We start from the raw sequence: 60,948 nt of genomic DNA, 5'->3' as shown, positions 1-60,948 counted from the left end.
ATATATATTAAAACAAGGGCTGGTAAGTGTTTTAGATTTACTGGTGCATAAAAGGAAGTTAAGGGGAGGTATACTGTAAGTACCAGGTAAATACACTTTAAAATGCAGAAGGCACACCATAAAATGCATGAAGATGCACTGTAAGGGTCAGTAAATACATGTTAAGATGCAAGTTGTAAAAAGTGTTACCAACATTCCTCTTTTTTTTTTGGGGCAGCTGCTGAACGATCCAGACCTGTGTTTTCAGGTGGAGGAGTCCTCATCAAGTGCAGATATGAGACACGATACACATCAAACAAAAAGTTTTTCTGTATGAGTTCAGGTTCAAACTGTGCTGACCAAATCAAGACAGGAGTTAAAAATGTGTGGGTGAATTCAGGAAGATTCTCAGTGTTTGATAACACCAGTGCTGCAGTTTTCTGGGTGAAGATGAGAGACCTCACTGTAGAAGATTCTGGAACATATCAGTGTGCACTGGATGTTACTCAGAGTCTGGACCGCTACACGCCTGTGGAACTGAATGTAGAGGAAGGTGAGTGTCTCAATTTCTGTGATCCAAAAATTATTATTCAACACTTGAATATTATTATTTTATGACCTCATAAACCCTGATGTTTATGAGGCTGAATAGTGTCAAATGTAATTGTTGTATTAATGTCTGCTTATCAGACAGACAGATCCAATGTTTGGAAAGAGCATCAGTGTGACTGGCCGTGCTGGAGGAAGTGTAAATATCAGCTGTAAATACCCACAATCCCTCAGGAGTTACCCCAAATTTCTCTGCAGAAGAATGGGCCATGGTGGCTGTGTTTATAAAACACCAGTTAAAGAAAGTGGAGAATGGATAAATCAGGGAAAATACTCACTGCATGATGACAGAGTAAAGAACACCCTCAGTGTGATCATCAGTGATGTGAGAGAGGAAGACTCTGGTGAATTCTGGTGTGGAGCTGAACTGGACTGGGAATCTGATGATGGATACAAGCTCTACATCACACACATCAGCCTCACAGTGACTGGTGAGTAGAGGACATTTTGAATTGACTTGTAAATGTTCAAACACTTTCTGTTGAGATTTTTGATGATGTAGAACCAATATATGTACAATAATATAAGCAAAGATATTTTCAATGAACAGCACAAACTGAGAGCTCTGGTTCTCTGTTACAGGTTAAATTGGGTGAGGCAAGGCAAGATTATTTATAGATCACTTAACACAGACAAGGGTAATTCAATCTGTGATCTGCAGACTGATTCACTTTCAAAAGAAAGTAAAAACAATTAAATTAAGAATAAGATCTAAAACTATAAAGAAGCATAGGAAATAAAAGAAAATATGTAAAAGGCATTAAACTTACATTTGGAAGTAAAAAAAAAACAATTAAAATAATTCAAACAATTGAAATGATACAATAAATGTAAAAAACAGTAAAATGCTGTTCTAGAATAAAAAAAAAAACGAGGAGTATTTTAAACTCAGGGCTATTCTAATGTTTTCAGTCTGCTTGGCTCACATCTCAGTAGCAGATCTTATAAATACACTGGTCCTACACCTTTAAGACATTTATAACCAGTAACAACACCTTAAAGTCTATTTTGTAACAGACTGGTATCCAGTGTAAGGATTTAAGAACAGGGGTGTCCCATCCAGTTAGTGACATGTTCAAGGCATTTACACAATGAGTCAACTGAACCAGTGTCATTTGGACAGCCAAATAAATCTGAGTATCATCTGCATAGCTGTGATTGGACAACCAATAGTCTTGTAGAATCTGGCCAAGAGGAAGCATGTATAGATTAAATAGAAGTGGACCAAGTATAGAACCCTGGGGGACACCACAGATCACTGACACACCCTCAGAACTATTATTTTCTATTTCTACAAAGTAGTTCCTGCCTTGCAGGTATGACCTGAACCAAGGCTGGGTTTACGTGAACTGACACGGGGAGAACACACAACACTTCTCATAGACAGTCACCTGGAGCGGGACTTGATCCCAAAACCTCCAGGTCCCTGGAGCTGTGTGACTGTGACACCACCTGCTGCACCACCGTGCCACCTGTAGCTGTGCAGTCTTTTATTATCCTTGACACAAACTCATTTGCCTGTGATGTGTAGTGAGGCCCACATATCGAACACACAGCAGTGATCTGACAAAGCCACATTCTTCACAGAGGCTGATGTGCTGAGACCCTTTGAGATAACTACATCCAGAGTGTGACCATGACTGTGTAAACCCCTGTAACATGCTGTAAAAGACCGAAAGAGTCCAATATAGCACATAGTTCTATGGTAAGACTGTCATTATACAGTGGGTACAGAAATATTCAAACCCTGTTAAATTTTTCACTCTTTGTTTCATTGCAGCTATTTGCTAAAATAAGAAATGTTCATTTTGTTCTCATTAATGTACACTCACCACCCCATCCTGACAGAAAAAAAGTGTAGAATTTTTTGCAAATTTATTAAAAAAGAAAAACTGAGATTTCACATGATCACAAGTATTCAGACCCTTTGCTCAGTATTGAGTAGAAGCACCATTTTGAGCTACTAAAGCCATGAGTCTTCTTGGGAATGATGCAACAAGTTTTTCACACCTGGATTTGGGGATCCTCTGCCATTCTTTCTTTCTTTCAGATCCTCTCCAGTTCTATCAGGTTGGAGGGTAAGCATTGGTGGACAGCCATTTTCAGGTCTCTCCAGAGATGCTCAATTGGGTTTAGGTCAGGGCTCTGGCTGAGCCAGTCAAGAATGGTCACAGAGTTGTTCCAAAGCCACTCCTTTGTTATTTTAGCTGTGTGCTTAGGGTCATTGTCTTGTTGGAAGGAGAAGCTTCGGCCCAGTCCGAGGATGTCTCTGTACTTGGCCGCATTCATCGTTCCTTCAAATGCTCTCCCTGCAGCTGAAAAACACCCCCATAGCATGTTTCACTGTTGGGATTGTATTGGGGCTGATGAGCAGTGTCTGGTTTTCTCCACACATACCGCTTAGAATTAACACCAAAAAGTTCAATCTTTGTCTCATCAGACCAGAGAATCTTATTTCTCATAGTCTGGGAGGCCGCCATGTGTTTTTTGGCAAACTTTATGTGGGCTTTCTTATGTCTTGCCACTCTGCCATAAAGCCTCGATTGGTGGAGGGCTGCAGTGACAGCTGACTTTGTGGAACTTTCTCCCATCTCCCTAGTGCTTCTCTGGAGCTCAGCCACAGTGATCTTTGAGTTCTTCTTTACCTCTCTCACCAAGACTCTTCTCCCATGAAGGGACCAGGTCTAGGAAGAGTTCTTGTTGCCCAAACTTCCTCCATTTAAGGTCAGTTGTATAGTTGTATACAGATATGTTGTATATAATAACTTTAATCAGGAGAAAGGCTTGTTCTGGTTTGTCTTAGTTTTCTCCTAGTGTGCTAGAAGAGTGGTTGATTCTGTTCTATAACTTAAGAAGTGAAAATTAAATATATCATACCATCATGTGCTGTTGTTGTTTTTGTAGCTTGGGAATCTGGACGACAAGGATCTCTCTCTATTTTCACGTTGTGGCCTGACCTACACCAGGTTATAAAAGTAAGTAGAACTAGGACAAACGACTTATCAGCAATCTAAATTCTCAGTGGAGATAAGGTCATTAAAAGGTATGTGTGAACAAAAGGAATGTACTTACCTGGAAATCTTTCTAGTGAGGGGTCCGGTGGGTCTGGGTGAGTTGGTGCCAGTGGGAAAGAATGGTAATCTTACACTGTTGGGAGGATCCACCAAAGAGGGATGGGGTGGGGATCTCTCACCTCCTGCAGGGCCACAAAAAGGAGAAATAATAATATTAATGAAAATATACTTATCCATAATGTGATTTGATTGTGTAAATAGCAACTCAACACCTTTCAGTAGAGTTAGTTTAAGAGCTGCACAATGAAAAGGGTCTGCAGTTTGCTGTGAAGACAGTGATGTGAATGGTGAGACAGGAGACAGTCTAATTGTGGACAGCTGTAGTATGGTAGCTCCGGTTTCCTCCCACAGTCCAAAAAAAAAAAAAAACACATTGGTAGGTGGATTGGCGACTCAAAAGTGTCCGTAGGTGTGAGTGAATGTGTGTGTCTGTCTGTGTTGCCCTGTGAAGGACTGGCGCCCCCTCCAGGGTGTATTCCAGCCTTGCGCCCAATGATTCCAGGTAGGGTCTGGACCCACTGTGACCCTGAACTGGATAAGAGGTTACAGATAATGAATGAATGAATGAATGTAGTATGGTATATTCAGAGTAGTTTTGACATTTCACCTCCATTCATCTGAGCTGGTCATAAGTGTGAGTTTATGCAGACATGCTAACTTTAACAGCATGATGGAGAGACAGATAAGAGATTAGTGTGAATAAGGAACACAAAAGAAATTGTGAATGGTTAGTAACCCTCATAGTCTGAGAAGTGACGTGAGCAGAAAGCAGAAGCGACAAAGTACAGAACAAGATCCACAGAGTTTCAGACACAGAGTCCAGCATGTGGCCACTCATACTCCTCCTGTACAGCTGCTTTCCAGGTGAGTTTAATACTGCTCACTTACCATCAATACACCAAATACTACAATTCATTTACCAACACCACCGACTACTACTGTTACTGCTTCTCATTTACAACTGTGACTTCTACAACAGTAGATTCAGTTTATTGTTCAGTAAACAATTTGTTTTCGGGGTTTATCATTTGTATGAAAGAATTCCCTTCATTAGTTTCAAGTGTATAACCTTAAACTAGTGCATTTGTCATTGCCCTGGTAACCACCATGTGACCAGTGTCAGGATGTAGTGTTGTACATGTGACAGATTTACATAATCTGATATAAATGATCAGTCCAGAGTAGATTTTAAAAGGGAGTATGTAGAATATTTACTTATTGTTAAAAGAGTGAACACATAAATTACATTGTGTACAAAATTCTAAACATTTTCTTCTAGCAGTAATTTCTGGCCTAAATCTCATTTCGCTAGTACAAACAACACCCACAACAGCTGAAAAGGGGAGGTGAACACTAAATACAACAACAAACATCTCAGAGCTTGTTTATTGTTGTACGTCCTGTTGTTATTAGTATTGTGTTTCCTTGTTATTCACATTATTTTGTTTGGTTTGTTCTAGTCTTGTATCTTGTTTATATTTCTGTTCATTAAAAATGCATCTCTGACTCTGTTCCACTTCCTTTGGCCACACAATTTAACACAAAGTAAAAAAAGAGATTATTATTTACAGTAATATTAATATTTCTCTGAACATGGCTGTGTGCACAGTGTAATACATATTCCCAGGGAGCTCCATGCTCCTTAATGTGTGTAAATCAGCCACTGTTCTCTTTGCAGTTGTGTGTGTGATGTTTGAGGGTCACGCTCTTCCCAGGTCCACATTGGTGCAGGTGGAGAGAAGGTTCCCACTCCTGGGGGATGCTCTCCCTTTCGTGGGTGCTGTTCTTTGCTCTGTATTTCACACACATGCCTGCTCTTTGTGTGACTGGTTTTCAAATGTGCCTTTATTAAAAGTATTGTAAAAGTATCCTGAATACATTACTCTTTATGCACTGTGATGCACTAATGCATTAATTAACACATTTTAAACAATATATTCATTGCCTTCAAAGTTCGGCAAATATCTTTGAATAATTTCTAGATATGGTTCAGGGATATGGTTTAATTAATATTAAAGGGGTGTGTATTTTACCCCTTGTTATTGGCTGATACTTGGGACTGTTAAAGTCATGTGGGGGGTAGCTGTGACTCAGGGCTTAGCTCTTCCTCTAGGAGCTGCTCAAGTTAAACCTCCACATGAAGATGAGCTTTGGGGGATTTGGATGTTTCACTGTGTGTTTGGCTCATGTTTATTGTTGTGGGTTGTGTTTTACAGCTGGAGTCAATGCTGTTAGAACTGTAATTTGACTCAGAGGACACTCAGTTCAGATTCACTGTCCCTATGAGTCTGGATGTGAATCCTACACCAAGTATCTCTACAGAGGGGAATGTTCTACTTTTCCTTTTAGTACTAAAGACATTCCTGTTGATTCTCGATCTATTAACTGTAGTTTATTTTCAATGTTGTGAAAATGATGATGAACACCATTGTTACACTGTAAATAAAAATGTTTATTACAATGAAAAACAGCATCTAAACAAGCACCAATGGACTGCTTGTTGAGAGGAATTCAGCCAATGTACCTCTGGCATTCAACTCCCATCCTCAGCTTTTATAAGTTATTTTGTGTCTATACAAGGTAAATGGTCTTGTGTACATTATCTCCTACTCTGGTACTGAGCTTCCTGTCCCCTTACGTTAAGGGAAAGGAGCTTACCATTTTCAAGCGGACATAACTCAGAACAGTAAAACACTGCCTAGTGCTGCACTTAATATCATTTGTGCATATAATACATTTCATTAACATTTTTTAAACATCATACAGTTCCCTGAAGAGAATGTGAAATTATGTTCATTTACAAAATCAAAAACAAAAAACAAGGGGTGCCCACACTTTACTGCCCTCATGACAACTGCCCTCTAAATCATAAAAAAAGTGAAATGTTATCTATCAACAGACCAAGATCAAGCTGCAGAAACAACAGCATCAAGCATAACTCCACAGACCAGCACAAGAACCAGCACCACAACCACTTCCAAGAAGACAGCACCAGGTACAGTACTCTGTTCTCACACTCCATTGTGATCTGTGTATTTGTACCTGTGTGTTTTCCAGAGCTAATTGAGGACAGATGCACTCATGTTGCTCAGTCACCACCAGGGGGAGCTGTCTATGAAAGTGTCCCATCCAGAGAGAAGCTCCAGTGCTTCTGCGTGTGATGTGTCTTCTGTTGTTTTCCCGGGTCCCTGCTCCATCTGGAGAGATAACACAGTGTGTTTAATGTGTAGGAGCTCCTCTGTTAGAGAAGAGTGAATGTTTGCTGCTTCATAATCTAGACACAGAGCACTTGGTGTTAATGTTTAATTGTCTCTGGTGTCTACTGTAAACTCTGATCTAAGATGGAGGCTCAGACCCAGATCTGTTGTATATAATAACTCTTATCAGGAGAAAGGCTTGTTCTGCTTTGTCTTAGTTTTCTCCTGGTGTGTCTGAAGAGGGGTTGATTCTGTTCTGTATCTTAAAAGCTGAAAATAAAATATATTATACCCTCAGATGTTGTGGTTGTCTTTGTAGTCTGGGAATCTGGACAGCATGGATCTCTCTGTACTTTCACATTGTAGTCCAACCATTATAAAAACCTGTGGAACTGGCCTAAGACAGAGTGACCTCTCACCAACCTAAATCCTCACTGGAGATAAGGTCATTAAAAGGTACACTATAGTGCTAAAATTATTCAGTCATCCTTTCAAAATCATTGAATTCAGGCTGTAGTGTAACCTATATATATTTTTATAATTTGTTTTATAGCCTTGACCTTATTCAAACTCCTCCAATCTCTGATATTTGACTTAATGATATTAATTAAAATTTATAATTGGCTTAGGCAATTAAAACATTAATAATTAGTTTGAGAATGAATAATAATCACGCTAAATGAGTACGTCAGGATTTTCAGGAAAATAATGAACAAATTGCAAACACTGTAATTTCAAATAATGAGAGTTTTATTAATAAAGAGAAGATATTTAATTAACATAGCGTAGCCTTATAATCTCACGGTATCACAGCAGGGACAACCGATTTTGACCTTAAGGCGGGCTAGGCGCTACTGTCTTGTGATTAAATTGTTACTAACTAAGGTTAATAAAGGGTCAATTATAAAGAAGGGTTTACTTTAGACATTAGCTCCTGAAAAAGGTTTGAGATACGCTAGCTTACTCGTTCGCCGTTTCACCGAGCCGTCGCGTCCTGCTGTTTAATCTCCGTGCTCTGGGGTTGTTCTCGTCGTTCCCACGTGGTGAGAGGCAGGCCCGCTTATGGAGGAGATCTCTTTCGGTTGAGTTGAAAACTTTCGGCTTCAAGCTGAGCTGCGTCGATCAAGATTTCCCCTCTTTGGAGTTTCGCAGTCGTGGCTGGTTTTCCACCGGAGCGGAGCGGCTTTCTCCGAGTATTAGCTCTTCTCGTTGTTCAGTTTTCCAGGAGTAATGTCTTCAGGAATCAGCTTATAACGTTAATATATCTGCTATCGACTAATCAAAAGGTTGATATCTTATTCTGGCCGCAAATAAGTTTCACCCGCTTTGATCACTCGTGAGATCACACTTCGATGGGTAATAAGACATAAACAAGATTAAAAGAAAAGAAGATATTCAAATTACTCGACGTATTAGTAAAACTTCATACTCTTAGCTAATTTCGAGACGTCTCTCGTAAGCTTTCAATGAAGTCTCTGAGGTTTTCCTTTGTTTCGTTGTCGGCGTGGAGACGAGAGCGTTTCTTTGTTGTTTCAAAGTTTCTCGGATCTCCTCGTTGTTGTTGTCGTCGGCGTCCTCTCATTTCCGCTTTCTTTCGTGGTTCGTTACTTCTGTCGAGCTCTCGGGACTGAATTCTCGTAACTCTGTTGAACTTCGAACTTCTCTTGAACTTCTTCTTCCTTGTCTGAATACTCTTCCTTGTCTGAATACTCTTCCTTGTCTGAATACTCTGTCTTCTGCGTTGCTGCTCTGTGTTTTCAAGGCTGGCGCGGTCACGCCCTAACGGGAGGCGTCCTCTTTCTGATTGGACACAAATTCAGTCTCACGTGACTCTCGCGAGGGGGAGAGAGTAGAAGGGGGTTTGAGTCATTGGTTCACAGAGAAAGAATATGAATTTTGCGTATCGAAATTCTTATACCTGTTATCAACATATAACAATGAGTACACTGGATTATTAATATCAAACATTTACATAAGGTTTCATTTTTAGGTCCCATTTATGACGATACGCTAGAAAGGAATATTAACCCGTTTTCTCTTATTCAGAGGTAGGATTTCTTTTCATGATAGAAACAATCCACAATATACAACATTTCATTAGGAGGTAGGCATTCATCTGAGGGTACAGAAAGTGACATTAATACATCTGTTTATACACAAATAATTCAGAGTTCGACTATTTTCCGCTATGGTTTCCGGCGACTCCGAGCGAGGCGTAGTTTCGCCAGTGTCCATTTGGGGTCGCTGTTGATCCATGTGTAGGTTGTCGCTTAGATGAGTCAATGGGGTTCAATTCGAGGTCACCCCCTCTGAACATCTGTTGATTCCCGTGGAAGATAACGAGACATTGAGGTGCCACTTTGTCCCAAGCGGGATTATAACCCTTCCTTTGTTTGAGGTCCCTGTCTCTTAAAAGCATTATAAAAATTGGTTATCTCGACAGTTCCTGTTAGTTAAAAGAGAGAAGTGGGGTGTTGGGGCCATGTGTTACTTTAAAGTGTTCTTTGATGTTTCAGCTTATGTGTGTGCGGGCTGTAGGGTCTTGCACCCTGTGGTTCGTGGAATGCTGACTTAGGGATCAGACGAAAGTCCTGGTCAGAGTGAGAAAGGTTTAATTCGAAGCCTTTCATTTCATTAATTTTTTTTGTTCGGTATTCATATTTGGCCCATACTCCACTACAAGGCGTTCCAATCACTTCCATAGCAACAGATGTATAAAACCAAGCAAGTACATACAGACTGCTTCTACAAACATTTGTGAAAGAATGATTCACTCTCAGTAGCTCAGTGGTATTATAAATTGGAAGCAATTGGGAATGACAGCAACTCAACCACAAAGTGGCAGGCCACTGTAAAAGACAGAGCAGCAGATGTTGAGGTGCATATTGCACAGACGTCTCTAACTTTCTGCAGAGTCAATGGCTACAGACCTCCAAACTTCATGTGGCCTTCAGATTAGCTCAAGAACACGGAGCAGAGTGACCCAACACCTTTCAGTAGAGTTAGTTTAAGAGCTGCACAAAGAGAATGGTCCACAGTCTGCAGTGAAGACAGTGATGTAGAATGAGACGGGTGTAGGGTAACGAAATGAATGTGCTTTAATTTCTAAAAATAAATTAGATTTTCTGGGTCTTTAATACTAGAATTTAGAGTGGTCACTTTCAGAGACATCTTCACTTCCCAGCCCAGGTTGGAATCTGAGATAGCACCCAGAGGGTAATAAAACCACTACAGGCCCTGTTTATGACCCTAGGTTTCTAAAAGAAAGGAATTTTTGGTGATGGCAGAGTCACTTCAAATTCAACTTTTCAAACCATGGAATTAAACTTTAATTCCCATTGGTTTAAAAAACCAAAAGACTGTAAAATTAATTCCAGTTGGACTATCACAAATGGAATTAAAATTATGCCTTTAAAATGACCTTTCGTATGAAGTATTATTGAGGAACTACCAAGGTCGTCATATACTTTGTGTGTTATTTGGTTAAAAATGATGTAAAACGTGGTTTTGTCTGAATGATATATTTTATATTGCATGAGCATGATGCAGACATGTTGGATACTCATTCAACAGAAAGAGATTACAGAAGTCTTTATCTTGTCAAATGTCATATGTGATGTCACTACTTCAGGGAGGCAAGAGATGCTCCAATCCTCAATCCCTGAGGACCAATCAGGCCTTCAAGGTGGGGCTCCTGAATCCTGGTTTAAAAACCATTGGAACTGAAAGTTTTCAGATGAATTGTTCTTCAGGTGGAGTTCAATTGAGTTTTCAGTCAGTTCAGATTGAAAAACAGAAGAGACAAACAGAACAGGGAAGCAAGAGAAAAGAAAATGGGAAATTAGGACAAGAGAAGTTTCCCTTGTGAAAATTGGACTACCATTTTGGAAGTTCTGCCCTGCAGATATGAAGTTATAGGGAAGAATCTACTTCATTTAAGTTTAGAGCCGTTGACTCAAGGCAATAGGAAATCGGCCAAAGTTTTATTTCATTTCAGTTAGCAAAATTAGAAAGCTATAGTTTAATCCAGCAAAGCTTGACGCAATGTCTGGGGCATGAAAGAGACCTCAGGCCTCTGATCCTCGCAGCAGTGGAACATAAGCTTCATGATTGTGATGAAGAAGGCCATATGGACCTTCAAAATGATCACCTTCTGAGGTAGCATCTCTGATCAAAGGCACAGGAGAGACATGCATGGATGTGGCTCTCGCAAGGAAGCAGACCCTGCGAAGGAGAATCCCCACATGCTCCCTCAGAATGCCACCAGCTTCGATGGAGTGGTGGCAGTGTCCAAGGCTGTGTCTCTGACCAAAAGCCCAATGAAAGAAGAGGTGCAATGCTACCAAGCCTGTGTCTGAGGCAAGCTCCAGAAAGCCTGGTGTCTTTGAAGTCTTCTGCTGGTATCATCTGGTATCGCCACTCAAGAGACATGTGAGGTCATTGGTTAAATTATTTCATAGCTCAGGAGATTGGTGCTGAATGCTATTCTGGGATAAACTATAGCCTTTTTTTAGAATTGAGGGTAATATTCATTGAGAAATTCTCCTCAAATATCAATCTCCCTCCTCCCACATGTAGCGCTGTTGTCTAATTTCATTATATGAATGTATAATCAATATTCCTTATTTGATATTACATTTAATACACTAGAAGTATGATAAAACAAGTTATTGGTTATTTGTTTGTGTGTGCACGTTTCCTGCATGAAATTACTCTCTGATCAGATTCAATTTCAGAGCCAAGAACTTTCAGCGGGTCAATGAGCAAAATAATTCATTAATAATAATTAATTCTAGCTAATTCTGCTATATTATGTGTAATGTCACTTAACATGATGGCCTACTTGTCCAAGCTGAAACTGGACAGGTAAAGACACTACATATTACTTAATGGCTCCCAACTGTGGAGCTTAACAAAATGAATTAAATAATTAATTATTAACTACATAATAATTAATCACCACTGACTCCGCTACACAGGAGACTGTCTCGCTGTGGACAGTTGCACTCTGGTACAGTCAGAGTAGTTCTGACATTTCACCTCCATTTGTCTGAGCTGCATGTATGTCTGGGTTTATTTAGACGTGCTAATGATGCTAACTTTAACAGCAGGGCAGAAAGATGGAGTGAGAGATAAGAGCAGGAGAGAAGTGTGAAGGAGAGAAGTTAGAGGAAATGCGAGTGGTTAGGCAGTGACAACAGCACAAATACAACAAAATACAGAACAATAAAGAGGACCCTCTCACACAGAGTATGTGGACGTTCATACTTCTCCTGTCTGGCTTGTCTCAAGGTAAATTTCCTACTGGATTTCATTTACCACTGCTTGTCATTTATTACCACAACTACTTCTGATTTACCACTACTACTAAAACCTGTTTACTACAACTGCTGCTGCTGCTAATACTGATTTACTACTAGTAGTACTAGTAGAAGTAGTACTCATTTACCACTACTACTGCTGCTTATTTATCACTACAGTGGACAGTAGTGCATCTATACAGACTGAAGTGTAGAAGCGCACTGGTGCACAGACAGTGAGCTGTAAATATGTGTGGTGTTCTCAGATGTTGTTAGTTTGTGTGTTCAGTAAACTATACGCTAGCATTGTTCAATCTTAATTTCAATATATAGCAACTTAATTTATTTCTAGTGATTTTTATTAAAATTAAAATTATTATCTTAATTTTTATTTCTTTGATTTATTTTAGTTAATCAAATCAAATGTATTTGTATAGCTTTTTTTTTGTCACAAAGCAGCTTCACATTCTAGTAAAGACAACGTTTTAACATTAAAAAAAAAAATATATATATATATATATATATATATATATATATATATATATATATATATATAAACCAGGTGAGCAAACCAGGGGTGAGAGTGGCAAGGAAAATCTCCTTCAGAGCTAAGGAAGAATCTGCCTACAAATTACTGACCAAAAGGACCCTACACCGTCACATAGGTCAGTAGTAGTAGTAGTGGAATAAATCAGAATAAAAAAATGAACTAATCAATGTTCAGCCCAGGGTACATTATTAAAGACAGTATTTAGTGTAGTTACATGATTTTAAATATCAGGAGATTACTTTCAGAAACTATGACTTTACCCTCAGAGGTACATACACTTTATTGCCAAAAGTATTCTCATGTTTGCATTCACACACATATGAACTTGAGTGACATCCCATTATTAATCAATAGGGTTTAATATGAGGGAGGGTGGCCCACCCTTTGCTGCTATAACAGCCTGAACTCTTCAGGGAAGGCTTTCCAGAAGGTTTAGGAGTGTGTTTATTCTTCCAGAAGCACATTTGTGAGGTCAGACACAGACATAGAATGAGGCCTGGCTCACAGTCTCTACACTAATGCATCCCAAAGGTGTTTAATCGGGTTGAGGTCAAGACCCTGTGCACGCTTGGTAGTTGATTAGCTATGGGGGAGTTTATGTAGCACTCAGTGATAGGCTCATGTTTATTGCTGTGTATCTGTATTTTTCTTTTACAGCTGGAGTCAATGCTGTTACAACTGTAACTGGACTCAGAGGACACTCAGTTCAGATTCACTGTCCCTATGACTCTGGATATGAATCCTACACAAAGTATCTCTGCAGAGGGGAATGTTCTACTTTACCCTGGAGTACTAAAGACATTCCTGTTGACTCTGGATCTGTTAAAGATCAGAGATTCTCTCTGAAAGACGACACAATGAACAGAGTCTTCATCATCACAATCACTGACCTGAGAACAGAGGATGCAGGAAAGTACTGGTGTGCACTAAAGAGAGCTAAAACTTTACTTGATATCTACACTGGGATTCAGTTACAGGTTGAAGAGTGTGAGAGGAGTGTGATTTACAATTTTTAAAAATACCAGCATATTTTGACCCCAATCCAATGATTTGTTTTGTTGATGTGGAATGTATTTCTTCAATAAACACAACCTTTGCACAAAAACATGCAGGAATTTGCCATATTTTAAAAGCCGTAGTCCCTGTTTACATATTTCAGAAGTGTGTGTAAAAGAGATCTTGACTGTGAGCATTAGCTTTATCACTGGGAGATAATGATGCTTCAGCATTAAGGGTTTAGGGGAGTCCTAGTTAAAGGTGTAGGCAGACAGTGAGTGTATTGATTTTGTGAATAGGACATGGATCAGTTGGAGGATGGTGTAGTGAGGTATGTTTAGCAGATCTAATAGATTAACTTGGATAAACAACAAAATATAAATTATCCAGCAGTGTTGTAAACCTCTGCTTCTGAATTCTTATAGTGCAGCAGTGAGGCAATGATTATTTAAAGCTAAAGGTGAATTTTTTATATATTGCTACTAGCTGTTCCCTGGCACAACCACTAGAAGGCAGTATTAGTTTAAGGATAGAGATACGCCACTGTCAGGAAGGCAGAGAAATTTTCACCTGGCAGAAATATGCTTAGTAAATAGATTAACTCCATCTACACTGTCCTTTATATTTTAGTTGCAAGACGCCATAACTTCCTTCTAAGAAAATACACATAAAACAAACAGTGAAATATTTATCTTCATCAACAGAGCAAGAACAAGCAACAGAAACATTGCCATCAAACACGACTCCACAGCGCACAACAACTACAACTTCCCGAGAATCTACTTCCAAAAAGACATCACCAGGTACAACTTTCTGTCCTCACAGTGTCTCCTGATTTGTTTGTTTGTTTTTGTTAATGTTTAGTGTGTGTGTTCTCACTCTGTATTTTGCAGAGCTACTGGAGGACAGATGCACTCATGTGGACTGGTCACCACCAGGCGGCGCTGCTTATGAAGCTGATCCATCCAGGGTGATTTTACAATGCTTCTGCGTCTGACGTCTTCTATTGTGTTCCCTGTTCCCTTGGGAGGGGGTGTTAATATACACAGTGTAGGATTTCTAGGATTAGCAAGGTTCAATAGGAACAGAGCTGACAGAGATTCCTATTGGACAGTTTATAATTGATCTACATTATTTTACTCCAACACATTTTTAATATAAAATTCAGAGGGTGATTCCTCACCATTTGCTGCTTTATGGTCTGTTTGAATGCTGGAAACAGCTCCGGTGCTGTGTGGACTTTTCCTGAATTTAGAAAATGGCAATAAAATAAAAACCAAAACACTTTACCAGTCAATTAGCAACATGTGGCATACATGCTAATGCATAGAACAGTGGGAGGCAAATTAACCAGTTGAGGACATTCACCATCAGCCAGTGGTAGTGCACAGAAGAGAAGTGGCTTGAAACAAACCTATCATAAAACAAAAGTACACATGACGCTAGTAAACTACTCTAAACCCTGGGCTAAGATGGAGGCTCAGACACAGATATGCTGTTTATAATAACTCTTATCAGAAGAAAGGTTTGCCTTAGTTATCTCCTGGTGAGGTTTAGTTGGGAAGGCAGGCCAGTGATTGTGCTCTGTACTTTTGTGTGTTAGTTTTCTAAAAATGTTATTTATTTTCCTGTTCTCTCTCTCTGTTCTATGTCGTCTGAATATTATCTCAGAATCTTAACATGACTTTATTTTTGTGGCAAAAATTATCAGGCGAATAAATCATTCTCTTTTACCCCACGGGTCCAGTAGTCTTTAGCATATCGCATACTAACAACAGGACCACTTATCTGGGTATTTTCCACTGATTGACCACTTTTGACACTCTAAGCAGTACACACACACACACACACACACACACACACATCTATCAGAGTTGTGGGGAGATTACATAGACTTCCATTCATCATGTGGAGACATACCATTAATGGTAATGACTTATATAATAGGGACCTATGGCGTCGCATCAATGTCAACATGTGGCTCTTTTGGCCTGAGGCCTAGTGTCAGAATTTTAAAAGTACAAAGTGACCCAAAAGTAAGGAACAAAAACGAAAGCAACCACCCTATTATATTGTGAAACACCCACCCACCCACTGTTATACTGGGAAACACCCCACAAAATAATAGTGATCGAGTTAGGCCATGGTTCCCCCTAAAATTGGATCACCATCTTTTATATGGGTGTTTCCATATGTTTAACCTAATACCAGGTCGTGCCGCCTTGAGCTGTAACAACTGCAGACAAATGCGAGTAATAACTTCTAATGAGTGTTTTTCATTGCTGTGGGGTGTATATTGCTGAAGACCTGCCACAGCATCTGAGTAGGATTCCACTTAGGGCTTTGACTCAGTCACTGTCCTCCTCCAAAAAGAGAAAATGCTGAAACTGACAAATAGGGAAACACTAGATTAACAAAACACAAGTGTAAGATCAAACTACAGTCAGTGCTGAGCTCTAGGAACAGAGCAGAGTGTCAGTGCAATTTGTGTAACTGCTGAAGTAAGAGAAGGGCCTTCATTTCTATTAGTCTAAGCTGTTCACATTTCTGAATTGGTGCAGGGTGATGACGCTGTCCATAATAGAGAGATGTGGAGAGATAACGAGAGAGATAAAGGTATTAAAGAGAGTAAACTGTGAGAGGAAACGCTAGTGGTTGGACCACTTAAGCAGTGATGACAGCAGAAACAAAAGCGACAAAAGACAGAAGAAACAGGTTTTGACAACATCCAAACACAACGTCCAGCATGTGGACACTCATTCTTCTCATGACCAGCTTATTTCCAGGTGAGTTTTACCACTTCTCATGTACATCTAAAGCTCATTTACTACTAGTACTAATAATATTACTGTTACTCATGGACCATTAGTATAAATGTTAATAAGTTCTAAGTGACTCTAGGCTTAGCTCTTCCTCTAGGAGCTGTTCCAGTTAAACCTCTACATGGAGGTGTTTGGCACATGTTTATTGCTGTGCATTGTTTTACTTTTACAGCTGGAGTCAATGCTGTTACAACTGTAACTGGACTCAGGGGACACTCAGTTCAAATTCAGTGCCACTATGAGTCTGGATATGAATCGTATATAAAGTATCTCTGCAGAGGGGAATGTTCTATATTTACTCTGAGTGCCGAAGACATAATTGTGAAGTCTGGAACTTCGAATAAAGATCAGAAATTCTCTCTAAAACATGACACAATGAACAGAGTCTTCAACATCACCATCACTGACCTGAGAACAGAAGATGCAGGAAAGTACTGGTGTGCGATAGAGAGGCTACTGCTTGATTTATACACTGAGATTCAGTTACAGGTTACAGAGGGTGAGTTTTGAAACTGATTTTATGTATTCAAGATAACCATCATGTTTATAAATGCATGATTTTTTAAATAATGTATTTGTTCAATATGTTAAAAAATGTGCACTGATATAAGCATAAAATAGCCATAATTTAAAGGTCATTCTAATTCCTGAATGTGAACTTACATTCATCAGAAAACATGGGGTGCCCTCCCTTTGGCACACAGCTGCACGCTATAAATGGTTAAATATGTCAAAAGTGTATGTAAATGTGAGTATTAGCTTTATCACTGGGAGTCTGATTTCTGGTGATGTCATGGCTATAACCAGGTATCCCCAAGGTCATGGCCTGTTCCTCCCACATCAGTCAGTGCAGTGCTAACTGTAACAGGCGCATGTTTGCTAACGTAATTGATCTGGGCACCTAGTGCTTTTCTCCAAAGTGTGTTCAGTCCCAATGATTTACATAATCAGAGGAAGCTTGTAACATTTTCCCTCCCAGTTATAGCACTGAGGGTTCAGGGGAGTCCTTAATAAACAGACAATAAGTGTACTGACTTTGTAAGTGGTCAGTGACATTAATATCAGAGCGAGTTTTCATTATATTTGTTGTATTGTTCAGATGATCCCAGTAAAATAATCATCTCCAAAATTTCCTCCATCAGTTCACACACAGAAGTGGATGAGTGCAGAGTTAGGAGTCTTACAGTCCTCCAATAATAGGCTTAAAAGAAATGTAAATGATGTAAATTCAATACAGTTTTTTTAATTCAGGGTTTCCTCATCATTCCCTAGCTTTCTGGTCTGTTTGACTGTTGAAAAAAGGATTAGTGTTTGTATACAGGTCTTGCTCAGTGAACTGTAGAAAAAAATAAAAATAAAAAAAATAAAAAGGATCTCATTCTGAGCACTATAACACTATTCCAACCAGTCAGCAAGTGGTGGTGTTCATGCTTTTTCATAAGATGGTGTAAGGGTCAAGGGTTTTCATAAAATGGTGGAATAGATCAAATTTAGGGACAAATGTTAATCTGGAAAAAGAAACTGAAAGTTCCAATCTTGAGAAATAAGGGTAGAATGATTTTTCTGTCAGTTTAAATAGAAATTTGATTCAGAATTACTTTAAATAGGTTTTTTTTTTCACTTTCATATTTTGATACATTTTTTTTGTTTGTTTCAAATCTTTTTTTTCAGTTACAGACCTTTTTTTACTTTCACTTTTAGTTACAGATTTTGGCCCTGATCTAACATGGGAGGGTCAATATTTGAGGGGGTATGGCATAATGACTGACAGCATAAAAAATAATGCAAAGGACCTTTCTCATTGTTGGCTGTGAGAAATATCACAGAGCTCATGCTATACACAATATTCAGTGAAAAACATTGACTTTAGTGGCAAAGTTCTCTATAGTGAGTTCTTTTAAACAACATTCGACACCAATCTCACTATAAGAGCGAGAAACTGCCAGATTGTGTAGTTCTCCAGTCACACTTTCCCCCCAGCCCTTTGCTGGCTATGGCATCCGCTCCATCAGGACAAGCTGCTGGCTCTATTGTGCAGATAAGAAATGTTAACTATGGTGAGATATTTTTTGTTCCCCCTTTAATGGTATTGCATCTTTCAACACTCAGTTTTAATGCTGGGAAAGGTGCATGTAAAACACTGTGTAAATGATCTTAATATAAAGGGGTATACACACAGCAACAGAACCAGTTTAAATTAAACCACCATTTATGGTAGAACAGGATATCAGACTAAGAAGCTGGAGAATAAGGGGCAATATTTTTAAGGTTCAGTACCTGCACACTGCAGATTGTCCTGATGGAGCAAATGCCATTGCCAGCAAAGTGCTGTGAAACTAAAGTGTGGCTTGAAAGATCTGAAAGTGGAAAAAGAAATGTGAATTTGAAAATAAGGTCTGTAACTATTATTTAAAAAAAATTTTTGAATCAAAATTCTATTTAAACAAAATAAAAATCTTTCTGTGCTTAATTTAATTGTGAATACAGGGTTGTACTTTTCAGAGTTTAATCTCAAGACGTGAACTGTCAGTTTCAGTTTTTCATTTCCAGATAAACAAACCTTTGTCCCTAAATTAGCTCCAAAGAAGGGGAGGACCAGGCCCCAGCTCTGTACCTCTCCCTATGTCCCAGCTTTGATGCTCCCTCTCTTTCTGTTGCTGCCTCAGCCACGGCCAAGAAATGGCATCTGGAGGCATTTGGAGAGACCTTATAAGTTTCAAAGGAATGAAAAGAGTTGATAATATTTTTCTACACTTGCTCCATAAGTGGGTAATATTGACTTATTTTTTGCTGTTTGAAATGCCATGTTTTCCTTGAGCTCATGCTGGGACCAAATATCTTTTCAACTGAATCTTTGTATATGAGCTACATTTTCATCATGGTAACCACCATGTGACTTTCTGTCCTTTACTCTAAAGGCCTAGGTTTGTTTACATTAGAAAAGTGGACCTTTCATCTGTGAATGTCTGAGCAGTTCTGATCAAATCTTATTATTTCTAATATGGGGATTTTACAACGTTATAATTTAATAAACCATGAAATATATCCTTCACTTCATAGTTTATATAATACTTGCCCAATATGCAATGTGTGGTAAACATAGCCTGGTGTCAGTTTCTATTTACAGCATCTACAAGTGTAGCATAATCTATAGTGATTAACAGTATTTAAATATAATTTTATTTAAATATTAACCCTCTATGGCATAGTGTTGCCGTCAGGCAACAAACTACATTTTTGGCCCTAAAATCTTCCCTTTAATTAAAAATAAATATTTAAATAATTCCAGTGTCACATGACATGTCAGTGACCAATAACATGGGGTGCTGAAGTGCTTATTGTCTGTTAGAGGGTGGAGCAACCCTTTCAGTAAGCAGTGCTGCATAGGCCACAGTGCTAGCAAAAGGTAAGAAAAAGCATTAGTTTTTCATGTTTTTAATAGACATATATTCACACAAAAAATATATGAAAATATAAATATAATATAATATATATATATATATATATAAAATAAGTACATGAATCTTTAATGAACTACATTTTATTGTTTAAATACATAATTTGTTAATATGTATATACTAAATCGTCATGTATTCATTTGTTGCCTCAAGGCAACATTGTGCAACTAGGCTACTTTTTATTTCCATATGGATGGATATGGGGTAGGGTGCAAAATAATGATCACATTGAATGCTTTTGCTGTCCAATCTACCTGTTCTTACAAAAAATGAGACACAAAGAAATTTTATGGCCAATAGAAACCCGATCAAGCAGTTAGCAGTGTAAAATGTGTAAAATGTTTTAACGTAAAATAAGATATATCCATGAGCTTTTTGGTGAGGTATTATGCTTTCAGTATGGGAATGAAATTATATAAATAACATTTGTATGAAATACACCTTGCGCCCAATGAATCCAGGTAGGCTCTGGACCCACCGTGACCCTGAACTGGATAAGCGCTTACAGAGAATGAAAGGTTGAATGAATAATCAACATTTTTTTTCAGCATTTTTCTGAAGACATGTTGCAAGTCATTGTAGAACAAATCTATATGCAATGCAATGCAATGTCAACAGGCCCCTAAATCTAACTGTCATAGAACTGGAGCAGTTTCTGTGTACTGTATATGTCATTATTTGGGTTGCCAGGCACACGCAAATGCCGGAATTGTGATGCACACCTGTGCTTCACAACCATCAAAAAGTGTGAAGTTCCACACAGAATATGAATTCACAATTAGCTAAAAAAGAAACATTTTATCAAAAAATATCCCACAAAAAACACACATTCCATCACACAAGCACACACCCACACACACAAAATACCTCCAGTATATATAGAGTTCCAGTGTTACAAAATTGATGCATAAGTCTTATTTTGTGGTGATTAATGAATCCTTGCTGAAGCTTGTTGTAATATAATATTCTCATGCATGTATCACACGTTTTTACATTGTTTCACATATTAAATGTATTATAGAAATCCTCTGTGTTTTAGTACAACTGTTCCTCAACTGGTGTTGTAGTTCAACAAAGTAACACTGGCTTGAGGTGTGGGGGGGAATCAAATTTTATGACTGATACATTATCAGGGACCCCCAATCTTCCAAAAAATAGTTATATTTTTTTCCTAAAAACATAAAAATTCATGCCATAGAGGGTTAATGTATTTTTTTATTATATGCAAAATATTATATTCCCATTTTTATTAAAAAAAAAATAATTAAAGTCTGGGTTGATGTTTGTATGGTGTCTGAGTTTCATATATTTTTTATTAATATTAAGGCGATCTTAGGATATTTTCTTATGCTGTAGATATTTCACAAACGTTTTTTACCTTATGCAATATATTTTACTTCCATTTTTGTAGTAAAACAAAAATTAAAATGTAATTTCCAACAAGAGCTTGTCCGATACAAACACCATGTTCGAGCATAAGGGTGTCCACAAGTACACCTGGCATCAGAATACCCTACGCCACATTTCGATGATCGACTTTATAGTCGGCCTGCGTTCATATGTTCTGGACACTCGGGTGAAGAGAGGTGCTGAGCTGTCAACTGATCACCACCTGGTAGTGAGTTCGATCAGATGGCGGGGGAGGATGCCGGACAGACCTGGCAGGCCTATATGTGTGCGGAGGGTTTGCTGGGAACATTTGGCAGAGGAAACTGTCAGAAAGATCTTCAACTCCCACATCCGGCAGAGCTTCAACTGCATCCCGGGGGAGGCTGGTGACATTGAGTCCGAGTGCGCCATGTTCCGGACCTCCATTGTTGAGGCGGCTGAACGGAGCTGTGGCTGCAAGGTTGTCGGTGCCTGTCGGGGTAGCAATCCCCACACTTGATGTTGAACACCCCGGATGAGGGAGGCTGTCAAGCTGAATAAAGAGTCCTATTGAGCCTGGTTGGCTCGGGGGACTCCGGAGGCAGCTGACGGCTACTGAAGAGCCAAGCAGCTTGCTGCTTCGGCTGTCACTAAGGCAAAAACTCGGGTTTGGGAGGAGTTTGGTGTTGACATGGAAAACGACTTTCGGTTGGCTCCGAGAAGTTTCTGGCAAACCATCAGGCGACTCAGGAAGGGAGTCAAGGAAGTTTTCCACCAACACTGTATATGGTGGGGATGGGGAATTGTTGACCTCGACTGGGGACATCATTAGGTGGTGGAAGAAATACTTAGAGGATCTTCTCAATCCCACCAGCACATCTTCTACAGAGGAAGTAGAGTTTGGGGACCCCGGGGAGGGCTCGTCTATCACTGGGGCTGAGGTGCCTGAAGTGGTAGGAAAACTCCTTGGTGGTAGGGCCCCGAGGGTGGAAGAACTTCGCCCCAGGTTCATCAAGGCTCTGGAGGTTGTGGGGCTGTCCTGGCTGACACGTCTTTGCAACATCGCGTGGACATCGAGGACAGTGCCTCTGGACTGGCAGAGTGGGGTGGTGGTTCCCCTTTTTAAGAAGGCGGATCGGAGGGTGTGTTCCAACTGTAGGGGGATCACACTCCTCAGCCTCCCCGGTAAGGTCTATGCGGGGGTACTGGAGAAAAGAGTCAGACTAATAGTTGAACCTCGGATCCAGGAGGAACAATGAGGATTCCACCCCGGTCGTGGAACACAGGACCAGCCCTCGCTAGGATCCTGGAGGGTGCGTGGGAGTTTGCTCAACCAGTCTACATGTGTTTTGTAGGTCTGGAGAAGGCATTCAACCGTGTCCCTTGGGATTATCTGTGGGGGGTGCTCTGGGAGTATGTGGTACGAGCCATCCAGTCCCTGTATAAACAGAGCAGGAGTCTGGTTCGTATGGCTGGCAGTAAGTATGGCTGGAAACCAGTCGGAGTTGGACTCCATCAGGGCTGCCCATTGTCACCGGTTCTGTTCATAATTTTTATGGACAGAATTTCTCGGCATAGCCAAGTGGCGGAAGGTGTCTGGTTTGGTGGTCTCAGGGTTCCATGTCTGCTTTTTGTGGATAATGTGGTCTTGTTGGCTTCATCAGGCCGGGACCTCCAGCTCTTGCTGGACCAGTTTGCAGCCGAGTATGATGCGGTAGGGATGAGGATCAGCACCTCCGAGTCCATGGTACTCAGTCGGAAAAGGGTGGAGTGCTCTCTCCAGGTTGGAAGTGGAAGATCCTGCCTCAAGTGGAGGAGTTTAAACACCTCGGGGTCTTGTTCATGAGTGAGGGAAAGATGGAGCAGGAGATTGACAGGCGGATCGGTGCAGCATCAGCAGTAATGCGGGCTCTGTACCGGTCCGTTGTGGTCAAGAGAGAGCTGAGCAGAAAAGCAAAGCCCTCAATTTACCATTCAATCTATGTCCCAACCCTCACCTATGGTCACGAGCTTTGGGTAATGACCGAAAGAATAAGATCACGGGTACAAGCGGCTGAAATTAGTTTTCTCCGCAGGGTGTCTGGACTCTCCCTTAGAGACAGGGTTAGAAGCTCGGACATCCGGGAGAGTGGAGCCGCTGCTCCGACTGCTTCCCCCACGACCTGGACCTGGATAAGCGGTGGATAATGGATGGATGGATAGATGGAGAAGCTAGTACAGTTAGCCTGGGTTTGGAAGCCCCTACATTGAGGTGAGGGTCATAATATATTGCTCACTGTGATTGGTTCTGTGGCAGACCTGACATCACTGAAGACAACTTTAGCCACACCCTAAAAATATAGAAAAATAACTTGGTCACTCTTGGAAATCTCACAGTAATTAATAATGATGTTAATAAAATAGCAAATCAGTTCTGATACTAACTCTGTTTTGATTACTTACTACTGCTGTATCTTTGGGGTTACTTTTACTCAGTACGATAACTTTCTGTCCAGAAAATGTAGAAGAGTCATGAAGGGCAAGGATTTTTCCAAGCCCCCTCCCCTGCCCACTCCCTCAGTCACTCACTGTCTTAAACCACCGCTCACACACTTCTGCACACTTCCTACATCGTCATACATACAAACTCAGCCTGAGGGTTCGCAGATTTGCAGCAGTATCTGCAGCTGTCCTAAGGTCTATATCATTGTTTTTTGGTATTTGCCTTCATCAATTTTATTTTCAACATGATTTATCCACAATTCACCAATTCAAATAAAATCACTGATCTTTCTGGATGTTCTGTCCTGTCTGCAGGAGAAGCATGAACATCACAGCAGTGACACTGACTCTTCTCACAGGTGAGTGCTATCTTTTGCTCTTCATTCTTTCCTTAAATTAGACAAGTGTGTTAGTACTCCCTCAGTCTGGTTTTATAACATTATTGTTTAGCGTTCTTGGAGAGGACTCTCCTCCAACTTTTACAGGGCAGTTTCTTCAGGCTTCCAAGTTGCTAACTGTATATTTGACCAGAAAAGTTATTTGCTAACAGATGTTGGTGCTAAACAATTGCACCATGTCATCCAATAAATCATGTATCATTTTATTATCTGATGACTTTCTCTCTCTTTTTCTCCCAGTCTTTCACTGTGTGGTGTCTGCAAGACTCAGAGTGAAAGCACCATTAGGAGGAAATGTGTCTGTCCACTGTCCATACAAGAGAGGAACTGAGACATACCCCAAATACTTCAGCAAAGGCAGCGAAAAGGTGCATATTTTGAGAGAGGGCAAGAACAGGGGGTGGTCTGCAGATGAAAAGTTCTCTCTTGAGGATGACAGAGAGAAGATGGAGTTCACTGTGACCATCAGGGATCTGAAAGTGGAAGACGCTGGACAATACTGGTGTGGAGTGGACACGTGGGGGTCAGATGTGCTCACTGAGGTCAACCTGGATTCATGTACTGTAATTATAGGTAGTACACATTGTACACATTCTGGGAGTTGTCTATTAGTCAAATATGCACTCATTACTCAGTGTCCAGTGCGCAGTGTGTGTTAATGTTTTTCTTTGAGTCAGACAAGGCAGCCTCACATTACTGTTTTATGGTTTCAGAGGGTGACATATTTCCTGTTCACGGTTCTTAAAGGGATATTCACTTTCTCCGTTCTCTGTTAAATCACTCATTCAGATCAGTCAGCGTATCTCGGAGCATGTCTGACTGTGGTTGTGCTGTTGTGTGGGATCATGGGTGCCATTTTTGTCATAATTAAGTGGAACAATATCAGGAAGAAAGTCACAAAAGAATCAGGTACTTACATTGTTTACATTTACCATCATGTTTAAATATGCATTATAATTATTTCATAACTCAAATCTGAAGTACAAATTTCCACAGATTCTTCACAACCTGGGATTAATCCTGAATTCTAAAGGGTGAGTGGACTTCTAAAAACAGAAGTGTAATATCCAATCAAATGTCTGTAATGGTTTGGTGCCTCAGATCTTAAATAAGGACAGGTCCTGAAACAATGTGTGCTTTTGTTCCCTCAGGACAGCTCCATCTATGAGACCAACCAAATCCCTACAGCCACCAACAACAGGTGAGATCTACACCCCACATATCATACTACAGCCCCCAGACAACCCACTCCCTCCATCCCAAGAGCCTCTAGCAAAAGTCAAGTCCCACACCATTCGAGTCTTGTGTACACTCTTCTCAGCCTACCCCAAAACCCTTGCGATCATGCAACACTTCTTCCTTCACCACAATCCACTTCCACCCACTATGCCACAGCCCACACTGCACAGAGTTCAAAGATGCTCACTCCTGTCATCTGTGGGAAGTCACATGACATCTTTGCCACCATCCAAAAGCACAGTGGCCCTGAGTAGGCAGCTAATGAACACTAGAGTGCTGCAGACTCACTAATACAGAGCTTAAATAACAAGAAGGTGGTGATGGATTAAGACTTTCTTACCAAGGTCTTCATCCTCCAGCCGTCCCTGCTGTTGACATAGAGAACAATGTTAGTGAACAGTACCAGAAATTAGTAGATTAGACTGTACCTAGACTCAAGATAATGTATAGTTATGTGGGTAGAAAGACGGCTGTTGTAGCTTGTATTTTGCCCAGGGTGAGCCCGCCATACATATTAAATATTAAATATATTTAATATGAATGAATGAAAACTTACTGTGACTGATTTTATGAAAGGCTTTAGGACTATACACATCTAAAAGTGGGTTGTTAGATAGATTCCCCACTCCCTCTCAATCCATCACGTACTACACAGTGTATGTGATCCTCATTGTGATATGCTGACATCACATGCAATTATGACTATTCAAATTTTTTTTATGTGTGGTGTGCATTAACCTAATGCTCCACTGCTAGAAGTAGGAAAATATCAGTGTTCTGTGGTCAGCAAAACTTCTCAGAACCTCCTGAGCCTCTCACTGAAAGGTGGACCACTTTGTTGCTCTTTTTTCTGAAACATTTAGCTCTGAAACTAATAGCCAAAGCCACAGAGTCAGTGGTGTGATTTGATCAATGAGTAAAGGCACTTTTGACTAGATGAGTGAAAATGAAACTGCAGGTTAACCAGCTGAAAACTATGATCCCCGCAGCACAACAACCCTGCAAGTTTCAGAGGTTATCCACACTGACAGCTTCAACACCACTGCTGCTTCTCACACACTTCTGGCCCTCTGCTCTTAAACCTGATCATCACAAGAGAAACTCCTGAGATATGAACAAACACTTCTTCCAATTGATATAAAGTGTCTATAAAAACTATGCTTTTACACATTAACAACACATCAGACACCAGTGTAAATACTGGTGATGGGCCCAGTGTTACAGAAGGAGTACAGTAGTGCAGTTTACACAAATAAGAAACTACAAATATTGGAGGATCAATATGGGCACAAAGCATCATGGGAAATGTAGTTCTACATTATGAAGATGTATTAGGCAGACAATGTAAACTCATATATCCTGATTAACATGAGATATGGGGGCAGCCATGGGTGCTAGGGGTCAAAATGTAGCTGGTTCTTCCCCCAGGACTAGCAGGACAAAATGGGTAGTTGGGGGATATGGCAGTAAAGAAACAGTGCTGTCTCCTCCCTCAATATCCACAGTTAAAGTGCCCTTCATCAATGCACCTAATCCCCATCGGCTGCCCTGGGCGTATGTGTGTGTGTGAGAGAGCTCATGTTCACTGCCAAGTGTGGGTTAAATGTCTAAATTTACATGAGGTATTTTAAAGTATGACTTCTTATTTCTGCGAGAAATATATCATTTGTAATTGTTACTATGGTAATTAAAATTCAATATTGATTAAAATGATAGAAAGCCAATGTTTATTAATTGTAATTTGTGTTGCAGTCTGTATTAGATAAAAAAAAAATCCTTCTCTTGTAGCTTCACTTCACTGTTTACCACTAGTCTTAGCCCTCACTAATGAACTGTTTGTTCTAACCCTCAGAAGCTGACCAGAGAGACTCTTGGTTGAGGACTCTTTGAGTAAATTGACACCTGGTGACATAGTGATGACACTTGTGTGCAATAACACCAGCAACACACACAGACACTTGCTGTGTTACTGCTATGCTAAGAATGGGCGTCCAGACCATGTTTTGTTTCCATGGATGGTGGACTCTAGTACTGGGGTTGGACAATGTGTAACTTTACCTTTAGGTGGTTCTTCAATAAAGGTCTCAAAAGCATGAAAACCCAGGCTGAGGGTTGATACACTCCCACAGTCACCCCTTACCTCCATTCTGTTGATTAATAATAACTTAATTAAACCAAATTATTCACCTTGTTCTTGTCCTCCTGTTTATTAAGTATTAAAAAATAAGTTAGTGTCCTCTCCTCTGGGGCTTGCCGAAGCCCACTACAAACTGATTGTAGGAAATGATACAGCATGAGTCACATTAGGGGAAGTGGTGAAATAGCGGAGCAAATATACACTGATCTGAAACTATATACACAGCATTATCACCATAGTAACCAGCATGTGACTGCTTTCTCTGTGGTCTGCTGCTCCTCACACTTTCTTAGATCATTTACACCCATTCTTGTAATTGTCAGGACTCTGCTGCTATGACACTGATGTGGTGTTAGTGTGTGTTGGGTTAGTGTACTCCTACTGGCGTAACACACACTAACACACTACAACTACATCTGTGTCCACTGCAGCGCTGAGAATGATCCACTGCCCACATCACACCTGCTCTGTGAGGCTCCTGAGCACTGAGGGATGGGGTGAAAGGGGGTTATCAAATTATGCACTGGGACAGATGAACTACAAAGGACTACAAAATGCTACTGAGAGTGTTTTATCGACCACTGCCCATAAACAATAGTGCCCACACTGTGCATGGGTTAAGGTAATATTAGACACGGGAGTCAGTGTAGGTTTCTAGAAAGAGAGAATGAGACAGGAGACTGGACACCTGTAGTAGGTGTGGTAGTGTTCTGATATTTCACCTCCATTAGTCTGCACTGCTCATATGTGTGAGTTAATGCGCATATATTAATGATGTTTTCATTGATGTGGGAGAGAGATAAAGAGAGAGAAGAACACTGAATGTTTGACAGAGAGAGAGAGAGAAGTGTGAGAGGAAATGGTGGTGGTTGAAACCTCATCATAGTTTCAGCAGTGAGGAGAGCTGAAAGCAGAAGCAACAAAGCACAGTGTCCGAAACTCTCCGTTTGTCCAGCATGTGGCCACTCGTACTCTTACTGTCCGGGGTCTTAACAGGTGAGTTTCATACTGCACTTCATTATCAATAAAATTTCATTTACCTCTACAATGACTACATATTTACCACTGCTACAACTATTACTACTGCTACTTCTACTGTTGCTACTACAAACACTACTCATCTGCCTTGTCTAATACTACTATAACCTAAAAAATAAATGTGGGAGGTTGGGTGGGGGGGTGGCCTATATATTCATGTTGTGGAGACCTTAATCAGTTTACACTGAACAATAGCTGGATTAGGAACAGCTTCCTTGTATCTACACTCATTGTCCATTCTCTCAGCCCCATTGACCACAGGAGCATTTTGTAGGTCTTCAAATAAAGACGGTAGTCCATCTGTTGCTCTGCATATTTTCTTAGCCTCTTTTACCTTGTTCTTCAACACTCATAACACCCACAGAGCAAGTGTGATGTGGTGGTAGATAGATCATGTGTTGTGTTGGTGCGAGTGGATCAGACACAACAGTGCTGCTGGAGTTTTTAAACCCTGTGTCCACTCACTGTCCACTCTGTGAGACACTCCTCCCTCATTGGTCCACCTTGTAGATGTAAAGTCAGAGACAGTAGCTCATCTGTCGCTGCACAGTGTGTGTCGATGATCCACCACCACATCATACCTGCTCTGTGGGGGTCTTGTGGGGGTCCTGACCATTAAAGAACAATAATTCATAATCCAGTGATCATTCAGTATACACATTTACATTGTGTGACTTTATTGGGACAGGAATCATGTCTTCATGTCTATAATCATTATATTTAAAGCTAAAGCTGTGTTAGGGTTAGTGTAGTAAATAGGTATGGTTAGGGTCATGGTACATCTCTACAAAATGAATGAAAGTCTATGTACTGTCTTTTTAAACAATGGAGACAAGACTCTCACAATATGCAGACAGTAAAGACTGAAGTGAAGTGCATTGCTGTAAATCTGTGTTGTGTGGTGGTCTGTAAACGATGGGGTCAGCGTTGGTCGAGTTTCAGCTCTAGTGTGGTACTTCAACACAGTAGAGCAAAAAAAAAAAGGAATCAGCTCCATTGTCCCCTCTGATTTCTGTAGTAATGACATTATGAGGGTTTTTTTAATGATAAAATTGATTGCATTCGACTTAAAATCCAAAATCAGTCCAAAATCACATTGGTTGTTGTAGAGGAACCCAGCACCAGCCCTAAGGTGCCCTTAGACATTTCAATCCTGTCAATGAATATGACTTGTTAGTTTAATTAGCTCATCTTAATTATCTTCATGTTTACTGGATCCTGTACCAACACAATTATTTAAACAAAACCTAAAGACATTAGACCATTGCTCACCATAATAAACTCATTCCTCAACACTGGATATGTACCTAATCTCGTAAGACCGTAACGACTAGAAGAGTCACACCATTTACAACAAACACTCTGTTCAAAATTAAACAGCCCTTAATAGTTTATTAGTTACAGGTCCAGGTCCAGATAGTACAGCGTCTGATGCAGAAAAACTAGTGCATGCATTTCTCACTTCACGTCTAGACTACTACAATGCACTCCTGTCAGGGAGCTCGGGCAAAGCATTACACAAGCTTCAGTTAGTTCAAAATGCAGCTTCTCATATACCCATCACCCATATACTTCATTCACAGGATGCCCGTTTACTCTTAACTCCTCGCATTAAGAAAAACACTGCAGGAGACACATTCTCAATTTTTAAATTTAGATTGAAAACCTACTTTTTCACTCAAGCTTTTAGTTCACTTTCAGGTTACTCTTTCTCCACTGGTATTAGAGCTGTTTTTCATTTTCACTACTTTGTATTAACCCTGTCTTACTATCATAGTTACAGCTTTTTTTAGCTAGCTTTCTGGTAACCACCAACCAGACTGCTCTCTCTCTCTTTCTCTCTCTCTCTCTCTCTCTTTCTCTCTCTCTCTCTCTCTCTCTCTCGCTTTCTCTCTCTCTCTCTCTCTCTCTCTCTCTCTCTCTCTCTCTCTTTCTTTCTCTCTCCTTCCCTCTTGTCTGTTGCTGGTTTCTTTTGCAGGACAATTTTGCCCATGCTTTACCATGAACCTACTAACCCCTTTATTTATTTATTTTTTCCCTTTGTCTGGTTTTCCGTTTCCTGTCTCTCTCATACTTTGAGATGTCCTGCTCCTACTGCTCTCCAGGTTTTGCCCTGATCCAGCCCCTAACCCTGCGTGTCCTGTACAAGATCTGGCCTTGTCCCACCTACAGTATCATGCTTGGCCATGCATGGATGCTGTTTTATCTCAAATTAACTCTGCACCTGCTTTTATCCTCCCACAGAATCATTGACCACCTCCTCCTTCCTCAGACTCATATCATTAATATTTTCCTTTCACATTACTATAACTCACTATCTATATCCATTCACTTTTACTTCTGTTCTGTTCTCTGTTGAGTCACTGGTGTTGACCCGAGGAGGATGACCCATATGAGTCTTGGTCCCTTCCAAGGTTTCTTCCTCATGTGCTGAAGGAGATTTTCCTTGCCACTGTTGCCCCTGGCTTGCTCATAGGAGGCTTGGACCTGGATCTCTGGAAAGCTGCTTTGTGACACCTTTCTGTTTTGAAAAGTGGTATTAAAAATATTTTGATTGATTGATTGGTCCATAGCTGTGAGTGACTGTGTGTGTGTGTGTGTGTGTGTGTGTTAAACAGGGCTTAGCCCTTCCTTTAGGAGCTGCTCCAGTTAAAACTCCACATGAAGATGAGCTGTGGAGTGTTGAATGTTGCACTGTGTGTTTGGCTCATGTTTATTGTTGTGGATTGTGTTTTACAGCTGGAGTCAATGCTGTTAGAACTGTAACTGGACACAGAGGACACTCAGTTCAGATTCACTGTCCCTATGAATCTGGATATGAATTCAGGACAAAGTATCTCTGCAGAGGGGAATGTTATGTCTGGAAGATTAAAAACATTCCTGTTGACTCTAAATCATCTAAAAATCAGAGATTCTCTCTGAAAGATGACACAGTGAACAGAGTCTTCAACATCACCATCACTGACCTGAGAACAGAGGATGCAGGAATGTACTGGTGTGTGGTACAGGGAGATCTGCGTGATGACTACACTGAGATTCAGTTACTGGTGAAAGTGGGTGAGTGATGAGTCTGATTTTACTGCTTTAGGAATTTTGGCCCCAATCTAATGATAAGTTTTGTTGATTTCTAAGGAATATATTTCTTTATCATGTTCATCTCAGCACAGTAAACACAAACTGTGCACTAAAATATGCAGGAAATTACTATATTTTAAACACCGCACTGTTCCCAGAACTCTCAGAAATAAAGGGACTGTAGAGGAACATTAATTGTCTCTAAACATACAAACAGTATAGTGTATCTTTAAACGTACAGCAGTGATGTTAAAGTCCAGCTCCCTAAAGGTATACTACATTCTCTTCTCCAGAAGGAGATGGACATATCTGTAATATTTCATTATAGAACTGTGTCAAATAAAATAACAGAATAAAAGCCAACTTTAAAACAATTATTATAGAATAAGGTACAATTATGGTTCCTAATTAATGGTCCTGGATATGTACACTTGAGCGTACAACCACAGTGATAGTTTTTCTGACAGTGTATTTTTATTCATTTAGAAAATAAACAAACAAGGGGGACCCACATTTTACCATAAGTCTGTATATGTAGGTCAGGAGTGTGTTTTTGAGTGGGCTGGAGTCATCTGCCCACACAGAGGAATCTGGAGTCCAATGAAAAGTAATGAAACTAAATTAAAATTGTTAAGACGTCTTCATCATCATCTGTCCACAACCACTCCTCACTGCCACCTGCTCCACAAATTTCCCCAATAACTTTCCCTCTGATACTGATTATGTTGCTTTGTGACAGTGTCAGTTGTAAAAAGAAATATATATATATACATTTTTTGGGGGAAAAATGACTGGAGCATTAGCTTCATCTCTGGGAAAGAGTGAGTTTGATTCCTGAAGATGTCACAGCCCAAAAAAGTTAATAGGCCTGTTTCTCCCTTGAAGCTGAAACATGTGCTGCCTTTACCCTCTCAGCACCAGCATCAAGGTATTGGGGAGTCTTAGCTATGGAGTCTTAGATATAAATATATATATATAACATTTCCCAGTTTATTCAGCATTGTGAAGACGATGCTGAAAAAGACTTATATACCTTCTGACATGTTAATTTCCATGTTCAGCTTATATAGGTTGGTCAGTGTCAACATATGGGGAATACTATGTTTTTGTTTATTTCATTTCCTGTCCCGGTAAAGAGAGTTAACGTGTAAGGACATTCTGTCTTGCTACCTCCAGGAAAGCATACCCAACATCCCATTCTCACAGAGATAAAACACCTATATAGGCAAAAATTAAGAACAATGGGTCATTCAATGTATGCACACACTTAATAACATACGCATATGTGGACATTAAGTTATATGTCATTTGAATATACATCAATCCAGAGTCTAATGTCTTGCAGCAAAGGGGAGAAATCTCACTAAAAATTGGTTAAAAAAATAGCCATATTACCACTGATTTCTGAAGAAATTCTAATGAGCAGGTGTCCACGGATGTGTGGCCATGTGTTGTAGATGTACCAAATACAGGAGACAGTTAGTGTGTAGCATTTTGATCTGATTTTACTGTTCTTGTTGTTCAGATCCCCCCAGTACTACTGCAGCCCCCGCAAGTTCTCCTCCATTGGCTCACACACTGTCTACATCTCTCTCTACTACTCCATCTACAGGTATGTTTAATGATCATCCATCAGAAAGACCATAAATCACCCACTTTCCATTGTTAAGCATTCAGCTGTAACATATTCAGCTTCAGTTTCACAGTTTCAGAAATACACTGGAAGACAAGGGGAAGTGTGACTGGAGAGTGGGATCTGTGTTATTCTGAAAGACAGCTCTGTATATTATTTCTCTCTCTCTCTCTCTCTCTCTCTCTGCTTCTATCCCAAAGGACAGCAAAGGACTTCTACCCCAAATGCCCCATGCTTGACTTCATCCTCTACCACCCACAATGGCACCACCAAACTAACAGGTCAGTGCTTTGCTTTTTCACACATCCCTAATATCATCCGTTTCACACCTCACAATGTATTCTGTCGTAAATAAACATGTTAACATCCCTACTGAATTAAACATAAAGACTAGGCAGCTGTGGTTTAGAGAAGTGGGCTGGGGACCAAAGGGCTGTCCCTGGACTGTCAAAAAAGGGGATGGGGAGAGTGAAGGAACATAACTTTCTCTTCTCTCAACATCCACAGCTAAAATGTGCATGAGGAAGGCAGCTAACCTTCCACTGGTCTCTAGGCTCCAATGTGGCTGTCTGGTACTCTAGCTGTGTTTGTGCTCACCATGTGTGTGTGTCTATTTGCATTGGCTGCTACAGTTGAGTTAAATGTGGAGTCTCAGTTTCCTTATTGGCATTAATAATGTGTCGCTTCTATAAAATGTGTCACAGCACAGAAACTGAATTTTCTGCTCGGTTGATTTTTTTTTAATCTCTTCTGTATTGTTTAATCATGGCACTGAAGTAGATAAGTACAGTGTTAGGCATCTTGCTCAAGGACTATTACTGGTTTAATAAAGTGTGTTTACCCAAGCAGGGTATCGAACCTAGTCAATGCTATTCCAAACAGACTAGGTGTGTTCAAATCTGAAAAGTACTGGAAGGTACATGTAGGTCATAAAAGGTCCAGTGAGTGGAGGTTGGTGTTTCCAGTAAAGTGAGTGTATTTGGGGTATTATGACTCTGTTTCTGATAAGTTTCCGGCCCCTGATGCCAAACTGCACAAGCAGGAATGTGGTAGATTTGGCTACAAATCCCCTAACACCTATCTCCACCGGTCTTACATGTGCCTGCCACCCGCGTTTCCTCACCTCAGTTTCCAAGTCCGCATAATATTCCTTTCTAATGCTTCATCTACTGCATCCTCAAATGCAACCGTTAACTCTGTGAAATAAACTATACATTTACTTTCAGAGTAGAGCACCATGTCTGGCCTCAGTGTAGTTAACACAATACACTCTGGGACCTGCAGCTTTTTTCAAAATATCTATCTTTCAGTATTAATGGTGATTTCACAGTTGTTCAAGAAACATATGCCATATTTAGTAGTGCACTCTCATACCATCGTGACTGCTGGGTACACCCATAGCATCACAAATGTTTAAATGTTGTGTGCCTGAATGCATGAATATCACATCTATTCTATATTAGTTTTGGGCCCTGCCCCTATGTAGTGGATATGATGAATGTGTATTAATTTCTATTAAGAAATTTTGACTTTCTGAAGATGTCATTTTAAATACACAAGCTTTCGCTAGTTTTCAGAGACATCTCTAACCAATATCGTAAGGTGAGATAAACCTCCAGAGCAGGCCCATAAAACCCCCTCCAAAGACCCTTTTTATGACTTAAGGACCCCCAGGGTCAAGAAAAGAATGCAGAGAGACACAGAGACTCAATCTTTATTGAAACTCACAATGCTCTCTTACACCTTTTTAAAGACTGTTAACTCTAAAAGACTCAAACATTCTAAAGTTCTTACATGGAAAACAAGTTGTATATGGGCACAACTGTTTGAAATTAATCCCATTTTGACACTCAAAATAGGTGGAATTAATTTACATGTGTTTAAAGTCATTTTTTGTGTATATGAATTTATGTAGAACCAAGGTAGCCACATACTATGTGTTTAGTTGGTTAATAATTATATAGAACATGGTTGTCTTTTTCTTAATGATATTATTTTGTGTTAACATATAACCTTTTATATTGCAAAGTATTCACTCAGGGATGGTCAAGTCTTTGTCTTGTCAAGTGTCATACAGTCTATGTGATGCCACTCCCAAGGACAGGAAACAGCCAATCAGGAGCAAGAACAGCTCTAATTCTCCCTCATTGAGGACGAATCAGGTATTCGGGGCAGGTTTTCTAAACTCTGGTTGAAAACCTGTGGCGCCAAATGACAAGAGCTTTTTGGGCTTTTTAGGCTTCTTCCCCTTTTTCTCCGCTGTTTGACTCTTCACTTCAAGGCTCCAGATACTTGGGGCGTTATCTCTTTTAGCCTTTTTCAAGGCTAAAGAGTAAAATGACCTGAGTTTTGGAAATGACTCTTCAGGCTCATGGCTTTCTTAAACAGTCTTGGGCCTTTAAAGCGTGGTCCAGATAGAAACTACAGATTAAGAAAAGCTATAGTTTAACCCTAGCAAAATTTCAATGCCACACCTAGAGCCTGAAGGAAACCTTAGACCTCTGACCTTCAAAAGGACAACAACGCCACAAAGAGGACGGCCACAAGCACCCTCAGAATGACCTTCTGAGATGAGGCCCCAGGTGGACCTGCTTGGACTGTCTCTCACAAGGCGGCAGATCAGAGACGATGAAGAATCCCCACAGAGACCTTCAGAACGCCACCAGCTCCGACGGCTTCGTCTGAAGGCCTCGGGAGAAAAGAAACGCCTGCGTCGGCAATTCTCCAGGAAGTTGTGCCGGAAGGCACCATCGGCGACATGCTCCCTGTCCATCTCCGGATACGTAAGGTCACATGGTTTCATGTCTCTCATGGCTCATGGGTTGGTACTGAAAGTTTGCTGGGAGAAACAATAGCCTTTCTTAGACCTTAGGGTAATAATTATCATAGAGAAATTCCCTCATATATTAATCTCCCTGTTCCCTCATCTATCGCTGTAATCCATTTCATTATATGAATGTCTAATTAATATTCATTATTTTATATTACAATTAATAAACTAGTGTAGTGTATGTTGTGTATACACTGTAATATATATATAAATATATATCATATATATATATATATTTATATATTGTGTTTGTAGCGTTTGACCTTATTCAAACTCTTCTGGTTACTAACGTTTTGACTAATGATAATAATTGTGTATTGTTATGATTGACTTAAATAATTAAAACATTAACAAGTAGTTAGAGAATGAATACTGTCATCGCTACGTGGGTTCTTCAGGATTTTCAGACTTTTAATGAACAGACTCCACACACTGTTATTTCAAATAATGTAAATATTTTATTAAAAGGAAAAAAGAATATTTACTTAACATAGCATAGTCTTAGGAATTCTCACTGGATCAACGCAGGTCAAACTAGTTGGAATCTAAAGATAGGCTAGGCGATATGACTTGACTTAGGCATCAGCTTCTGAAAAGTGAGTAAAGTTTGCTTGCTTACTCTTTTTGCCTTTTTCACCGAGCCGTCGGGTCCCGCAGTTTCAATCTCCGTTCTCCGGGTTTTTGCTTCTTATCCTCCCCGTATCGTCGAAGGTAGGCTCGCTGGAAAGGGTATTCCTTCCAGTTTGAGTCAGACACTCTTGGCCTTAGATGGGGTGACGTCAGTCTGGGGGATTCCCTTCACGGAGAACTGATGGCCTGGCTGGCTTGTCCCCTGAGAAAGGGGGGGGGGCGTCTCAGAGTCGTTCGCTCGTTACTCGAGTCTCCAGAAGCGATGCCCTCAGAAGTCAGCTTATGACGCTAATGTATCCACTATCAACTAATGTCAGGGGTGATATCTTATTCTGGCCAAAATAAGTTTCACCTGCTTTGATCAGTTGTGAGATTAAACTTAGATTGGGCGATCAAACATAAACACAATTAAAAGAAAATTAACACGAGTAACATGAGAAGGTCGCTGGATAGCGGAAGAGAAGCTCTTGGAAGAGCGAAGGCTAGAACTTAACTTTATTTATAGAGAAGAGGAAGTCAAAAAAGTAAGAGTTAAGAGCTTAAGAGTTAAGAGTTAAAAGTTAAGAGAGCGACGTGAGCCGGGCACTCTCTTTTCAGAGGTGGCGCGGTCACACCAAATTGGGAGGTATCCTTCCTTTGATTGGATCCTGGGTCTGAGGCTCACGTGACTTGTTTCACGTTTCAGAGAGAGAGAAAAGATTCACGTATACACAAAAATTACTCATACATATTTGTGGTATAGCACAATGAGTGTCCTGGATTATTAATATCAAACATCTACGTGTATATATCTTGGGTATTTTATGATTACATCCCACTACAATATTATGCTAGAAGATACTAATTCGTTTTCCTAATCAGAGAATTTCTTTCATGATTTAAACAGTAATACACATCACTTCATTAGTTGGTGGATGTTCATCTGAGGAAAACAGAGAGTGGCATTCATACATATTGCATAAACATATTTATTAAAATTTGATTGAGTCTGTTATGTATTTAGACTGCCTCAGGGCGAGACGTGATTTCGCAAACATCCACTTGGGGTCGCTGTTGGTCCATGCTGTTTGTCCTGTGCGGATGGGTTAACAGGAGTTCAGGGCGAGTTCAATCCTATTAGCCATCTGTTGATCTTGCATACGATAAGGTTTGCCTTGACGTCGCTCGTCATTAAAACTGGATTGTTAATCATAGTTATTCACCACTTTGTTTGATCTTCTTTTTGCCTAAAAGCACCATAAACTGGGTGTGTTATCTTTAGAGGAGGGGGTCGTAGCCAGGCGTCTTTTGATGCAGACCTTAGGTGTGTGCGTGTGTGTGGGTGGGGAGGGGAGCAGAGTCTGTATGCACACACACAATTCTGTGGAATGTAGGGATCTGTTCCAAAAAACCCTTAGTCTTTCATTCAGAACCTTTTATTGCTTTATTCGATCCATACTCCACTACACTAGTTGTGTGATAAAACCAATCCTTGGTTATTTGTTTGTGTGTGCACCTTTCTCGTATGGAATTATAACTTCTAGTTCAGATTCCATTTCAGAGTCAAGAACCCACGGTGGGTCAATGAGCATAATTCATTAATAATAGTTAATTCTAGCTAATTCTGCTGTATAATATGTGAAGATGACCTACTTGTCTAAGCTAAAATTAAGACAGGTAAAGACACTACATATTAGTTAATGGCTCCCAAACATGGAGCTTAGCAAAATAAATTAATTAATTAATTATTAATAAAATAATAATTAATTATCATTGACTCTGCTATGTAGTGTTAATGCCACCGCAACGTGTGTATACTATTTCCACTACATATATATAATATTTTATTGGCGCCCAACAGTAAAGCCTCTGATTAATAGTCGTGATCAGAAGTTATGATTCCAGTACAAGAAAAAATCGCACACCAATAAGTTAAGCGGCCCAAACAAAGGTCCCTGTTTTGTTTTAAGACTGGCAATGGTGTATTTTCCCTTCGGTGTCCGAACTGGAATGGTTTAAATTACGTCAAACCAGTGAACCTACCCCAGGGGGAGGGGTTAAGTAAATAAGGTGTTGCCACTGACCCAGCCCGGGAAACACCAGGAGCCCTGTGGCTGACTTTTGCTATTGCAACTGAAGTCAATTTATAGTGACCCCTTTCATATGACTTGTGTTATTTGCGTGCATTTAAAGTTTCTCTAGTGCACTCTTGTGTATGACTTGTGTAAGTGCAAGTTAATTAAAAGCAGTTGTCTTTCATAGAGTATAGTAAATTCACATATAAACTGTAAGTTATATTTGTTGTACTTCTTCTATCCTTTACTCATTCTTCCATAAGTGGGAGTAACCAATTACTGATTATAATATCTATATTGGTTGAGGTGAAATAAAATAAAACTGCAATAATTAGAGAAGGTACGCTCACACCTACTTAGCAACCAACAGAGAACTACTCACACTCATAGGAAGCTGCAGAATCCAAAGTCCAAAGGTATCCCTGAGTCACCTTTCTCAGCACCAACAGCCCCAGAATGACATCCAGCAGGGAAGTCAGCAGTTTCATTGAACGCCAACCTAACTATGTCAGGAGACAATATGATGTGCTCTGTAACGCTTTGGAGAAGGAGTTCTCCAATCAGCTGTCACAGACAGGACTGATGACAGCACTGCAAGTTAAACAACAAAGGCAGGAGTCACCCCATCAGTACTATCACCGCCTTAGACAAGCTTATTTCGGGCCCCGAAATGAACCGGGAATGGAAGAAGAGTTGGATTTCAAAACACTGTTTGTCCTAAATCTCCATCCCAACACTAGTTGCTATCTAGGGGTTGCAGCATGTCCACGCACCTTGTCTAGCAAACAGCTGCATGACTTAGTACTTAAAGGCTTTTTAAAAGACCAGCAAACTTTAAATCAACAGCCAGAAATGCCACACAATTTTAGCAGTTACACTCAGCCTTCCCCCATGGAGCTAGAGGAAGCCTCTAGGGCTGAATCATGGTATTCAAAACCGCTCCATCTCCTACAGAAAACCAGGGGAATAATAAACTTTACAGTCCAATAGGAGTTTGCCTCACTCCAGTCCTCACTGGTCAGGTGAAACTCAACATCACTCAAACCCCTGTGTTATGTCAGGGCAACCTCAGAATAAATTCCCCGCCAGTAGGCATGAGAATCCAGCACCCAAGGAAAATATTTTGGACCACGGATGGCTCCAACGCTCTCACACACACGACAAAACCCTAGACAAGTGCCCCTGTCCTAACTCAACTAATGAGAACAGGGATGAGAAGTATCTGGAATTAGCACAGAAATTCTAGTAACCGCTGAACAGGTGTTTTCGCACCTGTGTAAAGAGGAGCGTCAGACAGCTGCACCACAGTTCCTTGGACATTTAACAGAAAAGGGGGGTGCTCGTAGATTGATCTTGACCACAGTCCTGGAAAAGAAGCTTGTACAAGAAGCTCTCTTGGATGTCATCCACACTCTTTGATGAAGTGTGGGCTGCAGCAGACCACGTGCCACGGAGATTAAAGTTACAAAACTGTTCCCTCCAAATTGTGCCTTATTCATACACTGGTATCAAAGTACAGTCTGTGGCAAGAGTGCTCATAACAATAGGACCCATAAGTCTGGTTCACCCTGTATATGTGTCTCCTATTGAAAACATTCCCTTCCTTATTGGCAAGGACCTGCTCAACAGGCTTGAGCCACTGATTGACTTCAAGTGTTTGAAAATCTGGGCCCAGGTTCACAAACCCCTGCCCATCTCACACTCACATCACCTTGAAGCTCAGTTCTGTCACCTAAACACCAGGTACAAAGAGACTATCAACACCTATACACAAACAACTATATTGTTTGTGTGTGCACCTTTCTCGTATGGAATTATAACTTCTAGTTCAGATTCCATTTCAGAGTCAAGAACCCACGGCGGGTCAATGAGCATAATTCATTAATAATAGTTAATTCTAGCTAATTCTGCTGTATAATATGTGAAGATGACCTACTTGTCTAAGCTAAAATTAAGACAGGTAATGACACTACATTTTATTTAATGGCTCCCAAACATTGAGCTTTGCAAAATAAATTAAGTAATTAATTATTAATAAAATAATAATTAATTATCATTGACTCCGCTATGTAGTGTTAATGCCACTGCAACGTGTGCATACTATTTCCTCTAAAAACCTCTGGATTCTCTAAAAACCTTGTACTGTAAATGATGTATTCATCAGGTTATTTGCCATTTTCCATTGAAGAAAATGTTCATGAATTGTTGAACTATTTGTCACAACACTAATCTTCTCTTAAAAGTTACAAGTCTTGTTGCAGCTGTCCCAATATTTTGCTAGCATCAGACTCAAAATGGGTAAATATCGTTCAGCAAACATTATCTCAGGTTCAACATTTCATACATATTTGCACTTTTTTCAGGATATCACTGCAGTGTCTTTACTGATGTTTTCACATTGTCTCAATCTTTTTTTGAAAATGATGATGTAAACTAATTTTAGTGACCTCATGATCTTGGAAGCCATTTTAAAATTCTCAGAAATGACTGCAAGAGAAATGCGCATTTAATGTGATTTGAAATAATTAATGAATTGCATGATGTACCTTTACATTTCCTCTGGTCTACATTAATGTATATGGGCTGGGGACATCATGTATCTGTTCTTTATATTTACCTTTCTTATTGTACAACTTTTGTTGTCTCTGGATAAATCCATTTGGCTTGTGTGGCAGTAATTGCGGAGTAACACAGTTTACCACAGACTCCTCTGGCTAATGGTGATCCATATTTTAAATACAGAGTTTGGAGAGTGCTGCTCTAACCTGGCTCCTGTTTCTAAGCCATGGACACTGTGACCACTGTAACATTTCTGTGTGTGAATGAACATTTGACAGAGCAGTGCCCTGATTAATGCAATGACGTGTGTCTAGACTCTGTGATGTACATCAGTGGTGGGTTGGCCTTTGTGATGATAGTTCTGTTGGTGGCCATGACAGCACTGTACAAGCAAAAAAGGACTACAAAGAAGACTAAAGGTAACATTACCAAGAAACACATATACACACTTACACTGACCTGCAAATACAAACCCACAGCACTGATGTGTCATTCTCCACACTGAGCTACAGTTAAAATGAAATAATTACCAAGGCAATGTATGCAATGGTGTCACAGGTGAAGTCACCATGCTGTGGTATAGAGCAGTTTACAGGAAAGGCCTAGTCCTTTATGAGAAAGAGTAGGTTGAGGGTCTTCAGTTTCTAAAATAAAGCCCCAGTTTAAGTCCAGTGTGTGAAATTTACTGTCACCATCAACTGATTCAAAAATTTATTTTTTAGTTATGAAATAAATTAAGTTTGGGAAAAATACCATTCCCAGACTCCTCTCTTTCACCATTACACACCCTATAAAACCACTCCTCTCCCCTCACTATCTTGTGAAGGAATTGCCCTTCCCCCCACCACCCCTACTCCTCCTTTCCATCAATGACTTTGCCTGGCAAGGGGGCGCTGGCTTCAATCTTCCCCAGCAGAAGCCGCCCAGAACTCCAGCCCAAGTTCCTCTGAGTTCCCCTTCCTTGCCCTACTCATATCAGGAGTGGTCTGCACTCCGCAAACTGAATATATTAATCATTAGTTTCTGCATTTATTAGCATCACACTTCCTTACCCAACTGATTTGGGATTGGGATTTGTAGTTTCTAGCAGTGGTTTGTAGTTCAATCAGCATCTTGACTGAAATATTACTCTTCTGAATTGTGTTCTTTCTCTAGACGAGTCGATCCCTCTGGGTGCAATGCCGGCCGACCCTGAAATGGTAAGTGCTTTAAGAAAACATTTGAGTTAGTGATGCACCAACACTGAAACCTGAAATAAACAATAAAACAAGAAATTTACTCTAATTATTAAAATATAGCAGAATCCCTTTGCACATTGGCTCTATGAATATTTACTCAGTTCAGAAACTGTGGCTAGAAGTGACATTGGATTGATACCATAGCACTTCCCTTCCACTGCTGGCGCTGTTTCACTAAAACCATAAAACCTCCCTGTTATGGGTCTGAAGTGTAACATAAAATCTGTTGTGCGAGAATAATTCTGTTCTTGTGGAGCTTACAGTTAGAGTTAGGGTTAAGCTTAGGATTATGGTTTTGTTTAGAGTTAAGGTCAGGTTTAGGTTTATATTTATATTTTTAGGCTATAGGTTTTAGGTTAGAGTTATTTTTAGAGTTAGGATTAAGTCTGATTTTGCAAACTCAGTTCGTAGGTGTCAGAAAATCACATCAGATAAAACACATTGTCTCTATTCTCTGAATCATCTTTAGTGTCAACTATGTAGGAAGAGATAGCACACTCAGACATCACCCTCACCCCTGTTTTCTGCCATGTTCTGTGTTTCCCTAGTCTGCCACGTGCTAAATTATCTGTTTGGTTTCCAGTCTCCTCCCTTGTCTTCACTATAGTCCCGCCTTGTGATTAGTGTTCCCACCTGTGTCTCCTTTGTTATCCTGCCTCCTAGTTTTCTTTTCCAGGTGTTTCCAGGTTTATGTATACCCCTTTGTCCTAGTACTCCTTTGTCTGGTCTAGTGTGTATGTTTTTGGTGTCTGAGTGGTTTACGTACATTTACACCAGTTCCTGGCTGTTTCCTGATTGTTCCTGCCTTGTTTCTGTTTAATTGACTTCTAGTTTTTTGCCTCTCTGCTCCTGTTTGCTTTCAGAGTTTGTGGTGTTTTCCTTTGTTTTTGTAAATAAACCTTCCTTGCACATACATTCGCCCCAATTCAACCATGACAGTGAATTTACTATACAGCTTTTCTACATCTGGGAGATGATTTACAGTAGAACTGATGGACGTGTTTCCTCAGGATGACAGGATCTATCAGGAGCTTGAGGAGAGGGAGCAGAAGCCTGGGGCTGGATCCATGGTGAATATGATCTACTCTACAATAGATTCTACTAATACTCCAGTTTACTCCACTATTGAACCTCCTGATATATTCATATACAACACTCCAACCCCATCTCAGCAAGGTCCACAACAGCCCATCAGCTCCACTGTTTACTCCACTGTAAACTCCACTAAACACTCAGCTTGAAACTCCACTATTTACTATTTACTTGGAGTGCATGTCCCCTAGTAGAGTGAACACAGTCATACATTGAAAAACAGCTCTGGGAAAATAGAGTGAATCTAATTGGTATATTTAATATTAATTGTTGTAAAGTGTGGGCGGCACGGTGGTACAGGAGGTAGGTGACTGTCTGTGAGGAGTTTGGTGTGTTCTCCCAGTGTCCGCGTGGGTTTCCTCTGGGTGCTCCGATTTCCTCCCACAGTCCAAAAACAGTCCAAAAAGATTGGCGACTTAAAAGTGTCCATAGGTGTTAGTGTGTGTATGAATGTGTGAGTGTGTGTGTGTGTGTGTGTGTGTGTGTGTGTTGCCCTGTGAAGGACTTGCACCCCCTCCAGGGTGTATTCCCGCCTTGCGCCCAATGATTCCAGGTAGGCTCTGGACCCACCGTGACCCTGAACTGGATAAGGGTTACAGATAATGAATGAATGAATGTTGTAAAGTGTTATTTTCAGCACATGATTTACTTGATTTGAGTATATTTATTTTAAAATATATATTTTCCTATGGATAATGTTTTGGCAGACTATTTCCTTGTTTTAATAAAATATAATATCAGCAAAAACATTTAGCAGTCCAGAGAATATGTACACAAAGAAGTAAAAACCTCTAGAAAGTCCATCAATAATCTCATAATATTCCTGCAACACACTGAAAAAGAAATAATTAATATCTCAAATATATTTATTTTCGTTTCACAGGTCAATATTTTGTTTTAATACCACTTGTACATATTACTGTACTATCAATTAAATTCACACATCATTTATTATAAGGGTCTGGCCTAGACCTATTCAAGAAATGAGAATGTAACAAACAGTTGTGTTTGTTTTTGTTAGTGTTAATGCAGGCCTAGCATCATTTCTAATAAGTAAATTGTAACGTCTGTTTTTAATAATATATATTTTATATATTTTGTACAACATTTTATATTTACATTTTCAGAATCTTGATTAAATTCGTTGTATGTTATTTGTCAGTATTAATGCAGCTGTGAACTACTTTCTTATGCTGTGAAGGCTTTATGGATGTTGTATTCAATTTAATATTTTAACCTTGTTTAACATTCCATTTTAGTAACACCCCAATAAAAATGAATTTTAAACTGTTAAATAATACATATAATACGTTTGCTGAGTGTTTTTTCTTAATAAAATAAACATTTAGGTGACATGTATTTGCTTCTGTAAAAATAAATGATGCAGTTTGAATGTATAATACTGTGCATAACATTAAAATATTCAAATCATTTTGGTTGTATTTTACAAATTTATTTTTACTTAACCCACAGCGACCCTGAACTGGATAAGTGGTTACAGACAATGAATGAATGAATGAATAAATGAATGAATGTTTACTTTAAGCCAGAACACTGTTTGGAAACTGCATATGAATTGCATGCTTTTTATTTACAACCTAGGGGAGATTTTAATTATACAGCTGATGTAGATAGGAGTCATATTGAACTAGACTCTGCCTCTAGACATACGTTAAATAACATGATTGAGGAGCATGACCTGGCTGACGTGTGGCACTCCAAATGTAACTCCCAGCAGAATACATGGGCGCATACACAGGATGGGTTAGTTTCAGTGGCTAGGTTAGACAGGTTTAATTGTTTTACTCATCACCAACAGGTTTTTAAAGAATGTTCAATAACGCTACTGGGTTTTAGTGATCACTGTATGGTGTCAGGGTGAGTATATATCAATGCTGTGAAGCCCAAGTGTGCATATTGGCATTGTAATACAGAGCTGTTTAATGACACAATGACTTTGTTTTACCTACTTTTGGGACACTTGGAAGTCAAAAATGGGATTTTTTTTTTTTGAGGTGCTACCTCACGTGTCAATATGTGGTTGTTGCAGGCCATATCCATGAAGGATAGCAGTGGCCAGTGGAAAAGCTCCAGGTATCAACAGTCTTCCAGCTGATTTTTACAAGGCTTTCTGGGAGATGGTTGGTGAGGATGATAATCTAGTTGAAAGACTGCTACCACTGAGCTGCAGGAGAGCAGTGCTCACACTTCTGCCAAAAAAAGGGGACCTGGAATGGACTAAAGTAGGGATTAAGTTCTTGTGGACAGGAATCTGTGAGGAAGAACTGGGAGGAAGTTATTCAGGTGACACCGGACAGACTCAGAAGATGGTGGTGGTTGCTGCCCAAGATGTCATTAAGGGTTAGAACACTAATAGTTAGTGACTAATAGCAACTTAATTTTATCATCACTCTGGCATTTTTTGGCTGTCCTGGAAACCCCATGAAGGGCTTTTAGTTAGGATTCAGTCAATTTCTGTCAATTGTATCTGGGCAAGCTTCACCTTGTCCAGCAAATTATTTTGTTTTTACCAAGAGGGAGCAGGGGGGCAGGGTCTGTCAATGCCACGTGGAGGCCAACTTGGTATCACGTCAGAAACGTAAACAGTCTACTAAAATACCATACCTACTATAACGTCTTCATTTGTACGTAGGTGTTGTGGTATTACAACCAGAACATTAGGTGGTCGAGACAGACATGGCGCCGGTGTTGCCATGGTGCTAATTATTTGTTGATGAATGTTCAAAGGTAAAAGGTAAAGTATCTGTGATACTGACTTATGGGTTTCTAAATTGATCGGTTAAACAAGTAATAGTTTTGCTCCTTATACTAGCTAATAGTTTCATATCCTTGAGTTGATTTGACATCTAGCTTTATTTTAACTAAATACCTCGTATGTCGCTACTCTGAGCTGTAAGTCATATGTTTTTAGACATGCTTGTATGTCTTGTCGTTGCATATGGTGAGCAGTCGTGTAGTTGTCTGTGTTCATCAGACCCTTAATGAAAAGCTCAGCCAGCTAGCTACCACTCTGAACACCGTAGTGCTGGTCTCAAGCATAAATCTCTCTCTCTCTCTCTCTCTCTCTCTCTCTCTCTCTCTCTCTCTCTCTCTCTCTCTCTCTCTCTCTCTCTCTCTCTCTGTGTGTGTGTGTGTGTGTGTGTGGGTGCTAAAAGGAAATGGGTGTACACTCTATGCTGGTCTGCTGAACTATAAGCGCTCAAAAAGAAGCTGAGAAAGAAATGTAACTTTCCTAAGTCCTAAATATTGAATTTCTTTTTTCAGTCCGGTCAAAGCTGAAATGACCATGAAGATCCTCTTCATCTTCAGCCTCTACCTGAACTCAGGTAAGAAACACACTTCTAAATAATCAGCTCTATCAGCAGTGTCACATCCAACCTTTCTTCACATGGACATGGGGGCGTTGGATGTTGCACTGTGTGTTTGGCTCATGTTTAATGTTGTGGATTGTGTTTTACAGCTGGAGTCAATACTGTTAGAAATGTAACTGGACACAGAGGACACTCAGTTCAGATTCACTGTCCCTATGAGTCTGGATATGAATCCAGCACAAAGTATCTCTGCAGAGGGGAATGTTCTACTTTACCCTGGAGTACTAAAGACATTCCTGTTGACTCTGGATCTGTTAAAGATCAGAGATTCTCTCTGAAAGATGACACAGACTTCATCAGAGTCTTCATCATCACCATCACTGACCTGAGAACAGAGGATGCAGGAACGTACATGTGTGCAATAGGGAGAGCTTTACCATTCAGTCATGACTACACTGAGATTCAGTTACTGGTGAAACTGGGTGAGTGATGAGTCTGATTTTACAGCTTTAGGAATACTGTCATATTTTTGCCCCAATCTAAAGATAAGTTTTGTTGATTTTCTAAGTAATGTATTTCTTTATTATGTTCATCTCAGCACAGTAAACACACACTGTGCACTAAAATATGCAGGAAATTACCATATTTTAAACACCACACTGTTCCCTGTAGAGAATCATTCAGAAATTCAACAGACCAAGGGTTGCATACATTTTACCACAAAACTGAATATGAAAATGTGTACATTATATATATTTACATATGTAAAATGTATGTAACTGAGATCCCAATTGGAGAACCAACATTAAGTTTCCAGTGAGTGGAGGTTGATGGTATAAAGTCTGTTGTGTGAGGTCTGCTCACAGTTTAAGAGTAAACACAAATGCACTCATGTTAATCAGTCACCACCAGGGGGTGCTGTCTATGAAAATGCCCCATACTGTGTTCTACAATTCAGGATTTCTCAGTTTAGTCAGATAACCTAAGCCCCAAATCAAGCCTTATCTTATAGGAGCAGAGCTGAGGGAGATTCCTATTGGACAGTCCTCAACATTGGGCGTAAGTGTGATGTACATGATTTTAATCCCATGCACTTTTTATAAAATGTTTCTTCACCATTTACTGCCCTCTGGTCGGTTTACACGGTAGAAAAAGATGTTTATACACAGCCCTGAACCCAGCATCTCTGACAGAACACCAAAGTACTACTCTAGCCAATCAGCAACAGGCGTCATTCATGCTCAGGTATAGGACGGTGGAGGGGGGGAAACAGGTGCCATATCTGGGTAAAACAGATTTAATGTACATTTACGTAAAATGTATTTTGTATCATATTCTGTTACATTCCTCAGTGAGAGAAATGTATTCTGAATACTCTGGAATACTGCTAAATTTTCTTATATTTTTAAACAATGTGAATATGGCAGTCACACCAGGAATCAAGAAGAATATTCTGTTGTGTTCTACTGTAACAACTAGCTGAATGTATGAGCTTTCCTGAATGCTTAAAGCATTTGCTGTAAAGGTGTAAAGACTATAAAAGTATGTAAACAGACCTTCAGTTATAAGTCTCATAAAAAAAGAAAGAAAGAAAGAAAGAAAAGGAACCAATATTCCCATGATTAATTCCACAGCTATTAAGAGCTTTATTTATATACTCCAGTACCAATATTGTTTTAATGGAGGAATAGGCTTTGGAACAGCTTTTCTGTTGTTTGTCTTTATGTGATATTGAAGAGAAAGAGCCTGAAGCAAGAGGCTGTCAGGTCTCACTAGAAGCGCCGTGCCTGGTTCCGTTAGATACTTTGCACTGAATGGAGTTCCTTGTCCTTCTGGTAACTTAGAATACAGGTACTTACATTTCTTATTCTAAATACGTAAGGTCATTACATGTTTTCTGTTACTCCCCAACAGTGAATTTATAGTGTGTTTTACTGTATAATATTGTACCAGATCATCATTATCCCCTAATGAAGAATACAGTAACACCTTGTTCATTAATAAGGAGTTAACACCTGATAACTCCCCCCCAAAAAAACAAACAAACAAAAAAACATAGTGACAGCTAATTCACTATCTAACAAAAATGACTTGTAGATTTGCAATAATTTATTAAAGAATAAGGAGGTAGGACATTGCATGTATGATGAATGATCTCCTGCACAGTGAGAACAATCAGGGACGAGGGACTGGAGAGTGGGTCTGTGAAAGACAGCTCTGAGTATTATTTCACTCTCTCTCTCTGTTTCTTTCTGCTTCTCTCCCAAATGTTCTAAGCTCAACCTCTTGTTCCTGTTCCAGCACCACTCCCAAAACCACACCATGGTCAACATCAAATATTCACCACCAGGCAAGTGCTTTGCTTTTTCACACATCCCTAATATCATCTGTTTCACACCTCACAGTGTATACTGTTGTAAATGAACATGTGAACATCCCTACTGAATTAAACATAAAGACTAGGCAGCTGTGGTTTAGAGAAGTGGGCTTGGGACCAAAGGGCTAACCCTGGACTGTCAGAGGAAGAGGGTGGGGAGAGTGAAAGAACAGAACTTTCTTCTCTCTCAACATCCAGCTAAAATGTGCTTGAGGAAGGCAACTAACCTTCCACTGTACTCCAGGCTCCAATGTGACTGTCTGGTATTCTGGCTGTGTTTGTGCTCACTGTGAGTGTGTGTGTGTGTATGTGTGTGTGTGTGTGTGTGTGTGTGTGTTTGTGAGTGGGTGTGTGTGTGTGTGTATTTGTATTTGTATTTGCTGCTGTGAGTGAGTTAATGTGTAGTCTCACTCCTGAAGTGCATTAATAAAGTGGCTATTTCTGATGTAAAATGTGTCACAGGCTCTTTTCCGATGTTGATGTTGATTTTTATATCTTCTGTGTTGTTTAATCATGGTACTAAAGTTAATAATGCTGTGTGTTTGGCGTATTACCCAAGGACTCCTACTGTTTTTACCCCAGTGTAGTTGAGGTATTATGTCTTCTGCTGAGTGTGTGAAATATATGCCATCTCTGTCACTGTCAAATGAAAGGCATCAACACTGAACCCAAAGCTCAGGACACATCAGCACCAAAAGCTGAAAAACCAAGGAAAAAATAATAAAAAAAAATAATAATAATAAAACAAAAATGAACACTAATTATTAAAATACAGAAGGTTTTTCAATTAACATTCACTCAGTTCAGAAACTACTAGAAGTGACATTTGATTTCTACCATAGCACTTCCCTTCCACTGGTGGCGCTGTTTCACTAAATCCACAAAATTTTATGAAACTGAATCATAGCAGAAATAATGCTGTAAACTGCTGTGTGAGAATATTTCTGTTTTTGTGGAGTTTACAGTTAGGTTTAGGGTTAGGATTAGAGTTAGAGGTTAGGGTTTGTTTAGAGTTAAGATCGAGGATAATGTTTATCAGTTTTGGGTTATTTTTTACAGCGATTAAATCAGATTTTTCAAACTGGGTTAGTGTCAGAAAGTCACATCAGATAAAACACATTGTCTCTATTCTCTGAATGGTCTGTAGTGACATCACCCTCTTATCACTGGTATAGTGTGAATTTACTATACAATTATTCCACATCTGGTGCTTACAACATGTTTCAAAATACATTCACACAGCTCACAGTGTAAAAGACCTGCTGAGAAAAAAATAGACAAAAATAGAGATGCATGCTTGTGTTGGGAGATGATATACAGTAGTGTCTGTGTGAGCATGAGACTTGGAGCCTGTATCAGAAATCTGTCAGGTAAAATGATCCAGTGACAAAAACTAGAACCCTGGTGCCCTGCCAAAGAAAATGAGCACAACCTCTCTCGCTCTCTCTCTCTCTCTCTCTCTCTCTCTCTCTCTCTACCCACTCAAGGGAAGTGGAAGTACTTTTTTGTGCTGATCTAGTGGTCTGTAGAACCACAAACAGCTGAACAGTAAAAACAGAAAACTGTTTAATGTCCTGAACATCTTTTTTCAATTCAGACAAAGCTCAAATGACCATGAAGATCTTCCTCATCTTCAGCCTCTACCTGATCTCAGGTAAGAAACACACTTCTAAATCATCAGCTCTATCAGCAGTGCCACATCCAGCCATTCTTCACATGGACATTCGGGTAACACTTTATAATACAGCCTGGTTCTTTCCAGCAGTATATCTTTCTGCATTATAGGGTTTACTTTCCTGGTATTTACTGTGTAATTTCCAGCATATTAAAATATAGTTTCCCACATTTTAGATTTGCATCTTCATTTTACAGCGTATTTTCCTGGTACATACAGTGTAAATGTATTAAGATATACACATATATATTTAATCACAACACACAATGAGCTATGTACAGATGTATAGTTAATGAATATAATATATAAAACAACAGCAAGTGATGTTCTGCTGTTCTTACTCTGTGAATAACGAAGACTTATTCTGTAAGTGTGGCAGTGAGAAGTGGTTACAGTGCTATTTATGAAGTTTACTTTGAAACCATTGAGGACTAACAAATACCAGAGTAAACCACTGAAAAGTGTCAGCCGCATGTGTACACAGTACTGTGCAGAAGTGTTAGCCTCCTACGATAATGATATATATTTAAACCTATGCCTTCTCAGTAAGTGGTGCTTGTGTAAAGTTAAATATAATCACAGTACATACAAAAGAATAATTATATGAAGCAAATAAGATTTTTTTACTATAAATTAGTAGATGAGAGTGAGTTTGAAGAACAATGATTTTTTCCAGATTCGCCTTGATTTGCATAAATTTGGTAAATCAACAGCACACATTATTTAAAAATCATTATTTATTAACCGCTAAAACTAGGTATTGGACGATAGCCTCAAATAATACGGAGAGAAAGTTAAACCAACACATTCACATTCACAAACATTGCTTGTTTATTTGTTATTTAGCTTTTTAAGTCTCATAATCTCTTGTGCTTAAACATTTGTATATATATATATATATATATATATATTACAACAAGGGCTATTAAGTATTTTAGATTTACTGGTGCATATAAGGGAGTTATGGGAGGGTATACTGTAAGAACCAGGTAAATACACTTTAAAATGCAGAAGGTACACCATAAAATGCATGAAGATTCACTGTAAGGGTCAGTAAATACATGTTAAGATGCAAGCTGTATAAAGTATTACCAACATTCCTCTTTTTTTTTTTGCAGCTGCTGAACGATCCAGACCTGTGTTTTCAGGTGGAGGAGTCCTCATCAAGTGCAGATATGAGACACAATACACATCAAACAAAAAGTTTTTCTGTAAGAGTTCAGGTTCAAACTGTGTTGACCAAATCAAGACAGGAGTTAAAAATGCGTGGGTGAATTCAGGAAGATTCTCAGTGTTTGATGACACCAGTGCTGCAGTTTTCTGGGTGAAGATCAGAGACCTCACTGTAGAAGATTCTGGAACATATCAGTGTGCAGTGGATGTTACTCAGAGTCTGGACCGCTACACGCCTGTGGAACTGAATGTAGAGGAAGGTGAGTGTCTCCATCACTGTCACTGTCTTTATGATCTGAATCCTCCAGCATCATTATCTCTAGTTACAGTGAGAGAAAACACATAGAAGCCCTTGAAGAACCAAGATCAGGAACTGTGTTTGTGATCCAGGAATTATTATTCAACACTGGCACCTGACCTCATAAACCCTGATGTTTATGAGGCTGAATAGTGTTAAATGTGATTGTTGTATTAATCTGTCTGCTTATAATTGACAGATCCAACGTTCGGAAAGAGCATCAGTGTGACTGGCCATGCTGGAGGAAGTGTAAATATCAGCTGTAAATACCCACAATCCCTCAGGAGTTACCCCAAATTTCTCTGCAGAAGAATGGGCCATGGTGGCTGTGTTTATAAAACACCAGTTAAAGAAAGTGGAGAATGGATAAATCAGGGAAAATACTCACTGCATGACGACAGAGTAAAGAACACCCTCAGTGTGATCATCAGTGATGTGAGAGAGGGAGACTCTGGTGAATTCTGGTGTGGAGCTGAATCAGACTGGGAATCTGATCATGGATACAAGCTCTACATGACACACATCAGACTCACAGTGACCGGTGAGTAGAGGACATTTTGGATTGACTTGTAAATGTTCAAGCACTTTCTGTTGAGATTTTTGATGGTGTAGAATCAATATATGTACAATAATATAATCAAAGATATTTTCAATGAACAGCACAAACGGAGAGCTCTGGCTCTCTGTTACAGGTTAAATTGGGTGAGGCAAGGCAAGATTATTTATAGATCACTTAACACAGACAAGGGTAATTCAAAGTGATCTGCAGAGTGATTCACTTTCTAAAGAAAGTAAAAACAATTAAATTAAAACAAGATCTAAAAATATAAGGAAGCATAGGGAATAAAAGAAAATACATAAAACACTTACATTTAAAACAATTAAAATAATTCAAACAATCGAAATGATACAATAAGTGTAAAAACCAGTAAACTGCTGTTCTAGAATAAAAACGAGGAGTATTTTAAACTCAGGGCTATTCTAATGTTCTCAGTCTGCTTGGCTCACATCTCAGTAGCAGATCTGATAAATACACTGGTCCTACAACTTTAAGACATTTATAACCAGTAACAACACCTTAAAGTCTATTCTGTAACAGACTGGTATCCAGTGTAAGGATTTAAGAACAGGGGTGTCCCATCTAATTAGTGATGTGTTCAAGGCAACTGAACCAGTGTCATTTGGACAGCCAAGTAAATTTGAGTATCATCTGCATAGTTGTGATTGGACAGCCAATAGTCTTGTAGAATCTGGCCAAGAGGAAGCATGTATAGATTAAATAGAAGTGGACCAAGAATAGAACCAGGTCACTGACACACCTTCAGAACTATTATTTTCTATTTCTACAAAGCAGTTCCTGCCTTGCAGATATGAACTGAACCAAGGCTGGATGTACGTGAACTGACACGGGGAGAACACACAACACTTCTCACAGACAGTCACCTGGAGCGGGACTTAATCCCAAAACTTCCAGGTTCCTGGAGCTGTGTGACTGCAACACTACCTGCAGCACCATCGTGCCACCTTGACACAAACTCATCTGCCTGTGATGTGTAGTGAGGCCCACATATCGAACACACAGTAGTGATCTGACAAAGCCACATTCTTCACAGATGCTGATGTGCTGAAACCCTTTGAGGTAACTACATCTAGAGTGTGACCATGACTGTGTATACCCCTGTATAAAGGTCCAAAAAGTCCAATATGGCACATAGTTCTATGGTAAAACTGTCATTATATATGTTAAAATCACCAGCAATAACAAAATGGCCAAAATCAGTACAAATTAAAGACTCTCTGAAGTCGCTGAAGCTGGTCTGGTTCTGTGCTGTGGCCTCTAAGCAGCAGTGTTAGGTTTAGCAGTTGAATTTTCGAGATGGGAGTAGAAGATGAGACTACAGAGCTGTACAAAGTGTGGCATTTGTGCCTAGCTCTAATATGCACCCATTGTCCATCTCTATCAACTATACTCACTATTGTCTGGTCCGGTTCTGTTAAGCCCTCCACCTGCTGTCTGCTGCCCATATTCCCACAGATACTCCTTGCACAGTGGCAATATAGTGCTGCTGACTTGTGTATATCAACTCTGTCACAGAAAAACATGATGTTTTTGAAGATGAAGTAAAGAAGTAAAAGATAGCAGAACTTCTGTTCCCTGCAGAGAATTTTAATAGTATATTCATTTGGAAACTCAACAAAACGTAGGGTGCCCACCCTTTACCACACAACTATATATGCAAATGTGTACATAATAACTGTTTATATATACAGGGGTTGGACAATGAAACTGAAACACCTGGTTTTAGACCACAATAATTTATTAGTATGGTGTAGGGCCTCCTTTTGTTGCCAATACAGCATCAATTCGTCTTGGGAATGACATATACAAGTCCTGCACAGTGGTCAGAGGGATTTTAAGCCATTCTTCTTGCAGGATAGTGGCCAGGTCACTACATGATGCTGGTGGAGGAAAACGTTTCCTGACTCGCTCCTCTAAAACACCCCAAAGTGGCTCAATAATATTTAGATCTGGTGACTGTGCAGGCCATGGGAGATGTTCAACTTCACTTTCATGTTCATCAAACCTATCTTTCACCAGTCTTGCTGTGTGTATTGGTGCATTGTCATCCTGATACACGGCACCACCTTCAGGATACAATGTTTGAATCATTAGATGCACATGGTCTTACTGGTGCAACGTGCCATTAATGGAGATTGGCCACCAGGCTGGTGCAATTTAGCCATGAAACCTCCCACACTAAAATGACAGTTTCATTGTCTAACCCCTGTAAGTATGTAAATGAGTTCAAGACTGGCACAATGATCTGAACATTAGCTTTATCACTGGGAGATAGGGGCGGCATGGTGGCGCAGCAGGTAGTGTCGCAGTCACACAGCTCCAGGGGCCTGGAGGTTGTGGGTTTGATTCCCACTCCAGGTGACTGTCTGTGAGGAGTTGGTGTGTTCTCCCCGTGTCCGCGTGGGTTTCCTCCGGGTGCTCCAGTTTCCTCCCATAGTCCAAAAAACACACGTCTGTAGGTGGATTGGCGACTCAAAAGTGTCCGTAGGTGTGAATGTGTGAGTGAATGTCTGTGTTGCCCTGTGAAGGACTGGCGCCCCCTCCAGGGTGTATTCCTGCTTTGCGCCCAATGATTCCAGGTAGGCTCTGGACCCCCCGCGACCCTGAACTGGATAAGTGGTTACAGATAATGAATGAATGAATGAATGAATGAATAAATGAACTGGGAGATAGTGAGACTGATTCCTGGTGATGACTCAGTCATAACCAGGAATCCCCAAGATCATACGTGACCTGTTTGATAACATAATAGATCTGGACCATCCTTTATATTTTAGTTGCAAGAACTGCCCTCACAACAACTGTTGTCTAAATCACACACAACAAAACAAAATGTGAAATGTTCTACATCAACAGACCAAGATCAATCAGCAGAAACAACAGCATCAAGCACAACTTCACAAACCAGCACCACAACCACTTCCAAGAAGACAGCACCAAGTACAGCACTCGGTTCTCACACGCCATTGTGCTGTTCTTTTTGTCTGTGTGTAATGTGTGTGTTTTGTCGCTATGTATTTTCCAGAGCTAATGGAGGACAGATGCACTCATGTTGCTCAGTCACCACCAGGGGGAGCTGTCTATGAAAGTGTCCCATCCAGAGAGAAGCTCCAATGCTTCTGCGTGTGATGTGTCTTCTGTTGTGTTCCCGGGTCCCTGCTCCATCTGGAGAGATAACACAGTGTGTTTAATGTGTATGAGCTCCTCTGTTAGAGAAGAGTGAATGTTTGCTGCTTCATGATCTAGACACAGAGCGCTCTGTGTTAATTATCCATTCTCTCTGAAGTCTACTGTAAACCTTGATCTAAGATGGAGGCTTAGACCCAGATCTGTTGTATGTAATAACTTTAATCAGGAGAAAGGCTTATTCTGGTTTGTCTTAGTTTTCTCCTGGTGTGCTAGAAGAGGGGTTGATTCTGTTCTATAACTTAAGAACTGAAAATTAAATATATCATACCATCATGTGTTGTTGTTGTTGTTGTTGTTTTTGTAGCTTGGGAATCTGGACGACAAGGATCTCTCTCTATTTTCACGTTGTGGCCTGACCTAGACCAGGTTATAAAAGCCTGTGATGTAGGCCTAGGACAAAACGACTTATCAGCAATCTAAATTCTCAATGGAGATAAGGTCATTAAAACGTATTTGTGAACAAAAGGAATGTACTTAGCTGGAAATCTTTCCAGTGAGGGGTCCGGTGGGTCTGGGTGAGTTGGTGCCAGTGGGAAAGAATCGGAATCTTACACTGTTGGGAGGATTCACCAAAGAGGGATGGGGTGGGGATCTCTTACCTCCTGCAGGGCCACACAAAGGAGAAATAATAATATTAATGAAAATATACTTATCCATACTGTGATTTGATTGTGTAAATAGCAACTCAACACCGTTCAGTAGTGTTAGTTTAAGAGCTGCACAATGAAAAGGGTCTGCAGTTTGCTGTGAAGACAGTGATGTGGATGGTGAGACAGGAGACAGTCTCACTGTGGACAGCTGTAGTATGGTATATTCAGAGTAGTTCTGACATTTCACCTCCATTCATCTGAGCTGGTCATAAGTGTGAGTTTATGCAGACATGCTAACTTTAACAGCATGATGGAGAGACAGATAAGAGATTAGTGTGAATAAGGAACACAAAAGAAATTGTGAATGGTTAGTAACCCTCATAGTCTGAGAAGTGACGTGAGCAGAAAGCAGAAGCGACAAAGTACAGAACAAGATCCACAGAGTTTCAGACACAGAGTCCAGCATGTGGCCACTCATACTCCTCCTGTACAGCTGCTTTCCAGGTGAGTTTCATACTGCTCACTTACCATCAATACACCAAATACTACAATTCATTTACCAACACCACCGACTACTACTGTTACTGCTTCTCATTTACAACTGTGACTTCTACAACTGTAGATTCAGTTTATTGTTCAGTAAACAATTTGTTTTCTGAGTTTATCATTTGTATGAAAGAATTCCCTTCATTAGTTTCAAGTGTATAACCTTAAACTAGTGCATTTGTCATTGCCCTGGTAACCACCATGTGACCAGTGTCAGGATGTAGTGTTATACATGTGACAGATTTACATAATCTGAATATAAATCTAAATTCAGTCCAGAGTAGATTTTAAAAGGGAGTATGTAGAATATTTACTTATTTTTAAAAGAGTGAACACATAAATAACATTGTGTACAAAATTCTAAACATTTTCTTCTAGCAGTAATTTCTGGCCTAAACCTCATTTCGCTAGTACAAACAACACCCACAACAGCTGAAAAGGGGAGGTGAACACTAAATACAACAACAAACATCTCAGAGCTGGTTGTTGTACGTCCTGTTGTTTACAGTATTGTGTTTCCTTGTTATTCGCATTATTTTGTTTGGTTTGTTCTAGTCTTGTATCTTGTTTATATTTCTGTTCATTAAAAATGCATCTCTGACTCTGTTCCACTTCCTTTGGCCACACAATTTTTGTTGTTTTTTATTATTTACAGTAATATTAATATTTCTCTGAACATGGCTGTGTGCACAGTGTAATACACATTCCCAGGGAGCTCCAGTTGCTCAGTCAACACCAGGGGGAGCTGTCTATGAAAGTGTCCCATCCAGAGTGAAGCTCCAATGCTTCTGCGTGTGACGTGTCTTCGGTTGTGTTCCCGGGTCTCTGCTCCATCTGGAAAGATAACCCAGTGTGTTTAATGTGTAGGAGCTCCTCTGTTAGAGAAGAGTGAATGTTTGCTGCTTCATGACCTACAAACCGGATTCCAAAAAAGTTGGGACACTAAACAAATTGTGAATAAAAACTGAATGCAATGATGTGGAGGTGCCAACATCTAATATTATATTCAGAATAGAACACAATTCACAGATCAAAAGTTTAAACTGAGAGAATGTATCATTTTAAGGGAAAAATATATTGTTTCAAAATTTCATGGCGTCAACAAATCCCAAAAAAGTTGGGACAAGGCCATTTTTTACTTTTATTTTTTTTTATTTTTGTCTTCTTACAACACTCAACAGACGTCTGGGGACAGAGGAGACCAGTTTCTCAAGTTTAGAAATAGGAATGCTCTCCCATTTGTAGTGGAGTATGGATCGAATAAAGAAATGAAATGTTCTGAACGAAAAGACTCATTTTTTGGAACAGAACCCCACATTCCACAGACTGCGTGTGTGCAAAGACTCTGCACTCCCCCATCCACACGCACACACATAAACTCACATCAAAGACTGAGCAGGACCCTTTCCAGTGACCCCCTCCTGCGTCTTCAGAAATGGAAAGAAAACAAACCCAGTTTATGATGCTCTTAGGCAAAAGGAAGATCAAACACAAGGTGATAAAGACCGAAATTAAAAGGGGCCTTTATGACGAGCGGCTCAAGATGGCAAACCTTATCTCCTGCAGAAATCAACAGATGGCTAATGGGACTGAACTCAGTTTGAACTCCTGTTAACCCATCCGCACAGGACGAACAGCATGGACCAGCAGCGACCCCAAGTGGACGTTTGCGAAATCATGTCTCGCCTGAGGCCGTCTAAATATATAACGCAAATAATCAAATTCTAATAAATATGTGTATGCGATATGTATGAATGTCACTCTCTGTTGTCCTCAGATGAACGTCCACCAACTAATGAAGTGATGTGTATTACTGTTTAAATCATGAAAGAAAGTTTCTGTCTCTGATTAAGAAAACGAATTAGTATCTTCTAGCATAATATTGTAGTGGGATGTAATCGTAAAATACCCAAGATATATATATACGTAGATGTTTGATATTAATAATCCAGGACACTCATTGTGCTATATCACAAACATGTATAAGTAATTTTTGTGTATGCATGAATCTTTTCTCTCTCTCTGAAACGTGAAACAAGTCACGTGAGCCCAGGATCCAATCAAAGGAAGGATACCTCCCAATTGGGCGTGACCGCGCCACCTTTGAAAAGAGAGTGCCCGACTCATTTCTTGCTCTCTCAAGCTTCCGACCTTCTCTCTTACGCTCTCAACCTTCGCCCTCTCGCTTCCTCTTCGGCCGCTTTCCGGCGACATTCTCACGTTGCGCACACTCTCTTCAAGCGCGACGCTCTTCTTCTCCCTTACGCCGACGAAACAAAGACTCTAAAAGGACCTCACTCAGCTCCAAGGTACGCCTTGCGCCAGCTAGCAGTGTGATACAAAAACTACAAGTAACGTCGAGTAACTCTAAGTAATCTTTTTTCTTTTTATTGTGTTTGTGTTTGATCGCCCACTCTAAGTTTAATCTCACGACTGATCAAAGCAGGTGAAACTTATTCGTGGCCAGAGTAAGAAACACCGCCGAGATAGAAGAAAGTCGTAAATAAGTATAAGCCTATTGACTCAATTTTCAGTTCTGGATCTGCAAGAATCAGCGAAACTTTTCATCCAAAGCGTCCATATGGTTGGAACCTCCTGCTCAGGACAGTGAGCCAGAGGGAATCCTTTCATCTGCGTCACCACGCTCTGAGTATGCCCGAGGCGACTCGACCCGCGAGTGACTAACTCCACGCTGACCCAGCCTGAAAACTTCCACGGAAGAACTGCGGGAACTAAGCAGGACTCCATCACTTACAGAACCTCAAAGAGCCTCTGTACCCATCGAGTGGTTGAGATCGACGAAAAGTAAGCTAAAACTACGCACTTCCAGAGCTGAAAATTGAATTAAGTCTCTTGATAAATTTATACGTTAATTAAATCTCAGTTAGCAACACAAGTCATATCGCCTAGCTTATCTTTAAATTCGAATCGGCTTCACATGCATTGATGCCGTGAGATTTTGAGATTATGCTATGTTAAGTAAATATTCTTTTTCTTTTTAATAAAATATTTCCATTATTTGAAATAACAGTGTGTGGAGTCTGTTCATTAAAAGTCTGAAAATCCTGAAGAACTCACGTAGCGAGGACAGTATTCATTCTCTAACTACTTGTTAATGTTTTAATTATTTAAGTCAATCATAAAATTAATAATTATCATTTGTCAAACATCAGTAATCATAAGAGTTTGAATAGGGTCAAACGCTACAAACACTATATATATATATATATATATATATATATATATATATATATATATATATATATATATATCACAGTGTATACACAACATACACTACACATTCATGTCTAATACAGGCCTCTAACTGTTCAATCGTCTTCGGCCTTCTTTGTCGCACCTTCCTCTTTATGATGCGCCAAATGTTCTCTATAGGTGAAAGATCTGGACTGCAGGCTGGCCATTTCAGTACC

General features: G+C 39.9%; 3 protein-coding genes and 1 long non-coding RNA gene across 5 annotated transcripts; all 4 read left to right on the top strand.

Annotated features, from left to right (window-relative positions):
* Window positions 1–368: 368 nt before the first annotated feature.
* Window positions 369–6,823, top strand: LOC136677414 (CMRF35-like molecule 8). The gene is made up of 4 exons (XM_066654937.1): window positions 369–582; window positions 686–1,019; window positions 6,589–6,657; window positions 6,720–6,823. Exons 1-4 carry the CDS (start codon window positions 430–432, stop codon window positions 6,821–6,823), a joined length of 660 nt encoding a protein of 219 aa, XP_066511034.1. The 5' UTR covers window positions 369–429.
* Window positions 6,824–14,212: 7,389 nt separating this feature from the next.
* LOC136675271 (uncharacterized) lies at window positions 14,213–14,701 on the top strand. Its single transcript, XR_010796154.1, has 3 exons — window positions 14,213–14,293; window positions 14,410–14,508; window positions 14,599–14,701. It is a non-coding gene; the product is annotated as an uncharacterized lncRNA (long non-coding RNA).
* A 1,667-nt stretch (window positions 14,702–16,368) lies between these two features.
* LOC136677403 (uncharacterized) lies at window positions 16,369–27,489 on the top strand. The gene is made up of 10 exons (XM_066654926.1): window positions 16,369–16,491; window positions 16,700–17,026; window positions 22,077–22,306; window positions 23,914–24,029; window positions 24,150–24,193; window positions 24,473–24,805; window positions 25,022–25,141; window positions 25,229–25,266; window positions 25,384–25,433; window positions 27,324–27,489. The coding sequence occupies exons 1-8, from the start codon at window positions 16,452–16,454 to the stop codon at window positions 25,261–25,263; spliced, it is 1,245 nt and encodes a 414-aa protein (XP_066511023.1). The 5' UTR covers window positions 16,369–16,451; the 3' UTR covers window positions 25,264–25,266; window positions 25,384–25,433; window positions 27,324–27,489.
* Window positions 27,490–33,558: 6,069 nt separating this feature from the next.
* LOC136686654 (polymeric immunoglobulin receptor-like) lies at window positions 33,559–56,641 on the top strand. Of its 2 annotated transcripts, none has more exons than XM_066660562.1 (12): window positions 33,559–33,635; window positions 41,742–41,846; window positions 42,583–42,626; window positions 43,676–43,735; window positions 47,043–47,104; window positions 47,239–47,571; window positions 48,102–48,148; window positions 49,367–49,439; window positions 51,064–51,120; window positions 52,260–52,574; window positions 52,812–53,153; window positions 56,218–56,641. In XM_066660562.1, exons 4-12 carry the CDS (start codon window positions 43,677–43,679, stop codon window positions 56,319–56,321), a joined length of 1,392 nt encoding a protein of 463 aa, XP_066516659.1. In that variant the 5' UTR covers window positions 33,559–33,635; window positions 41,742–41,846; window positions 42,583–42,626; window position 43,676; the 3' UTR covers window positions 56,322–56,641. The 2 variants fall into 2 exon arrangements, with proteins under 2 accessions (XP_066516659.1, XP_066516660.1); XM_066660563.1 differs by lacking the exon at window positions 56,218–56,641 and adding an exon at window positions 53,981–54,140.
* Window positions 56,642–60,948: the final 4,307 nt, after the last annotated feature.

The sequence above is a fragment of the Hoplias malabaricus genome, chromosome 2 (assembly GCF_029633855.1).
Source record: "Hoplias malabaricus isolate fHopMal1 chromosome 2, fHopMal1.hap1, whole genome shotgun sequence".
Taxonomy (NCBI): Eukaryota; Metazoa; Chordata; class Actinopteri; order Characiformes; family Erythrinidae; genus Hoplias; species Hoplias malabaricus.
Note: the sequence above shows the minus strand (reverse complement) of the source record. Positions and strands in the feature narration are given on the sequence as shown.

Bases quoted from the DNA above. Each gene is read 5' to 3' on its own strand.
- LOC136677414 (XM_066654937.1), top strand. From the start codon at position 430: ATGAGAGACCTCACTGTAGAAGATTCTGGAACATATCAGTGTGCACTG. The intron at 583-685 runs ATTATTATTTTA...ACAGATCCAATG, and splicing joins TTATTATTCAACACTTGAAT to TTTGGAAAGAGCATCAGTGT. The intron at 6,658-6,719 runs GTACAGTACTCT...TGTGTTTTCCAG, and splicing joins TTCCAAGAAGACAGCACCAG to AGCTAATTGAGGACAGATGC.
- LOC136677403 (XM_066654926.1), top strand. From the start codon at position 16,452: ATGTGGACACTCATTCTTCTCATGACCAGCTTATTTCCAG. The intron at 16,492-16,699 runs GTGAGTTTTACC...TTACTTTTACAG, and splicing joins CATGACCAGCTTATTTCCAG to CTGGAGTCAATGCTGTTACA. The intron at 22,307-23,913 runs GTAGGAAAACTC...CCACTCCCTCAG, and splicing joins GGGCTGAGGTGCCTGAAGTG to TCACTCACTGTCTTAAACCA.
- LOC136686654 (XM_066660562.1), top strand. From the start codon at position 43,677: ATGACAGGATCTATCAGGAGCTTGAGGAGAGGGAGCAGAAGCCTGGGG. The intron at 47,105-47,238 runs GTAAGAAACACA...TGTGTTTTACAG, and splicing joins CAGCCTCTACCTGAACTCAG to CTGGAGTCAATACTGTTAGA. The intron at 53,154-56,217 runs GTGAGTAGAGGA...TGTATTTTCCAG, and splicing joins CATCAGACTCACAGTGACCG to AGCTAATGGAGGACAGATGC.